Raw genomic sequence first — 72,089 nt, forward strand, 5'->3', positions numbered from 1 at the left:
ACTGTCACACAACTTTTACACATGTACACACATGTATACACAAACACTTTTTAAAAAAATTTTTTTTACCACTTTGTTTTTAGTTTCTTTTACCTAAAAACTGTTTATTTTGACAGCGTGACTATTGGATCAGATATTCTGACCACTAATTACACTGTCATGTGACTTATTTTGTTGTTTCACTGATTTGCACAATTTCTGTGGTTTTATTGCATTTTTATCCCTGTATTAGTATTCCTGATCTGTTTTTAGCATAGCTTTGCCAGGTGTAAATTTGGTGAAGAAAAATAACTTTACCTATTTTGAATTCATCAGAATGTGTACTTTACAAAAATATATGGTTTTCTGGGGGTCCCTGTATAGTTAGGGGGGGTTATGGCACATAATATGCTGACAGGGGGCTCTGTGTGCAAAAGCTGAGTTGGCAGGCGAGAAATCCAAATGCTCATTTTGGGGTCAGTACATACCGCAAACTTTGGTATATCTATACATATTGGGCATCAAACTGTTTAGTAGACCTTAGGTGTTCCTATTTGGGGTGATTTGCCTCTGTATGCAAGAAATTGTGTGAGATAAATGTGGCAAATTGCATCATTTTTAGGCAATTTTCTGAAATATCCTAAAAATCAGCAAACAGGAAAGCTTTATGGCTTGGTACTTTGGAGTAGAAAGACATGGGTACCCATTATAGATTCAGGGGAATGTGTACTTTCCAAAAATATATGGATTTCTGGGGTGAGTGTACTTTTTTGTATCATAATCCCACATAAATGATGTAAATGTGTTGATTTTGCAGGAGCTGAAATGACAGTACATATGGGGGTATGTTCACATTGGGGCCCCTACATGCCACATACTTAGGTAAACCTATACATATTGGGTATCAAACTGTTCAGGGGACCCCTGGTGTTCAAATTTAGGGTGTTTTATCTTGGTACCTAATGCTATGTGGGAGATAAGATGTTGCAAATTTGAAGCTTTGAGGGGATTTTTGGAAATGTCATCAAAATTGCTACATTTAGTAAAGCTTTGCGGCTTGGTACTTTGGAGTAGCAAGACAAAAATAAATGACTTTCTGGGGTGAGTGTACTTTTTTGTAGCTTTATCCCTCATAAAATGATGTAAATGTGTTGAATTTGCAGGAGCTGAAATCACTGAAATGACGGATCATATTGAGGTATGTTCCCATTGGGGCCCCTACATGCCACATACTTAGCTAAACCTATACATATTGGGCATTAAACTATTCAGGGGACCCCTGGCGTTCATATTTAGGGGTTTTATCTGGTTACTTTATGACAGTGCTGTCCAACTTCTGTGGTACCGTGGGCCAGAATTTTTTCAGTCTACATGATGGAGGGCCAATAATGGAAGCCAGTTTGACCACTCCCCTCTTTTAAACCACACCCACTTGAAACCATACCGTGTTATCACATGACCATACCCATATTAATGGTGGTAGTACAGCAAAAACCTGCCATACTCTGCCATCCTTACCCTGCCTGTGTGTGCCATACTCTGCCTGCCTATGCTGACTGTGTGTGCCATACTCTGCCTGCCTATGATGCCTGTGTGTGCCATACTCTGCCTGCCCTATGCTGCCTGTGTGTGCCATACTCTGCCTGCCCTATGCTGCCTGTGTGTGCCATACTCTGTCTGCCCTATGCTGCCTGTGTGTGCCATACTCTGCCTGCCCTACCCTGACTGTGCGTGCCATACTCTGCCTGCCCTATGCTTCCTGTGTGTATGGCACACACAGGCAGAATAGGACAGGCAGATTATGGCACACACAGACAGCATACAGTGACACAATGCTGGCACTGCTCCTACCATCTGCACAATAACTATACATTAGTGTGCAGGGTTTATTTGTAGGTTTCTACTGCTCCTACAGTCTGTTTGAGGTGTGAACAGGGGAACAATGTGGGTGATTACAGCCTGAGACTGAGGTGTGAAGGTGGGGGGCAACACAGAGGGGGGTAATTTGGTAGTGTACTGCTGGGAGTTTTTGATTTATACAAGTGAGAAATCTCCATAAAACTATATATATTTGGTATTGGCACGTTCAGGAGACATGGGACTTTCCAAATAAGTTGTATTTTTGTGCATAAAATAATTTTTGTTTCTGGTATGTGTGGAATTATACCAAAATTCTGCCATATTTTGAAAGCTTAGGTTGTCCTGAAAAATATATATTGTTTTCCTGGGTAAACTAAAAGTCCCCCCGAGGAAAGGCCCCTAAAGTGATACAGTGCAAAATGTTCAAAAACTGTCTGGCAGTAGAAGTTCCGCTTTGTCCAAAATGGCTGGCAGTGAAAGGGTTAAAGGGAATGCCAGTCACACAGCCTAAAAATCTGTGACAGAATACAAGAAAGAAGCGGAGTTGCTTGTAGCATTTGTAGGGAGATAGAATAATATATTTTCTTTCTTTAATCACATGAGGCCCAGAGGGCACCTCCAATTTCAGTAGAAAAGATGAAAAAGATGTTTATTGCCAAATGTAACAAAACATTGATTTATATGAAAACAATTCCCATAACAGCAAATTACTAATTACCTGCCCCTACTGCCAGTGCAGGAGCACTAAGGGGAGCAAATTCATATCCCTTAGGGCTCATTCTCAAGCACTTGCAGTTGGACCATATCTGCCCTCTGTACGACAGCCCACATTAAATACCCAGGGGCAGGGAGAGAGTGGGAGCAACTTAGCCTTGTATTTATTCCCGGCCATAGAGGCGGCCATAAGGAAATAGCTCCATAGCTTGGTACAACCACTGGAGCTCCCTAACCCAGAGGGTGGGTGGGACAGGGGGACAGTATTTGTACCTTGTATGATAAACAAGCTTTTATGTATTACATTTTCCCAACAAATATTGTTTTGAGTTCATCTCTTGTTTGAATAAAATAATGTAACATTTGGGTAGGAATATACAGAAGAGAAGGCCACAGGATGAAGAGATGATGGCAAATATTTCCACTGCCACCATGTATTTGCCTTTGGTGCTCAGATAGGCCGGGATCATTGTGATCCAAACACTGCAGAAGAGCAGCATGCTGAAAGTGATGTACTTGGCCTCATTAAAACTGTCCGGTAAGCTCCGAGCCAAGAAAGCTACAATGAAGCTCACAGATGCCAACAGTCCCATGTAGGAGAGGACAATATAGAAGCCAATGGCTGAGCCCTCATTGCACTGAATGATGATTTTTCCAGGTTCAGAATGTGTGTTGTGCTCCACATAAGGGGGTGCAATGACCAACCAGATAACACTAATCAGAAACTGAATTAATGAGCAAATAAAAACAAGCCCATTTGCCAGTTTTACCCCAACCCATTTTCTCCAGGGACTCCCAGGCTTAGTGGCTTTGAATGCAATGGAAACCATGAGAGTCTTGGCCAGGACACAAGACACAGCTATGGAGAAGGTGATCCCAAAGGAGGTTTGCCGGAGCATGCAGGTTATATCCACAGGGCGACCGAGGAACAGAAACACAGAGAGGAAGCTCAGCTTGATGGAGACAAGGAGAATAAAGCTCAGAGTGTGATTATTGGCTCTCACTACTGGGGTGTCTCGGAATGAAATAAAGATTCCCAGTATAACTGCTGCTATTATAAAAAGGATTACAGATGAAATAATAAAGATTAGAGTTAGGGGATCACCAGCATAGGAAAGAAATTCAGTTTGTTTCTCAATACACAGGGTCTTCTCCTGATTTGGCCACTCAGTGTCTTCACATTTGAAACAATTTTCCATATCTGTAACAAAAGTAAAAGAATATTATTTCCATTATATATATATATATATATATATATATATATATATATATATATATATATATATATATATATATAATTTTGCACCTCCCCCATAAAAAAATTTGGATCCTTCAACCGCTGTTATTTATTATGAGCAGAACAGCGAGAGCAGGAAAGAGATGGAAAGTGACAGTAAGTGGTACAAGCAGAGCACAGGGTGGAGGTGGGAACTGGGTCAAAGATATTTGGGGAGGAAGGGCAGTGGGAGGGGAGGAAGGGCAGTGGGAGGGGAGGAAGGACAGTGGGAGGGGAGGAAGGGCAGTGGGAGGGGAGGAAGGGCAGTGGGAGGGGAGGAAGGGCAGTGGGAGGGGAGGAAGGGCAGTGGGAGGGGAGGAAGCACAATGGGAGGGGAGGAAGGGCAGTGGGAGGGGAGGAAGCACAATGGGAGGGGAGGAAGGGCAGTGGGAGGGGAGGAAGGGCAGTGGGAGGGGAGGAAGGGCAGTGGGAGGGGAGGAAGCACAATGGGAGGGGAGGAAGGGCAGTGGGAGGGGAGGAAGCACAATGGGAGGGGAGGAAGGGCAGTGGGAGGGGAGGAAGGGCAGTGGGAGGGGAGGAAGGGCAGTGGGAGGGGAAGAAGGGCAGTGGGAGGGGAGGAAGGGCAGTGGGAGGGGATGAAGGACAGTGGGAGGGGAGGAAGGGCAGTGGGAGGGGAGGAAGGGCAGTGGGAGGGGAAGAAGGGCAGTGGGAGGGGAGGAAGGGCAGTGGGAGGGGAGGAAGGACAGTGGGAGGGGAGGAAGGGCAGTGGGAGGGGAGGAAGCACAATGGGAGGGGAGGAAGGGCAGTGGGAGGGGAGGAAGCACAATGGGAGGGGAGGAAGGGCAGTGGGAGGGGAGGAAGGACAGTGGGAGGGGAGGAAGGGCAGTGGGAGGGGAGGAAGGGCAGTGGGAGGGGAAGAAGGGCAGTGGGAGGGGAGGAAGGGCAGTGGGAGGGGAGGAAGTGAAGTAGACACTGGGTTATATAATTACTTTGAGGGGAAATCTTTATATGTTTTTTCTATTTGTGTAACTGAGTTGGATAACTAGCTGCCAGATCTCTAGATTTATAGAAATGACACAAAAGAAACCAACTCAGTAAATCCCATGCCCCACAGGCCGGTGCCCCTCACAGAGAGCCACATGTCTGTTTAAAATGTTAAAATCACAAATATGTGTAAAACGTTATTATTCTGGTTAAGAATGGAACAATTAATACATTTGATAATCTTGAACAAAAGAAAAGTGCCCCAAAGCCCCCAACCTTCCCATTGCTTTCCCCAACCAGTTTGCCAGACTCAGTTATTGTTTATGGAACTAAAATACTGCTTCTACTTTACTCTCTTTAGTAACTTTTATTTTTTGTTACCAGTTTGCCTTCATTTTCCAGTCATTTTTGTTTCTTTAAATATGAATTCCCTAAAAGTCTAGAGCCCCTTTATTTGTAATCCCTCTCTCTCTAGTTCTAATTACCCCCCCACACTTTGGAAGAAGCTTCCTCAGATCAGTTCAAGTTTTTTTATTGTCATATACAAATAGCAATGAAGAATCATTACTGTAATGAAATTTTTTTGACCCGTGTTCCTCCCAACTTTACAATAAAAAAATGCAATTAAATATTTGAAATTGTGCAGTGAGGATTTAAAGTGGTTTTGCTATAAAACCTATGAGAGTGTGTAACTGAATATGCAACAGATGGAAAGTGCTAAATCTCCTACTCATTATTATTATTGTTATTATTATTATCATTATTATTATCATTATTATTATTATTATCATTATTATTATTATTATTATTATGACTCAGTACCTGTTCCATTAGAGATCTCCCCATGGGAGCAGGGCACACAGGCATAGCAGCAGGGCACCGCTGATTTCCCTGGTATTTTTCTGGAGCCAGGAGGGCAGTTTGCAGAACACTGGGATTTCACAGTCTGTAAAGAAGAATTGAAAATGCACTAGTGCTATTACTTATAGCAACCAATCAGAGCTTTTATTTCTAATTTGCATGTGGATTTTTGAAAAAAAATCATTCAAATTTCCCTGAATAGTAATATAATAAGAATAATAAGAATAAGTTAAAAAATAAGAATAATAAGAATAAAATAAAAAAATAATAGTAATATCCAGACTAGAATAAGTAACTGGTAAAATGGTAGAAGTCACAAAAGAATTTAAATAAAATCTCGGCATCCGTCATGAAAAGAACTAGGAAAATGCAGCCGTGCAGTTATCATTAGCAACTAACCAATAATATGTTTTAGTCAGAATACCAAGTTACAAACCAAAAGTGATTGGCTGCAATAAGTAACTGCCCCGGTGCAATTTAGCAAATATACCAAATAGGAACGTGGATCAGTTTCTGGGCAACCGAGGCCTCACAACTCATTGCAAAGAGCAGCATTGGCTGATATAATAGAAGTGTGTATGTGTATGTATATAAGGACTGGGTCAGGGCTGTGTAGTTTATGTGAGACCCTGAAGTTGGATGAGGTTGGGGCATTTAGGGGGCAATTACTTCAATATAAGTAGAGAGGTGTTACCCTTAATATACTGTAGGTATGTGCTAATATGTTTAATATTCTGCATTCAAACCTCACTGCCTGTATAATGTCTTTATGTTCAGAATTGTCATTTTATTCCATTAAATAGAAATATTAGAATGGTGAGGGGCGAGTGGGAATAGAAAGAAATGGAAATTCTCATTCCTACCTGATTCTTCTTCCAGATTATTTCTTGGATGTTAATTTGAATTTTGGGTTGGGATTCTGACAACACAATTTTTCCAACAAAGATTCTACAAAAACCCAAATCATGGAAATAAAAGTAGTTCATGATCCAATATTCCCTGAGAATGTCTCTGAACTCCTTATAATGAGTTTCTGTTCCCCAGGGGTCACTGAAGTGCAGATTTCTCATATAGCGGTGTAACTGCATAATGGATAAAATATAAAGGGGATGTAAACCTGTTACACTAGTGTTTGTACACTGTCAGTTAGCAACAAAAACCTTCTCTCTAATATTCTGTGTTATACTATTATGTTCTGCCAGTAGGTGTCAGTATACACACTGTTTTGTGTTTATAAAGCTTTTATGAACCTGTGCATTCTGGGAAGAGTCTCCAGGATGTGATGTTATGTTCCTGTTTCCTTCTTGTTGTAAGGTGAATAAAGTATCAGCCATGCTTGCAGCATCATCCTGATTGGTAAGACTCCTGACTGTCACTGCTACTCCAGATTACCCAGATACTCTGCTAACAGGTTATGGGCCCAGATACAGCTCCCAGATACAGCTGGCAGATAAAGCTCACAGATAAGCTGCCACATACAGGCTGCAGATAGAGCTAGCAGATACTGCTCCAGCTATATACCTGAATAGTGCTGCAGTTATAAGCACAGCTCAGGCACCCAGCAGGGACAGTAAGAGAAAAGTCAGAAAACAGGAGTAATGGCTGCTAACAGCACAAAGGTCCCAGTAGCCAATCTGACTAACCAGAACTACCAGTCTTGGATGTTTAAAATAAAGATGCTGCTAATCAGAGAAGGTACATGGAAGTGCATACAGGAGGCCAGACCAAATCCACCCACAGATGAATGGCCAGAGAAAGATCAAAAAGCACAGAGCACTGTTTCTCTCAGCATTGATGATGATCAGATTGTGCATATTTGCAAATGTGAAACTGCAAAACAAATGTGGGAGGAGCTACAAAAAGTACATGAGAGGGCAAATCTCAGCAACAAACTGTACCTAATTAGAAAGCTGTACCAGACTAAGCTGATGAAAGGCCGGCATATGCAGGACTATATAAGAAGCACCTTAGGAATGGTGGAACGCCTGCGAGGTGTAGGAGAAGAAATAAAAGACTTTCATGTTGCAGCGCTGCTGCTCAGCCGCCTTCCAGAGAGTTATGAAACACTTGTCACAGCGCTAGATGCACGGCCAGACGATGAGCTTACACTAGGGTATGTTACAGGCAAGCTTGTGGATGAGTACATGCGTAAAACAGAAAGTACAAATGACAAATCTGCTACAGAAACAGAGACTGCGCTAAAAATTAAAGATCAAACTAAAAACCCTAATGCACTGCGTGAAACACGTGAATGTTATGTTTTCAAAAAGTCAGGCCATTTAAAGGCAAACGTCTGAGTCTGGAAAAGTAGAATGAATCAGCTGAAGAGGCAAGCTAACCAACACAAGGCCAAAAGTGTTACAGGAGAAATGGAAGACACAAATGCAGAGTGTGCCCTTCACTCCAAAGAGGATGGAGCATCAATTCACAACTGGTGTATTGACTCAGGAGCTACAAGTCATATGACCAATGATAAGAAATTCTTCACTCAGCTTGATCAAAGTAAAGCAGAAAGAATTGCTACAGCTAATGGGCAATATATGGTCTCTGAGGGAGTGGGGGACGGTTTTCTTCACTGCCCTGTCTCCAAAACAGTCACCAGAAAGATACCTGTCAAGAATGTCCTATATGTCCCAGCTCTTGAAAGTAATTTGTTATCTGTAAAAAAACCAACTACGCAAGGGAATACAGTTACATTTAAAGGTAATAACTGCATTATCACAAAGGGGAGTTGCATACTCGCCAAAGGAAAAATCAGAGATGAACTTTATCAGCTGGACTGTAAGGAAATGGTTAAGGCTGCCAAAGAGGAAAGACATGTGAACTGTATTCATACATGGCACTAGTTCTAGACTAGTTCCAGATCAGCATGCCAGTGGCATAAAAATTGATGCAAGTAGTAAGCAAATGAAATGTCCTAGCTGCATTAAGGGGGAAATGACAAAGAAACCTTTTCCAAAAGCCAGCAACAGCCGAGCTCAACAACCCCTGGACCTAATTCACACAGATCAATGTGGTCCAATGAAAACTCAGACTCCAGGAAAGAAGAAATATTTTCTTACATTTATTGATGATTTCTCAAGGTACACAGTAGTCTGCCTGCTGCACAGCAAGGATGAAGTTCCAGAGAAGCTTGAAGAGTATCTTGCTCAAGTAAGCAATACATTTAGCAAAATGCCAAAAATACTGTGTGCAGACAACGCGACTGAGTACACAAGTGGCAAAACACAAGCCATACAACCCAGAGCAAAATGGTGTTGCAGAGAGAATGAACCGCACATTGTGTGAAAGTGGAAGAAGCACGCTCTTTGATGCAGATATGGCAACCATGTATTGGGGAGAAGCAATTGTGACAGCCTGCTATCTTCAAAACTGCTTACCCGGAAAAGGGAGAAGACTCCATTTGAGCTATGGAATGAAAAGAAACCAGACTTGAGGCACATTCAGATCTTTGGAAGCAAAGCCTATGTACATGTTCCCAAAGAAAAGTGTACAAAGTGGGAAGCTTGTGCTGAGGGAGGGACATTTGTTGGATATAGTGAATCTTAAAAGGGGTACAGAATCCTGCACCCAAGCACCAACAAAGTAACAATCAGCAGAAGTGTGATTATTGATGAAAACTCTGTATGTCTAAAGTTTCATGATGTAATAACAACTGCCCAATCTACAGAAGAACCTCAACCAATACTACAGAGCACAGAAACTGAAGTCAGTGTAAGTGATACAGAAACTAAACAGGCAGAAAATGAAACCTCTACAAGTTCAGTCAGAAAGTCCTCAAGAAGTAATAAGGGCATCCCAGCTAAACGCTTGTCCTATATGGTTCGCACAGCACCACAGCCTGAACCAGCATCATGGGAGGAAATGCAATAGTTGCGTATCCCTGAGAAGCAAATGTGGATAAAAGCAGCCAATGAAGAAATGGCATCTTTCAACCAGCTCCAAACTTGGAAACTTACTGAGTTACCTCAAGGTAAATGTGCAATTGGATGTAAATGGGTTTGTAAGGCTAAATGTGATTCCGAAAGTAACATCCATAGATACAAGGCAAGATTGGTTGCAAAGGAACTATATGGAGAAGATTATGATGCTACTTCTGAGAAATATGATTGTGAGACATCATGACATCAAAACAGCCTTTCTTAATGGTGACGTAGTAGAGGAACTGTACATGACACAACCAGAAGGTTATGTGAAAGATGGAGAAGAACATCTTGTTTGTAAATTGAGTAAATCACAATATGGGCTGAAGCAATCAGTGAGGGCATGGAATGCAAAAATGAATAAAGTCTTGTTAGAGGAAGGCTTCACAAGAAGTAAAGCTGATCCATGCCTATACTGCAAACACACGGGTGAGGAGTGGATGTATTTACTACTCTATGTTGATGATTTGATAATTGTTCACAAAGAGTATACGGAAATTGCAAAGCTAAATTCAACTCTCAACCAGCACTTTGAAACCAAAGACCTAGGAGATGTGACCTACTACCTAGGAATACAGATACAAAGAGAGGAAGATGGAAGCTTTCTACTAAATCAAAGTGCCAAAATTGGTGTTAACCCTAATCAGTTTGGCATGGCAGAATGCAAAGGTGTGAGCACCCCAATGGACACAGCCTACTTAAAGTTGGAAGGAGAAGATCTTCTGCCAAATAATGAAAAATACAGACAAGCAGTGCCACCACTACATGTCCAGATATAGGTGCTGCTATGTTATTTCTTTGCAGATGTGTAAGTAAACCTCATCAAAGAGATTGGAAAGCAATTAAGAGAGTCATGCAATACCTCAAACAAACTAAAGACTTGAGTTTAAAGATATCAACAAGTGGTGTCCTAGAACTCACAGGATATGAGGACTCAGACTGGGCAGGTGACCCCAGTACTCGTAAATCTACAAGTGGCTACTTGTTCAAGTTGGATAACAGCCCAATATCCTGGTCTAGCAAAAAGAAAATCTCTGTGGCATTGTCTTCTACAGAAGCAGAATACATTTCAGCAGCTCATGCTAGTCAAGAAGTCATTTGGTTGCGTCAACTATTAGAAGATATTGGTGAGCCGATATCCCAGCCAACAGTTTTATATGAGGACAACCAAAGATGTATAAAGCTTGCAACCAGTGAAAAGATCAATGCCAGAACCAAGTGCATTGATGTTAAACATCACTACCTGCGTGATCTACTGGAACAAAATATCATTGAGCTTGTATACTGTGAGACTGACAATATGATAGCAGATGCTATGACAAAGCTTACACTAGTGTTTGTACACTGTTAGCAACAAAACCCTTCTCTCTAATATACTGTGTTAAACGGTTATGTTCTGCCAGTAGGTGTCAGTATACACACTGTTTTGTGTTTATAAAGCTTTTATGAACCTGTGCATTCTGGGAAGTGTCTTCCGGATGTGATGTTCAACTGACTGAAAACTTAATTAAAGATGCAAGAGAAGTGACCAATGAGAATGCTGATTCCCAGCACTGTGTCAGGCCCCTTGCTGGTACCTTACATATAGAGATAATGATGGCATTTTCCCGTCATTATATGGCACAGGAATCAGACATGGGGATAAAGGGACAGACTTGTTCAGTGCTGGGAAACTGTGCTTATTGCTCCCAACTCCAATTGCAGGAACAGAGAACAGGGAGCCGGATTTACTCACATCAGCTGGGATTCTCATTGGAGGATTCTTTTGCATTTCTGCCAATGCGGGCCCTAGAGAGCTGGGAAAGTTTTATTGGGCAATATTGCTTTAAGAATACAGCCCTGATGTTGCTGGACTACAGCTCCCAGCATGCCTCACCCTTCATTATATGTTACATTATTCTGGGATTTGTAGTCCAGCAACGTTTGGTTGAGCAGTGCAGTAGGGTTTACATCCCTTTTAATGAATGGGATGTGATAATAACATTTGGGGCCCATTTACTAAACAATTTTGAGATACATTTGTATTTTGTCTAAATTATAGAACATGTATGTTCGAAGTGTATACAAAAATTTTGTTAAAATTCCACGAGTTTTTTATGGTTTTCAGTAAATTTCCACCAAAAAAATTGTACATTGTGCAAAGAATATGAACATTTTGGAATTTGTTTGGTTACACTTTCATCAGGAATATCTTTTTGCCAGGTTTGATCCATCGAGGTTCAGTTCCCTTAGTTTCTGGGCAAAAGGGAATGTATCTAAGTGAGTTCATTAACATATGTGTGCTATTGGCTAGCAGGTATGGTGACCACTTCCTGCCTCACTTTGGTATAGTGCTGGTAAAGGATTGGCACCTTCCTGTTTGTTTCCACCTGAGGAACAGGGTGGTGGGTGCTGGGAGCCCAGGGCATGGGCCCAGTGAAGTCGGGGAACAGGGCCCCGTAAATGAGGCATTAGATTGTGGCAGATGTAGCCCCCTTTATAAGGCAGTTAGGGTTGAGCTGGAAAGAGCAGTTCTGAGCTCCTACATAGGACTTTTGGAGGTATCTCTCCCAGGCCACATTGCCTGCAGTGTAGGGATCCCAGTGAATAGGGAATCAGGATAGAGAATTCCCTGAGGGGATCCAATACGGGGTGTGGCAGAGGTGAAGTGAGATTCCTGCCAAGTCTGTACTCAGGGGAGTGTCAGTCTGTATTACACTCTGTATGTGGTGTTGCCTGTACCACTGGCCCCTGAGAGCTGTATTGTGATTAACCCTGTGGGGGTTCAATAAACACTTATTATTTTGTTATTTGCAAGAACCTCTAGTGCCCTCTGTTTTCATTTTTCTGCATAGCAGCAAGAGAGATGTAGTTGTACAACCCCCTCACCTTCCTCTTCCACTTAGTGAAGGCCCATTCTGGGTAAGAGAGTACAGTGTAACCCATGTTCTACTGGTACTAGTCTGGGAAGGCAGCTATTGAGCTGAAATAGAGGTTACACAAGTTTAAGGTGCCCCACAATGATGTTGCTGTGGAGCCTGTTACCTTCAACAGGTTGAGACATTGGGCAGAAGGTGTAAAGACAAACACTATATTTCTGACTGTGCAGCATCAAAGTGCCAGCCATCTAACCTGGAATTCCTATAAACCACCCCCTTTCCCCCCAATACCAGCAGCTCGGCTGGGAGGTGCAGCTCAGCAGTATAGCAACTTAAAGTATAGCAAATTTAAGTATACTTTAATGAGTTAGACAGAGTTAACTAGCATCTATTAATATCTTCCTGCATCTGCCTTTACCATCACCTAACTGCACCTCCAACCATACACCCCTAACCCAGGCTTTCTTTGTCTCACCAGGTATGTTTCCTGCCATCCACTTTTGCTGATTTTTGCACCCCTTTTGCACTGCTGTTCCATTTCAATGTATGTTTCCTATATCTGTTTTTACTGCTTGGCTTTGATCAGTGACATTCATTATCATACCCCCAGTGTAATCGCATTTCCTTGCTCTGTATAAGGGTAAATCATTATCTGATAACAGGCAATAGGTGTGAATTTGGGTGTGTTAGCTGTCTAGCCACTTGGGCCCTCCTCTCAGAACCATGTGACTCTCTTGAACTATTTCATTGGAATCACTCTGGGAGCAGCTTGGCAGTATAGCAACTTAAAGTATAGCAAATGTAAGTATACTTTAATGAGTTAGACAGAGTTAGTATAGCAAGTGTAAGTATACTGTAATGAGTTAGACAGAGTTAGTATAGCAAATGTAAGTATACTGTAATGAGTTAGACAGAGTTAGTATAGCAAGTGTAAGTATACTGTAATGAGTTAGACAGAGTTAGTATAGCAAGTGTAAGTCTACTTTAATGAGTTAGACAGAGTTAGTATAGCAAGTGTAAGTATACTGTAATGAGTTAGACAGAGTTAGTATAGCAAGTGTAAGTATACTGTAATGAGTTAGACAGAGTTAGTATAGCAAGTGTAAGTCTACTTTAATGAGTTAGACAGAGTTAGTATAGCAAATGTAAGTCTACTTTAATGAGTTAGACAGAGTTAGTATAGCAAATGTAAGTATACTGTAATGAGTTAGACAGAGTTAGTATAGCAAGTGTAAGTATACTTTAATGAGTTAGACAGAGTTAGTATAGCAAGTGTAAGTATACTTTAATGAGTTAGACAGAGTTAGTATAGCAAATGTAAGTATACTGTAATGAGTTAGACAGAGTTAGTATAGCAAGTGTAAGTATACTTTAATGAGTTAGACAGAGTTAGTATAGCAAGTGTAAGTATACTGTAATGAGTTAGACAGAGTTAGTATAGCAAGTGTAAGTATACTTTAATGAGTTAGACAGAGTTAGTATAGCAAATGTAAGTATACTGTAATGAGTTAGACAGAGTTAGTATAGCAAGTGTAAGTATACTGTAATGAGTTAGACAGAGTTAGTATAGCAAGTGTAAGTATACTTTAATGAGTTAGACAGAGTTAGTATAGCAAATGTAAGTATACTGTAATGAGTTAGACAGAGTATAGCAAGTGTAAGTATACTGTAATGAGTTAGACAGAGTTAGTATAGCAAGTGTAAGTATACTGTAATGAGTTAGACAGAGTTAGTATAGCAAGTGTAAGTCTACTGTAATGAGTTAGACAGAGTTAGTATAGCAAGTGTAAGTCTACTGTAATGAGTTAGACAGAGTTAGTATAGCAAGTGTAAGTATACTGTAATGAGTTAGACAGAGTTAGTATAGCAAGTGTAAGTATACTGTAATGAGTTAGACAGAGTTAGTATAGCAAGTGTAAGTATACTGTAATGAGTTAGACAGAGTTAGTATAGCAAGTGTAAGTCTACTGTAATGAGTTAGACAGAGTTAGTATAGCAAGTGTAAGTCTACTGTAATGAGTTAGACAGAGTATATCAAATGTAAGTATACTGTAATGAGTTAGACAGAGTTAGTATAGCAAGTGTAAGTATACTGTAATGAGTTAGACAGAGTATAGCAAGTGTAAGTATACTGTAATGAGTTAGACAGAGTTAGTATAGCAAGTGTAAGTCTACTGTAATGAGTTAGACAGAGTTAGTATAGCAAGTGTAAGTATACTGTAATGAGTTAGACAGAGTTAGTATAGCAAGTGTAAGTATACTGTAATGAGTTAGACAGAGTTAGTATAGCAAGTGTAAGTATACTGTAATGAGTTAGACAGAGTTAGTATAGCAAGTGTAAGTCTACTGTAATGAGTTAGACAGAGTTAGTATAGCAAGTGTAAGTCTACTGTAATGAGTTAGACAGAGTATATCAAATGTAAGTATACTGTAATGAGTTAGACAGAGTTAGTATAGCAAGTGTAAGTATACTGTAATGAGTTAGACAGAGTTAGTATAGCAAGTGTAAGTATACTGTAATGAGTTAGACAGAGTTAGTATAGCAAATGTAAGTATACTGTAATGAGTTAGACAGAGTTAGTATAGCAAGTGTAAGTATACTGTAATGAGTTAGACAGAGTTAGTATAGCAAATGTAAGTATACTGTAATGAGTTAGACAGAGTTAGTATAGCAAGTGTAAGTATACTGTAATGAGTTAGACAGAGTTAGTATAGCAAGTGTAAGTATACTGTAATGAGTTAGACAGAGTTAGTATAGCAAGTGTAAGTATACTGTAATGAGTTAGACAGAGTTAGTATAGCAAGTGTAAGTATACTGTAATGAGTTAGACAGAGTTAGTATAGCAAGTGTAAGTATACTGTAATGAGTTAGACAGAGTATAGCAAGTGTAAGTATACTGTAATGAGTTAGACAGAGTTAGTATAGCAAGTGTAAGTATACTGTAATGAGTTAGACAGAGTTAGTATAGCAAGTGTAAGTATACTGTAATGAGTTAGACAGAGTTAGTATAGCAAGTGTAAGTATACTGTAATGAGTTAGACAGAGTTAGTATAGCAAGTGTAAGTATACTGTAATGAGTTAGACAGAGTATAGCAAGTGTAAGTATACTGTAATGAGTTAGACAGAGTTAGTATAGCAAGTGTAAGTATACTGTAATGAGTTAGACAGAGTTAGTATAGCAAGTGTAAGTATACTGTAATGAGTTAGACAGAGTTAGTATAGCAAGTGTAAGTATACTGTAATGAGTTAGACAGAGTTAGTATAGCAAGTGTAAGTATACTGTAATGAGTTAGACAGAGTTAGTATAGCAAGTGTAAGTATACTGTAATGAGTTAGACAGAGTTAGTATAGCAAGTGTAAGTATACTGTAATGAGTTAGACAGAGTTAGACAGAGTTGGAACAGCAGGGAACATATTCCATCTGGGACTTCGCCTGAAAATGACAAAACTCACTTTATTCCTGTTGACTGTATGCATGTTGCTCCCTAAGGTAGTCTCTTCCATTAACCCCCCTGTTGCCTGTCCATACTCCATCCACATATCCCCCTCCCTGCTACATCTACATACTCCGGCTCCTCCTCCCTGCTCCCATCTACATACTCCGGCTCCTCCTCCCTGCTCCCATCTACATACTCCGGCTCCTCCTCCCTGCTCCCATCTACATACTCCGGCTCCTCCTCCCTGCTACATCTACATACTCCGGCTCCTCCTCCCTGCTCCCATCTACATACTCCGGCTCCTCCTCCCTGCTCCCATCTACATACTCCGGCTCCTCCTCCCTGCTCCCATCTACATACTCCGGCTCCTCCTCCCTGCTCCCATCTACATACTCCGGCTCCTCCTCCCTGCTCCCATCTACATACTCCGGCTCCTCCTCCCTGCTCCCATCTACATACTCCAGCTCCTCCTCCCTGCTCTCATCTACATACTCTGGCTCCTCCTCCCTGCTCCCATCTACATACTCCGGCTCCTCCTCCCTGCTCCCATCTACATACTCCAGCTCCTCCTCCCTGCTCTCATCTACATACTCTGGCTCCTCCTCCCTGCTCCCATCTACATACTCCGGCTCCTCCTCCCTGCTCCCATCTACATACTCCAGCTCCTCCTCCCTGCTCTCATCTACATACTCTGGCTCCTCCTCCCTGCTCCCATCTACATACTCCGGCTCCTCCTCCCTGCTCCCATCTACATACTCCAGCTCCTCCTCCCTGCTCTCATCTACATACTCTGGCTCCTCCTCCCTGCTCCCATCTACATACTCCAGCTCCTCCTCCCTGCTCTCATCTACATACTCTGGCTCCTCCTCCCTGCTCCCATCTACATACTCCAGCTCCTCCTCCCTGCTCTCATCTACATACTCTGGCTCCTCCTCCCTGCTCCCATCTACATACTCCGGCTCCTCCTCCCTGCTCCCATCTACATACTCCAGCTCCTCCTCCCTGCTCTCATCTACATACTCTGGCTCCTCCTCCCTGCTCCCATCTACATACTCTGGCTCCTCCTCCCTGCTCCCATCTACATACTCTGGCTCCTCCTCCCTGCTCCCATCTACATACTCCGGCTCCTTTACCCTCTATGACTACTTACACCTCTGTCCCCCTGTTACTGTCCGTATGCGGAGGCGCAATCATTTCAAATCCTCTGCTCACATCTTCTCACTCTTTTTCCTACTATTGCTGGCTGCAGGGGATGTCTCTCCTACTGTTACTGGCTGCAGGGGGTGTCTCTCCTACTGTTACTGGCTGCAGGGGGTGTCTCTCCTACTGTTATTGGCTGCAGGGGATGTCTCTCCTACTGTTACTGGCTGCAGGGGATGTCTCTCCTACTGTTACTGGCTGCAGGGGATGTCTCTCCTACTATTGCTGGCTGCAGGGGATGTCTCTCCTACTGTTACTGGCTGCAGGGGGTGTCTCTCCTACTGTTACTGGCTGCAGGGGGTGTCTCTCCAACTGTTGCTGGCTTCAGGGGATGTCTCTCCAACTGTTGCTGCTGGCTTCAGGGGATGTCTCTCCTACTGTTGTTGCTGGCTGCAGGGGATGTCTCTCCAACTGTTGCTGCTGGCTGCAGGGGATGTCTCTCCAACTGTTGCTGCTGGCTGCAGGGGATGTCTCTCCAACTGTTGCTGCTGGCTGCAGGGGATGTCTCTCCAACTGTTGCTGGCTGCAGGGGATGTCTCTCCTACTGTTGCTGGCTGCAGGGGGTGTCTCTCCTACTGTTGCTGGCTGCAGGGGGTGTCTCTCCTACTGTTGCTGGCTGCAGGGGATGTCTCTCCTACTATTGCTGGCTGCAGGGGGTGTCTCTCCTACTATTGCTGGCTGCAGGGGGTGTCTCTCCTACTGTTGCTGGCTGCAGGGGATGTCTCTCCTACTGTTGCTGGCTGCAGGGGATGTCTCTCCTACTGTTGCTGGCTGCAGGGGGTGTCTCTCCTACTGTTGCTGGCTGCAGGGGATGTCTCTCCTACTGTTGCTGGCTGCAGGGGATGTCTCTCCTACTGTTGCTGGCTGCAGGGGGTGTCTCTCCTACTGTTGCTGGCTGCAGGGGGTGTCTCTCCTACTGTTGCTGGCTGCAGGGGGTGTCTCTCCTACTGTTGCTGGCTGCAGGGGGTGTCTCTCCTACTGTTGCTGGCTGCAGGGGGTGTCTCTCCTACTGTTGCTGGCTGCAGGGGGTGTCTCTCCTACTGTTGCTGGCTGCAGGGGATGTCTCTCCTACTGTTGCTGGCTGCAGGGGATGTCTCTCCTACTATTGCTGGCTGCAGGGGATGTCTCTCCTACTGTTACTGGCTGCAGGGGATGTCTCTCCTACTGTTGCTGGCTGCAGGGGATGTCTCTCCTACTGTTGCTGGCTGCAGGGGGTGTCTCTCCTACTGTTGCTGGCTGCAGGGGATGTCTCTCCTACTGTTACTGGCTGCAGGGGATGTCTCGCCAAACCCTGGGCCCTGCCCCATACCTACTTATATCCGTCCTCGGCCTTCTGCCCCCCTGCCTAAAGCCTGTCGCTCCTCTGCTGTTTCTAACCTTATTCAGGTTCCCACCCTTCCCCCCTCCTGCCCCCCGTTTTCCTGTGCCCTTCTTAATGTCCGTTCCTTAACTAACAAAGCTACACTAATCCACGATCTGTTCTGCTCTAACTCATTCCATCCCCTCGCACTAACTGAAACCCGGCTGTTACAGAATGACACCGGCACTGAAGCTGCACTCTCTCATGGGGGTCTGTCTTTCTCACACACCCCCCGGGCCACTGGACGCTGTGGGGGAGTTGGAATTCTCCTCCCGTTGCCGGTTCGCACCTATTCCTATTCCCCCGGATTTTTTGTTTAATTCATTTGAGGTGCATGCCCTTCAGATCTCCCATCCTGTCTCTGTACGGGTGGCTGTCATTTACAGACCCCCGTCAGCCTCCTCCCCTGCTCCCTTCCTCTCTGATTTTGAAACCTGGCTCTCCTTTTTCCCTCTCTACTGACGGCCCTGCAATCAGCCTTGGGGACTTCAACTCCCACATTGATGATCCCTCACAACCCCGGCCCACATGTTTACTCCGCCTAACCTCCTCCTTTGAGCTCCAGCAGTGGGACAAATGCTCCTACTCATAAGGGGCCACTTTCTGGATTTAGTCTTTACCAAAAACCTGTCCCTTTCTGATTTTACCAGTGTCCCCTTTCCCTTCTCTGACCATCACCTCGTTACATTTTCTGTCTCTCACTCTCCTTCCCAACCTGCTCCTTCCCCCGCTGTACTAATTCAAAATACATGTGATGTAGATCTCCCGGCCTTAGCTCGCTCTTTCAGGTCCAGTCTCTCCTCCTTGAATGACATGTCTGACCCTGATACCCTGGTTAGCGAGTACAACAGCATTCTAGCCTTCACCATTGATTCATTTGCACCCCTTCAGCCTAAGCGCACTCGGGTGCTTTGCTGATTTCTTCCTGAACAAAGTGGAGTCCATCCGCAATCAAATTCCCCCCTCTAATAATTCTCTAATAATACTAACCGGCTCCTCCTTCCTCAGCCCCCTCTGCATGTCTTAGCTCATTTGGTCCCGTAACTGTCTCCGAAGTCTCCCGGCATCTTTTGTCGGCTCCGCTCACCACTTGCTCTCTAGACCCCATGCCTTCTTCTCTTCTCAAACACTGTGCTGCTGAAATTACTCCGGCTCTTACTCACATCTTCAACTCTTCTCTGACTTCTGGAAGTTTCGCCTCTTCTTTCAAAGAGGCCTGTGTCAAGCCCATACTTAAAAAGTCCACTCTGGACCTGTCCTGTCTCTTTAACTACTGCCCTGTCTCACTTTTACCGCTTGCCTCCAAAATCTTAGAGCGCATTGTCTTCTCCCGTATAACTAACTTTCTTAATGCACATAATTTACTGGACCCTCTGCAATCTGGCTTTCGGCCTGCGCCCCCTACTGAGACAGCGCTGTGCAGAGTTACGAATGATCTTCAGGTGCCAAAGCCAGTGGTCACTTTTCCGTACTAATCCTCCTAGATCTATCGGCTGCGTTTGATACAGTCAGCCCCTCCCTCCTGATGCAAATTCTGCATTCGATTGGTCTCCATAGTCAGGCTGCATCCTGGGTCTCTTCTTACCTCTCTAACCGTTCATTCACTGTCTCCTACGCTAACAACACCTCATCTCCAGTTCCTCTTAATTTGGGGGTACCCCAAGGCTCTGTACTTAATGTGGGGGTACCCCAAGGCTCTGTACTTAATGTGGGGGTACCCCAAGGCTCTGTACTTAATGTGGGGGTACCCCAAGGCTCTGTACTTGGGCCATTGTTGTTCTCCCTTTACACGCTGTCTTTGGGAGATCTTATCCATTCATTTGGCTTTAAATCCCATCTGTATGCTGATGATACCCAAATTTACTTTTTGACCCCTTCGTTAACAGTTGAAACTGAGACTCAAATCTCTAACTGCCTCCTGGCTATCTCTAACTGGATGAACCAACGCCACCTCAAACTGAAAACAACAAAAACTGAACTAATGATCTTTCAACCTAAGCCTGGTCCTACCCCCCTTTTCTATCTCTATTGAAGGCACCTTCATCAACCCTGTCAATTCCATGCATTGTTTGGGGGGGATCTTTGACTCCAGTCTCTCCTTCTCTGACCATATTAACACCACTGTCAAAACCTGTCACGTTTTCTTACGCAATATTGCCAAAATCCGTCCCTTTCTCTCTACTGCAACAGCTAGGCTGCTCATGCACCTGCTCATCCTATCCCGACTTGACTACTGTAACCTGCTACTAACCGGCCTCCCTAACTCCCATCTTTTCCCCCTACAGTCTATATTAAACACTGCTGCCAGAATTCTCCTCCTCTCATCCAGGAGAGTTCAGACCCTTCCCCTGCTAAAGGCCTTATCGTGGCTTCCTATTAAACAAAGAATATTTCACTTCACAAACTCCTTCTCTTAACCTTCAAAGCCCTCCATTCCTCTGCCCCTCACTACATCTCTTCCCTTGTGTCTCTGTACATTCCTGACCGACTCCTCTGCTCCTCGCTCCATCCCTTCCCTTGTGTCTCCGTACATTCCTGGCCGACTCCTCTGCTCCTCACTACATCTCCTCCCTTGTGTCTCTGTACGTTCCTGGCCGACTCCTCTGCTCCTCACTACATCTCCTCCCTTGTGTCTCTGTACGTTCCTGGCCGACTCCTCTGCTCCTCACTACATCTCCTCCCTTGTGTCTCTGTACGTTCCTTGCCGACTCCTCTGCTCCTCACTACATCTCCTCCCTTGTGTCTCCGTACGTTCTTGGCCGACTCCTCTGCCCCTCACTACATCTCCTCCCTTGTGTCTCTGTACGTTCCTGGCTGACTCCTCTGCTCCTCACTACATCTCCTCCCTTGTGTCTCTGTACGTTCCTGACCGACTCCTCTGCTCCTCACTACAACCCTTCCCTTGTGTCTCCGTACGTTCCCGGCCGACTCCTCTGCTCCTCACTACATCCCTTCCCTTGTGTCTCTGTACGTTCCTGGCCGACTCCTCTGCTCCTCACTCCATCCCTTCCCTTGTGTCTCCGTACGTTCCTGGCCAACTCCTCTGCTCCTCACTCCATCCCTTCCCTTGTGTCTCCGTACGTTCCTGGCCGACTCCTCTGCTCCTCACTCCATCCCTTCCCTTGTGTCTCCGTACGTTCCTGGCCAACTCCTCTGCTCCTCACTCCATCCCTTCCCTTGTGTCTCCGTACGTTCCTGCCTGACTCCTTCATTCCTCGCAAAGCAATTGCTTGGGTGTGCCCCCCACTACTACTGCTGTTTCCCACCTTAACCCTTTCTGCCTTGCTGCCCCTTACATTTGGACTGCCCCCCCTGATTTCCTCCGGAGAGAATCCTCCCCCAGTCTTTTTAAAACTAAACTAAAAGACTACCTTTTGGAGCAAAGGGAAAGAAGCACACCAGTTGTGTCGGCAATGCCTTTAAATCATTTATTTGCAGAAAATGATTTAAAGGCATTGCCGACACAACTGGTGTGCTTCTTTCCCTTTGCAAAGCTACATGGAGGAAAGGCTTGGGAGCAGCCGTGGAAGTTAAGCACCCTCTGTAAGTGGTGTGCTGAAGATTTTTCTTTATGTTGACTTACCTTTTGAAGCACTCGCCCAGCACCTGATCTGGAAATAGCACTTATATTGTAGTGTCACCCACTGTGACCTACAGCACTTAACATTTGACCATTTGTGTCTGTTAGTTACCCTCCCATATAGATTGTAAGCTCTACGGGGCAGGGACCTCCTTCATCTTGTGTTTCTGACTCTTATTGCAACTGTACCTTGTATTTATTTGTATTTATTGTTGTACTTTGTATTTATCCATTATCTTTAACACCCTGTTTGTATTAATGTATTCTACTGTACAGCGCTGCGTACATAAGTAGCGCTTTATAAATAAAGGTATACATACATACATACATACCATACCAGGTTAGGGTGTAACTAGTGAGGCTTTGGGGGACACAGTGTGATTAGTAAAGTAATAGTGACTTCCCCACATGTCAGTAGGTGGTAAATACACCCTGGGGGGAGGGTTAGAGAGCTGTATGGGCCGCAAATTGGGGCTAGGGACTGGCTGAATTCCATGTCTATACTGACTAATCCATACAAATAACTGTGAGTAAAATAGGTCTATACAGCACATACTCCAGTTCCTCTTAATTTGGGGGTACCCCAAGGCTCTGTACTTAATGTGGGGGTACCCCAAGGCTCTGTACTTAATGTGGGGGTACCCCAAGGCTCTGTACTTAATGTGGGGGTACCCCAAGGCTCTGTACTTGGGCCATTGTTGTTCTCCCTTTACACGCTGTCTTTGGGAGATCTTATCCATTCATTTGGCTTTAAATCCCATCTGTATGCTGATGATACCCAAATTTACTTTTTGACCCCTTCGTTAACAGTTGAAACTGAGACTCAAATCTCTAACTGCCTCCTGGCTATCTCTAACTGGATGAACCAACGCCACCTCAAACTGAAAACAACAAAAACTGAACTAATGATCTTTCAACCTAAGCCTGGTCCTACCCCCCTTTTCTATCTCTATTGAAGGCACCTTCATCAACCCTGTCAATTCCATGCATTGTTTGGGGGGGATCTTTGACTCCAGTCTCTCCTTCTCTGACCATATTAACACCACTGTCAAAACCTGTCACGTTTTCTTACGCAATATTGCCAAAATCCGTCCCTTTCTCTCTACTGCAACAGCTAGGCTGCTCATGCACCTGCTCATCCTATCCCGACTTGACTACTGTAACCTGCTACTAACCGGCCTCCCTAACTCCCATCTTTTCCCCCTACAGTCTATATTAAACACTGCTGCCAGAATTCTCCTCCTCTCATCCAGGAGAGTTCAGACCCTTCCCCTGCTAAAGGCCTTATCGTGGCTTCCTATTAAACAAAGAATATTTCACTTCACAAACTCCTTCTCTTAACCTTCAAAGCCCTCCATTCCTCTGCCCCTTACTACATCTCTTCCCTTGTGTCTCTGTACATTCCTGACCGACTCCTCTGCTCCTCGCTCCATCCCTTCCCTTGTGTCTCCGTACATTCCTGGCCGACTCCTCTGCTCCTCACTACATCTCCTCCCTTGTGTCTCTGTACGTTCCTGGCCGACTCCTCTGCTCCTCACTACATCTCCTCCCTTGTGTCTCTGTACGTTCCTGGCCGACTCCTCTGCTCCTCACTACATCTCCTCCCTTGTGTCTCTGTACGTTCCTTGCCGACTCCTCTGCTCCTCACTACATCTCCTCCCTTGTGTCTCCGTACGTTCTTGGCCGACTCCTCTGCCCCTCACTACATCTCCTCCCTTGTGTCTCTGTACGTTCCTGGCTGACTCCTCTGCTCCTCACTACATCTCCTCCCTTGTGTCTCTGTACGTTCCTGACCGACTCCTCTGCTCCTCACTACAACCCTTCCCTTGTGTCTCCGTACGTTCCCGGCCGACTCCTCTGCTCCTCACTACATCCCTTCCCTTGTGTCTCTGTACGTTCCTGGCCGACTCCTCTGCTCCTCACTCCATCCCTTCCCTTGTGTCTCCGTACGTTCCTGGCCAACTCCTCTGCTCCTCACTCCATCCCTTCCCTTGTGTCTCCGTACGTTCCTGGCCGACTCCTCTGCTCCTCACTCCATCCCTTCCCTTGTGTCTCCGTACGTTCCTGGCCAACTCCTCTGCTCCTCACTCCATCCCTTCCCTTGTGTCTCCGTACGTTCCTGCCTGACTCCTTCATTCCTCGCAAAGCAATTGCTTGGGTGTGCCCCCCACTACTACTGCTGTTTCCCACCTTAACCCTTTCTGCCTTGCTGCCCCTTACATTTGGACTGCCCCCCCTGATTTCCTCCGGAGAGAATCCTCCCCCAGTCTTTTTAAAACTAAACTAAAAGACTACCTTTTGGAGCAAAGGGAAAGAAGCACACCAGTTGTGTCGGCAATGCCTTTAAATCATTTATTTGCAGAAAATGATTTAAAGGCATTGCCGACACAACTGGTGTGCTTCTTTCCCTTTGCAAAGCTACATGGAGGAAAGGCTTGGGAGCAGCCGTGGAAGTTAAGCACCCTCTGTAAGTGGTGTGCTGAAGATTTTTCTTTATGTTGACTTACCTTTTGAAGCACTCGCCCAGCACCTGATCTGGAAATAGCACTTATATTGTAGTGTCACCCACTGTGACCTACAGCACTTAACATTTGACCATTTGTGTCTGTTAGTTACCCTCCCATATAGATTGTAAGCTCTACGGGGCAGGGACCTCCTTCATCTTGTGTTTCTGACTCTTATTGCAACTGTACCTTGTATTTATTTGTATTTATTGTTGTACTTTGTATTTATCCATTATCTTTAACACCCTGTTTGTATTAATGTATTCTACTGTACAGCGCTGCGTACATAAGTAGCGCTTTATAAATAAAGGTATACATACATACATACATACCATACCAGGTTAGGGTGTAACTAGTGAGGCTTTGGGGGACACAGTGTGATTAGTAAAGTAATAGTGACTTCCCCACATGTCAGTAGGTGGTAAATACACCCTGGGGGGAGGGTTAGAGAGCTGTATGGGCCGCAAATTGGGGCTAGGGACTGGCTGAATTCCATGTCTATACTGACTAATCCATACAAATAACTGTGAGTAAAATAGGTCTATACAGCACATACACCCATGAGTCAGGGTACATGGTCAGTAACTGTCAAGAATACTCACCCAATGATCCTGAAATCTTAATGTACAAAGCCCACCAATCAGTGCTTCATTATAGTTACAGTGCAATTAACATATAATGGGGTTTATACTGTATAATAAAAATGTTTAAATATCTTACCTGCTCCCTATGTGTGTTTATTGGGACGTATTTATCCCTGTGTGTTACAGATACAGAGAGCTTAGTGTGCAGGGCATGTACCATTGTATATACTGATCTGTACACTTCCGCATTGTGCCTGAAATAAACTTCCAGTTCTTTTAAAGTTTTACTCTCAGTGCAGTTCATAAAATTAGTTTTATTAATATTCTCTTGAGCCCAGCATGAGGGATAATGTGACAGAAGCTCTTTAAGAAATGTGGGGTCTTCAGTAACTGATAAGACATAATCATGGAACTGCTCATCTAATAATTCATTTAGGTTATTTGGATAGATATACATTAAACTGCCATTATATAACAATAAACAAGTATATTTATTTAAACCCCATGACAATGTAATGACCAAAGTCTTTTCAGGAATCACTGACTCCAGATCGCATAGTGATTGTTGTACTGAATCAGATGGTGTCCCACACAGGACAATAACCTCAGCAGTTGATATTCGTATTCTTTCAAAATTTCTCTTATTTGTATCAGCATCTTCTGTAATAAAGATAATGATGTCAACACAGGCGCCATGTTTGCTGATCTCATTTTGAAGGTTCCGACTCTGCTTCTCTCCGCTGTCATTATCGGGGGCCACAATGATCACCCAGGTCCAACCCAACTGTTCCACCAGCTCTGCCACAGCAATGTGCTGAATATCATCACTCAGCCCTGTACTAAAATAGTATGGGAACATCTCTCTGTCACTCAGTGTAGGGTCTGTGGCGCCATAGCTGATCTGAAAGCAAAGCAATAACATATTTATATCAAGAAAAACCTTTATAAAATCTGCACAACATTAACCTTCAGCCTCTCATAAACCCGACTGCACAAGGGGATTTAGAGAACCCAGTGAGGGGCAACACTTTATTCTCTTTCCTCTTTAGTTTTATCCCAGAGACACTGACACCAGTCTCATAATAATGTATCTAAACACAACCCTTTAACTATCAGGGAATATTTCTCTAGCCAATGAGAAATGGGAAATTCCAGTGCTGCTTATAAACAGAGGGTTGTTAGATTATTGCTTATATCTGACTGAATTTCAGAATTATTTACTGAGACTTTTGTTCACTTTGTGTATCACAGTCCCCCCCACATATTCCTGATCCTGACCAACTGCAACATGACTGGAACCACAGGCAGAGTTTTTAAAATAAAAGTCAACGTTTCTGACTTACTGCTGAAAATTGTAATAAAAATGACTATCTTCCCCAGCCGAAGCATTATGGTTCCTTTCAGTTGTATCAGTAGATCTCACACAGCCCCTCACAGCCTAAAAAAGAAAAATGTAGAACTTTGGTTGTGAAGGTTCAGAGTGACATTAGCACATTAATAAACGTACCTGTGAGTATCCATATACACCCAGCAGCTGGGCTATAGGCAGGGATGTGAGTGAGGACTGATCTCCAATAAATCCAGCAATTTCCCCTTTGCCCCTACAGGAGTAATTAGGCACCACATTCCCAGGGCCAGATAATATCTGCAGGGCACTCCCTATAGCGAGACGGGGATCCCCACAGGAATCATATACACGGTATCCCAGGGTGATGTTGGGTAACAGATCCGGGTTCCTGTTAATCTCATCAATAGCAAAAAGGAAGGTACGGATTTGCTTATACAGGTCTATAGAAGGCCTGTGGGAAGATATTGTCTGTTATCCATCTAGAAATGTTTCATTTTCAGATGACAATTGTACCATATTGGAGAACAGTTTGCAGAAAAACTGTCACTATTTACATTAAATGAAAATCCCAATAGATCCAACATTTATTTCACTTAGATTTGCTCTTAGTACATAATGGTCAGGGCACCAAATAGCTTTTGTTTCATATTTATAATGTATTTCTGAGTTACCCCTGTTGCTTCTTCCCTCTGTCTTCCCTTGCTCTAATGTATTTTACTACATTCCCTCCCACCACTATATTGTATATCACAAAAAGACAGAGTACAATATAAAATAAAATTAGTGTATGTTCTAGACAAGAAAAACAAAAACATACTGTATCTTGTGTGGCAGAAACATGAAAACATTACAGTGTTATATTTTGCCTGCTATGTAGGATCCTTTATTGGAGGCCCCCAAAAATCTTTTCCTCAACCCCTTCATTTGATTCTGGGATAAAGGCAAAATCACTCACTCTGTGCAGAGGGGTAAGTATCTCACAGGCCCATTATAAACATATTTCATTTTATTTTTCACAGTGAACACTCCTCCAATGATGATATCTCCATCCTGAATGTATTTGTATTCATACTTGGGCTTGGTGATGTGACCGCGGCACGGTGAGTCTGACCCACTCAGCTCAGTACTGCAGGGAGTTACCCATACAGCTGCCAAGCAGAGTATCACCTTCAGCTGATCAGATAAGAGCTCTCTGGTAGGAATCCATGCAGAATGTATCATTTCCCTCTCCATTGTTTATGTAGCTGTATCCTCATATAATGTGTTCTCAAGCTAATGCTCTCTGACAGGGTGGCTGTATTTATATGTGCCCTTATACTCACTGCCCATTGGTAGAACTTTTGCAAATAAACACATTCTTATAAGACCCAGTGTCCCCTTGTGAGTGCTCCCTACAGGTAATGTCCATTATTGTCTCTGTGCAATGTTCTAAATCTAATATAAGTCTAAATCAATATAGAGTTGAATTAAGTTGCTTCTTTTAACTTCAATGCTCCAAAAAAATAAAAATGTAACTGGATTTTAATTAAACTGGTTGTAAGGTGTCTGCTGGTATCTTACCACCAACTGATGGCTTAAGCTGGCCATACATGTGGTGATCTGACGATGTTTCGTGCGACCATCGGTCAGATCCGCCACACACAATTCAGGGCTGAATCGGCAGGTAAGGAGAAACAATAGGATTTCTACCTCCTTCTGCCGATTCAGCGCTGAAGGGAGATTTTGGTCAGGCGCCTTCTATGGCGCCCGATCAAAATTTTCAAACTGGTCCGATCGGCGAGTTGGCCGATATCAGCAGCTTCATGCGATATCAGTCGACTCGCCGACATACCATACACGCACCGAATATCGTACGAAACGACGTTTCGTACGATATTATCGGTGCGTGTATGGCCACCTTTAGGGTCAATTCAATTCATTTGTCAGCCTGATCAGGTGACCTGTCCATGAGTGTAGCCGGCTTATGCCATTGGTTTGAGGAACTATAGATACTGTAGAATGAATATAGAATTTGTTGGAATCAGCTCCATAAACCAGAAAACATGATTAGACCCTCTGATCCGCCTCATTATAGGGCTTATTTAACAAATGTGCAATGAGCATTATATGGATGCAAATAGCTGTTTTCCTTATCAACAACCCATTGTTACACCACAATTCCAATGTCATTGTAGGTTCCCCACTAAGAGGAATCTGACACAACTCACAAGCAATGTGTAAATAGCAGTCTTTTTACTCAACTGTGCTCAAGTTGGTCCATGTTGATGCCAATAGTTTCCCATTTGATCAAAGCAACTTTGTTGGGTCCATGGATACGAGCTGGGATGTGTGCCCTGAAATTATTGCTAGAACATGGCTGAAGGCCATTCTGGAATTATAATTGTGTCAGGCTAACAGGCTACATGGGTGATATCAAGCTTGGCCCTGGTCACTAAGGAACATGATTGGGCACAAGTATCTTGAGAAGAGAATAGTACACAATTGTACACAATATACATTTGATAGAAATGCCCCTTGTTTGTGTTAGACAGGTGCCACCTATGGCAAAGGCCAAATCTCAGTGTTCCTTTCTTGTTAGAGTAAAACACCCCTCACTAACAGTAAAATAGCAACATCTGACTTACAGGAATCCAGTGTTAACATGTGTTTTGCCAACCAATCAGTGATAACAGGTCTCGGGCACCTTGTGCATTAACATTCAGGGCTAAGCTGGTGGCTGCATTGATTCACCCCTAGAACTGCACTACTGATGCCAATGAATGGGGCAGTATAGCCCATTGTTCAACATAAGTGCAATATACGGGGCTTGGGCTGAGCTTACTTTTTGCCTGTAGTTTTATTCATGGAAAGATCAGCTTTTTTAGCTAAACATGGCAATCGGGGAAATTGAAGCAACTCCATGTTTCTTTATTGGAAGATGTGTAGTTAGATTATATATGCACAGATAATCCCCTGCACAATAATAATAATAACAAAAAACATAAATTATGTTACAGCTGGCAAATTGTATGTTCAGCACAAGCCCTGTTCATTGGCCTCAGTGATGTTGCCAAATAGAGAGATGGTGTTTCTCCTTCCAATATGTAGCAATGAGCAATTTTTTTGCCAGATTTTGCCACAAATAAAACCCCATAGACTCCAAAAAAAAAAAAAGTTGCACGCTTCAGAAATTTTAAAGATTTTGCTAATTGTTTGCCAAAGAAAAATGGAACAGATTCTCTCATTGCTACCAATATGTACTGTGGGAAGTAATTAGCTTCTTCCTAGAACTTGACTAGGAAATTAATTGGAAAAAAGAAACCAGAGGGCTCACCTGCCCAATAAAATGCAAAATGGCCAGAATGTATACCAAAAACAAAGCTGATGTATCATCTGCACCAAGTATGCTGGGATGCCAACAAGGCAGTGATCAGGCTTATACATATAGCCTCCTTAGCAAAAAAAGGAGTGTGACCAAACCACCATAAACAGGTCCCTAAGCCAGAACTTGGGGCCCATATTAACCTGCTTAGAGCAGACATAATGCAGCTTTTAGCAGCCAAAGCTGTGAATGTGCTGACAAGAATGAAGCAAAAATACTTTTACAATACTTTACATACTTTTACTTCACAAACAAACCCCACACCATGTTGGCATGAAAATTAAGAGTCTACGTCACATCTCCCTTTATATCAGATAAATGACTTCTAGTACCATCTATTGTGTCATGTCTCCAGCATAAGCTCCCATCATCTTGTTGTTTATTGTTGCTCATTAGCAGTGAACTCCCTCTGCTGGCTGTTTGCTGTAAATGCAGTGAAAAATTTTCTGTGGAGCCTCTGACCCTATGGAACCACCTTTCTCCTGACATGTGACCTATTACAGTGCATTGTGGGAGTTCAGACTCCATTTTGTAGCCCATGCTGTGGAAGAAGCACCCCATATCCACCTTCTCCCCCATGGTACCATCGCTGGTAAGTATATGGGCAGAAACCTGTACTAAATCACCTCTAGAGCTGCCAGCACCTCAGAGACCCTGTATATAATTACTGCCAGCATTTGTACCCATGTTGCAGTAGTTTCTGTGTTTTATTGCAACTCACTCATTGAATTTTGTTCTATTTGTTACAATTTCACCTCTATTTCCACAATCACCCAGTAAAGTTCTACAGATTTCACCCTTTTGGTCTGATTCACTAAAGTGCGATAAAAATTATCGCACTTTTTTTGCGGCAAAAAAGACGCGATAATTTGCGCGCGATTCACAATAGCATTATCGTGTGCGATAATTCACCATTTTCGCATGCGGTATGTCTCGCGCTAGTTTTACCGCATGCGTTAATTTCCACGCTGAAAAGAATACGATCGCATGATTCACTATAACTTTGGCGCGCTAAATATCGCATTCGGCTATGCGAAAATTAACACCTACTACAGGCAGGCGAAAAATTATAGAAAAGTACAGTAAATGAGTTTTTGGCAATAAAATATGGACTTACAGTGTTATTTATTCAGTCTGTATCTTTTTACTCAATTTTACTAAAGTCTTGGCATGTATGGAATTTCGCTACTAATATACAGTACTATAGCGGTGAGTATTTAGTCGGATAATATACAGTACTATAGCGGTGAATATGTTGTCGGCAAAATATACAGTACTATAGCGGTGAGTATTTTTTTCACGCAAAATACATTACTATGTATATTTTGGTGTTTTTTTTCCCGTAATCTCGCAAATTGCGGACATTTTGTGGTGATTTTGTAATCTCGTGACATGTGCGACTTGGGGCCATTTTGTGTCATTAAGGCTGGAGCCACCAAACTGAGAGGACATGCCTGGGGTTTCCGACTTGCTACCAGGGGAGAGGCGCTATATTATCAGCGTGCTCCTGCGTGCAGGATATGACCACCCACCGCCGGGGGACTTAGGGGTCCACGAGAGGAAGAGGGCAAAACTGGGTGAGCTAAGAGAAGGTTTGCTCGCCAGGTTTGCCCTTGATGTGGGCCCCCACCAGCTCCGGCGTCTGTGGTCCGACCCCAAAAAATGTTGTTGTGAGGGGCCCCGTTATTTATGATGGTGTATGAATGTATATATATATATATATATATATATATAATATATTACACAAAATAACATCTTGCAATACTATTTCACAGAACTTCAGCTGGCGCCTCCTCCCCAGGCCCAACCCCAGGCCCTCCAGGCTCTACCGGCCCCAGCGGCCCAACTTCCTGCGGCCCATCCACCGGCCCCCGTGGCCCCAGCAGCCCATCCACTGGCCCCCGCAGACCAGCTACCGGCCCCAGAATTGGCCCCAGAGGCACAAGAACTGGCCCCAGAGGCCCCAGGACCATTGGCTGAAGAGCGAGAAGAGGCCTCCGAGGCCAAATATGCCCCCGAGGCCCCAGGGTCCCCTGAGGCCCCAGACCGCCAGTTTCCCCTCAGTTTCCCCCAGGCCCCGGACTCCCCCCAGGCCAAGCGCTGGGTGCCAGGTTCTCCTGCGCTCGAGGGACCATCAGTGCAGGAGGACCTGGCCAACATGAAAGGTGAGCTGGCCCAGCTCCGGGGGGAGGTGGATCAACTCCAGAGGGACATGAGAGAACTCAAGGGCAGCAAGCCCTAAGTTTTTTTCCCCCCCTTTTTTATTTTATTATTTTAAGTAAAAGTTTTTAGTTTTATACTTTTGAACTGAGTAATGTCTAATTATTTATCCTTCCTTGATATGGTATTCTATACTTTCATGTAGTTTCCCCTACACCCTTACATTTATCAGTAACACATCAATATGCTATATGGGTTACATGTTTGCAAATATTCTGCCAACAATTTTGCCTTTAGCCCATTTTGCTGAATAGTAAAACTTGCGCTAATTAGTACGTAGCGTATTTTCTGGCGAGTGGGATAACTGCCAATCCAATGTTTTGTTGCCAGAATAATTGCAATATTATATTTGTCCCCGTTTAATAAAGTGCCCATAACATATTTGCCATTTATTCTGTGTCTAAAATCTCCCACTTAATTTAAGCCACTTTAGCAAACGGACCCCTAAGTATTTGGCTAAATATTCTTAAATGCCCCCCCATTTTATTATCTCTGGCACTTCTTTTTTTCTTACTTAGATTTTTATAATTTTGGGGGGGTTTTTTGCAAATAAACTTTTATACAGCACCTCTCTAGCACTCTGTGCTCTCCCAGGGCAAAATGTCGCCATTTTTATGCTGCCGATTGTTACAATTAGCGCATGCGATAAATAGCCTGCATGCGGAAAATACCGCGCACGCTATTTATCGCATTGAAATTAAAAGCGCAAGTATGCTTATAAATTTTATAGTGCACGCTAAAAATAGCGCACATTTTATCGCACTTTAGTGAATCAGGCCCTTTGTCTCTTTATGGGAGTGTGGGAAGGTTTAGCTGTATGTCCGGCTACTCACTGCCCCAGGGGAACTCGTGGTGAGGGCAGAACATATTGTGTTTGATCACAGTTGGCTTCCTTAAAATGTCTGAATACAGACATATCAGTGGGGGATTTCTTCATTTTTTAATTTTTAAAATATACTGCTTATATAAAAAAACCCTCCTCAGATTCAGACGTATAACCATTCTCATGATCAGTCCCATTCCTTACCATTACACACATCCGGTTCTTGCCAAGGAGCTTGCAATCAGCCTAATGAAGGATCGCTGGTGGCTGATCTGAGCCTGCTCGCTGGGCATCTGTATCCGTGTGGCCCAAACCAAATTTTGTTTTGCCTTTACTGTCCATTTAAAAATAAAATTTTTATACTCTAAGTTCTCTGGGTGAATGAAAAACTAAAAATTGAAGGGGAGTGGAAGGCAAATCACTCACTTTATGTAAACTCAATAGGGGCACTTACTGGTGTTATAAACAAAGTACATAAAAACAAAGTCCAAATGGTCCAAGTAATTTGATGCCTCCAATTAATATTGGGGTGCTGCCTCCTTATCTGCTGGTCCCAAACAGGCAGAAATGTACAAATAAGCATAAAAGAAGGGGCGCGCTCCCATTGGCTAAAACTACATCAGCACATTTATTTAAACAAAAGTATCGCAAATGCAGTTTTAGCAGGAAATAAAATCATTCATCAGAATCATTTTGTAGTATTTTCCGCCATCGCTTATCGTTGGGTATCCCAACATTCTCGGGGATTGTACAGAGCTGAACCAATCACTTACATTGGCAGACATTTGTAGCTCCTCCTCTAATCATCATGTCTCCATCTTAAATGTATTTACTTGTTCTTAGACTCATCCCATAGGTTCCCCATACAGCTAGAAACATAATATTAGCGGCTTGGGGTGAAAGCCATGTAGACTGTATCATATACCTCCCCTATGTTTATGTAGCTGCCTCCTTGTATAACGGGCTCTCTGATAAGCTGGGACGTTTCAGTTTCAGGCTTTGGAACCCCTTTCTAAGACCATTATTTTGATACTTTAAATCACAACAAAAATGAGATTTAGGCGCTTGAATTCATATCCTGAATTATCAATACCTATAATTTTAAACAAACAAAGACAAGAGCCCCTCTGCATTCCCCCATTACCAATATATATAGGGCATTAACCCATTGTGTGCATTAAGCTACCAAGCAATACCCTCCCCCCCCCTTAAACAAAACAGGGATAGTTTGCCCATATATTGCAATACATTCAAGCTGCCCAACTACATAAAGTCTTCCCCTCTGTTCAATCCTACACTCACTTTTATCTGTTAAGAATTCTACTGTTTCATTATAAATTTTTCATAAGGATTAATTCTAACAAACACCCAAATGGTTACCCTTTCTATTGGTGGAGATAATTTTCTAACCCAAAATGCCGGAAGCCGAGGCTACAACATGTGGTACGGGAGGCTCAAAATAATACAATAGATTCCATTAAAGGTAAGAACATCTGCTACACAAATATCTCCCATTAAAAGCATCCAAATGATTAGTTAATTCTCCTTATCTAACTTAGGGTTTCCTGTGAAAATAGGAGCTGGCTGTGATATTTACTGTCACCTAATGTGAGGGGGCAGTTTGTATCTCTTCCACCTACAGTATGTGTATTACTTACCCTTTACTGCAATTTAAGTCATTCCTCTTGCCTCGCCCTGCCTTATTATTTGTCACCATTGGCCACCACTGGGATCACCTGACTGTAGATAGGGAAGATAGGAGCTACAACATGGAGTGGCCACTGTTGTTGTATAAACTATAGCAACAAAGGGAAGGTTTTATGGGAGAGTACAGAGAGAACATGGAATATTTACTGCCAATTTACAGATCCTTTTACAAGGATTCAATCAACGTACAATAATTTTGCAAGGATACCCTTAGCCATGCCCCAAGTTTGTCCTACTAGCTTTAAAGTACCCTCAAATGTTGAGCTGCTGAGTTTACTCACTACTAACACATTTAAACAAACAGAATTGAGTTGCCCTAACTCAGTGCTGTCCAACTTATTACGACAGCCCACATTAAATACCCAGGGGCAGCGAGAGAGTGGGAGCAACTTAGCCTTGTATTTACCCCCGGCCATAGAGCCGGCCATAAGGAAATCGCTCCATAGCTTGGTACAACCACTGGCGCTCCCTAACCCAGAGGATGGGTGGGTGGGACAGGGGGAGGGGATTCATGGGGAAGAAGCAGATCTCTGTGCTATAAAATGTGCTGTAGCAATGCAGAAATCTGGTACAGGAAACAAATTCACTTTGTACCCTGCTTGTTAAATAAGCTTTTATGTATTACATTTTCCCAACAAATATTGTTTTGAGTTCATCTCTGGTTTGAATAAAATAATGTAACATTTGGGTAGGAATATACAGAAGAGAAGGCCACAGGATCAAGAGATGATGGCAAATATTTCCACTGCCACCATGTATTTGCCTTTGGTGCTCAGATAGGCCGGGATCATTGTGATCCAAACACTGCAGAAGAGCAGCATGCTGAAAGTGATGTACTTGGCCTCATTAAAACTGTCCGGTAAGCTCCGAGCCAAGAAAGCTACAATGAAGCTCACAGATGCCAACAGTCCCATGTAGGAGAGGACAATATAGAAGGCAACTACTGAGCTCTCATTGCACTGAATGATGATTTTTCCAGGTTCAGAATGTGTGTTGTGCTCCACATAAGGGGGTGCAATGACCAACCAGATAACACTAATCAGAAACTGAATTAATGAGCAAATAAAAACAAGGCCATTTGCCAGTTTTACCCCAACCCATTTTCTCCAGGGACTCCCAGGCTTGGTGGCTTTGAATGCAATGGAAACCATGAGAGTCTTGGCCAGGACACAAGACACAGCTATGGAGAAGGTGATCCCAAAGGAGGTTTGCCGGAGCATGCAGGTTATATCCACAGGGCGACCGAGGAACAGAAACACAGAGAGGAAGCTCAGCTTGATGGAGACAAGGAGAATAAAGCTCAGAGTGTGATTATTGGCTCTCACTACTGGGGTGTCTCGGAATGAAATAAAGATTCCCAGTATAACTGCTGCTATTATAAAAAGGATTACAGATGAAATAATAGAGATTAGAGTTAGGGGATCACCAGCATAGGAAAGAAATTCAATTTGTTTCTCAATACACAGGGTCTTCTCCTGATTTGGCCACTCAGTGTCTTCACATTTGTAACAATTTTCCATATCTGTAACAAAAGTGAAAGAATATTATTTCTATCACATATATATGTTAATATGAGAGTGGAACGGTGAGAGCAGGAAAGAGATGGAAAGTGACAGTAAGTGGTCTAAGTGGTCTAATTGCATAACTGTGTTGGACAACTAGCTGCCAGTTCTCTAGATTTATTGAAATAAGTCACAGAAAGCCAAAAAAAAAGTAAAAAGTGAACTTTTTTTTATCTCTAAAATACTGTAAATACATTTAATCACCTTGCACAAAAGAAAAGTGCCCCAAAGCCCCCAACCTTCCCATTGCTTTCCCCAACCAGTTTGCCAGACTCAGTTATTGTTTATGGAATTAAAATATCATTTCTAGTTTACTCTCTTTAGTAACTACATTTAACTTTTTATTGCCAATTTGCCTTCATATTGCAGTCATTTTAATTTCTTAAAACATGAAATTGAATGAGAGATCTCAGCTGCCTCGAATGCCCCAAATGTCTCCAGAGCCCCTTTATTTGTAATTCCTCTCTCTCTAGTTCTAATTACCCCCCCCATGCAGATCAGTCTGTAACTACAAACCTATGAGAGTGACTGAGTGTGTAACTGAATATGCAACAGAAGGAAAGAGCTAAACCTCCTACCCATTATTATTATTATTATTATTATTATTATTATTCTGACTCAGTACCTGTTCTATTAGAGATCTCCCCATGGGAGCAGGGCACACAGGCATAGCAGCAGGGCACCGCTGATTTCCCCGCCATTTTTCTGGAGCCAGGAGGGCAGTTTGCAGAACACTGGGATTTCACAGTCTGTAAAGAAGAATTGAAAATGCACTAGTGCTATTACTTATAGCAACCAATCAGATCTTTTGTTTCACTTTGTAATGTGCATGATTATTGCAGGGTCGCTGCGCTAGTGCAACTTAGTACCTGTGTTAGTAAATCTGCCTCGTTAGGTTTAGGGAAGATTTTCACTTATTTTGATATAAAATAGAAATCCCAAAGTCCCAAAACTCATGTGGATTTTTGAAAAAAAATCATTCAAATTTCCCTGGATATTAATATAATATAGTATGACTAAATTAAAAAAAATAACAGTAATATCCAGACTAGAATAAGTAACTGGTAAAATGGTAGAAGTCACAAAAGAATTTAAATAAAATCTCGGCATCCGTCATGAGAAGAACTAGGAAAATGCAGCCGTGCAGTTATCATTAGCAACTAACCAATAATATGTTTTAGTCAGAATACCAAGTTACAAACCAAAAGTGATTGGCTGCAATAAGTAACTGCCCCGGTGCAATTTAGCAAATGTACCAAATAGGAACGTGGATCAGTTTCTGGGCAACCGAGGCCTCACAACTCATTGCAAAGAGCAGCATTGGCTGATATAATAGAAGCGTGTATGTGTATGTATATAAGGACTGGGTCAGGGCTGTGTAGTTTATGTGAGACCCTGAAGTTGGATGAGGTTGGGGCATTTAGGGGGCAATTACTCCAATATAAGTAGAGAGGTGTTACCCTTAATATACTGTAGGTATGTGCTAATATGTTTAATTAATATTCTGCATTCAAACCTCACTGCCTGTATAATGTCTTTATGTTCAGAATTGTCATTTTATTCCATTAAATAGAAATATTAGAATGGTGAGGGGCGAGTGGGAATAGAAAGAAATGGAAATTCTCATTCCTACCTGATTCTTCTTCCAGATTATTTCTTGGATGTTAATTTGAATTTTGGGTTGGGATTCTGACAACACAATCTTTCCAACAAAGTTTTGACAAATACCCGAATCATGGAAATAACACCAGTTTATGATCCAATATTCCCTGAGAATGTCTCTGAACTCCTTATAATGAGTTTCTGTTCCCCAGGGATCCCTGAAGTGCAGATTTCTCATATAGCGGTGTAACTGCATAATGAATACAATATAAAGGGGATGTAAACCAACCATAACACTGTCCCACTGCGCCCCCTAGTTTTGTTATAGAAGTTGCCAAAAAACATTATTATAGAAGCAAGAAAATTCATCAATGAGAATTCTTCATTATAAATGTAAAAGAACTGACCAATGAGAATGCTGATTCCCAACACTGTGTCAGGCCCCTTGCTGGTACCTTACATATAGAGATAATGATGGCATTTTCCCGTCATTATATGGCACAGGAATCAGACATGGGGATAAAGGGACAGACTTGTTCAGTGCTGGGAAACTGTGCTTATTGCTCCCAACTCCAATTGCAGGAACAGAGAACAGGGAGCCGGATTTACTCACATCAGCTGGGATTCTCATTGGGGGATTCTTTTGCATATTTATGCAGCCACTGGCTTTGTGCTGTTGTTTTGATAATTTACTACGTTCCCTAAGCTCCGCCTCCCAACAGCAGCCCAGAGCAAACTGAGCATGTGCAGGAGCCAGATCTTATAGAAGATGGTTTAACAAAGTAACAAAATGGCAGCCCCCTATGGACAACTTTGAAAGAATAAATCATTACTTTAATTAGGCTTCTCAATCTCTGGGCTTGTGCAGTAAGTTCAGAATGTTTATGTTTATGTTCAGTATATAAAATACAGCATTTCTAATGATTTTCTATTTTAGACTTTAGTTGTCCTTTAAGATCCTGCAGCCAATGAAGCCACATGGAGCACTGGTTTTATATCAGAGATAAGTATCTGGATAGGAACCACCTTCAGCTTGCTACCTTGTCTTCCAAAATCAATCTCAACTAGTGAACTACTAGTTCTTTCCCTACTTTTGACTTTTTTGTAGACTAGTTGTGTTGCAGAGTTGCATAGTAATTTTTAAACTTTGTAACTAAATAAATAACATTTCTACTGCAACAATTCCCAATTCAAACGTCTTTCAGTCGCCGACTTACTGACACAGCTACGGCCTTTACTCACTGTTGCGCCACAATTAATGGTGCCCCATATGGATCCATAATATTTACAGTAGTTGAGGGGATATAAAATAACAATTGAACTGAAATGACATTTATTGTATACTGTATAGCTTTCTAAATGTATTTGTAGGTAATGTTTATAACACACCCAAATATATATTAAACAATGTTATACAGGAAATGTGCAATGCAAATAATGTTTCTTTGGGCACAGGCAGGATAAGCTTTGCCAGCACCGGCTGCACATTGTGCCCTTTACACTCAGGCACAGAGAATGGGATAAACTCTGTATGGAAAAGTCGTTTGGTCCAAATAAACTTAAATAAACCAGATATTAAAAATGTTCAATACCCTATTAATTTTGACAATGCAGTAAACTGTGTAGGGAACATTATTACATTGCCAAATGCACATTTTTATTCCCTTTATGTATTTTATTACTGTATATATCACTATCAATGTTCTGTGGGAAAAGTATATAATAATAAGAGTAGGGAGAATTCCCTCACCCCTTTAAGACTTGTAGTTGAGAGGAGGAGTTTATATAAATAACAAAGTGCTGGGTGATGGGCACACAATGCACCAATAGGGAAGGCACGCTGACTCTAGAGGGCCGATTTAGCAACGTTTGAATTTGAATTTTTACCACAGTTTTTTTTTATCTAAAACTTATGAATTTGAACTCGAACTGCCAAAACTCACATTTTTGATTATTATTTAATTGCAAAAAACCTGAATGTAACTCTAAAAGCATCTAAAAGCTTGAAAGTTTTTTTGAGAGTTTGTAAGCCCATTGAAAATGATGAGTAGAATGCAAATTTAATACATTTGCGTTTTTCCCCAGTTTGATTTGACCGATATTTATAGATTTGAATATTTTTAATAAATAAGCAAAGATTTGAGTTTGGTACAATTTACAGTTTATTTGAACTGAAAATAAAACCACTAAAATTCACAAAGCCTCCCCATGGACTATTATGAATAAAGTATACACTGCTCTGGGTTAAACTGCTAAGATATACCTATATAATATATATATAATATTATCAACTAGGAGCATAATGGCAAAAAGTGTTGCATGGTTGTAATTTATCACAAGATTCACGTAACCCTTTCTTCACCACTTCTGGCACTGACAGTGTTACACTCCCTGAGTGGCGCTTACCTGAGGGCACTGACAGTGTTACACTCCCCGAGTGGCGCTTACCTGAGGGCACTGACAGTGTTACACTCCCCGAGTGGCGCTTACCTGAGGGCACTGACAGTGTTACACTCCCCAAGTGGCGCTTACCTGAGGGCACTGACAGTGTTACACTCCCCGAGTGGCGCTTACCTGATGGCACTGACAGGGTTACACTCCCCGAGTGGCGCTTACCTGAGGGCACTGACAGTGTTACACTCCCCGAGTGGCGCTTACCTGATGGCACTGACAGTGTTACACTCCCCGAGTGGCGCTTACCTGATGGCACTGACAGTGTTACACTCCCCGAGTGGCGCTTACCTGAGGGCACTGACAGTGTTACACTCCCCGAGTGGCGCTTACCTGAGGGCACTGACAGTGTTACACTCCCCGAGTGGCGCCTACCTGATGGCAATGACAGTGTTACACTCCCCGAGTGGCGCCTACCTGATGGCACTGACAGTGTTACACTCCCCGAGTGGCGCTTACCTGAGGGCACTGACAGTGTTACACTCCCCGAGTGGCGCCTACCTGATGGCAATGACAGTGTTACACTCCCCGAGTGGCGCCTACCTGATGGCAATGACAGTGTTACACTCCCTGAGTGGCGCCTACCTGATGGCACTAACAGTGTTACACTCCCCGAGTGGCGCTTACCTGAGGGCACTGACAGTGTCACACTCCCCGAGTGGCGCTTACCTGAGGGCACTGACAGGGTTACACTCCCCGAGTGGCGCTTACCTGAGGGCACTGACAGTGTTACACTCCCCGAGTGGCGCTTACCTGAGGGCACTGACAGTGTTACACTCCCCGAGTGGCGCTTACCTGAGGGCACTGACAGTGTTACACTCCCCGAGTGGCGCCTACCTGATGGCACTGACAGTGTTACACTCCACGTGTGGCACTTACCTGAGGGCACTGACAGGGTTACACTCCCCGAGTGGCACTTACCTGATGGCACTGACAGTGTTACACTCCCCGAGTGGCGCTTACCTGATGGCACTGACAGTGTTATACTCCCCGAGTGGCACTTACCTGATGGCACTGACAGTGTTACACTCCCCGTGTGGCGCTTACCTGATGGCACTGACAGTGTTATACTCCCCGAGTGGCGCCTACCTGATGGCACTGACAGTGTTACACTCCCCGAGTGGCACTTACCTGATGGCACTGACAGTGTTACACTCCCCGAGTGGCACTTACCTGAGGGCACTGACAGTGTTACACTCCCGAGTGGTGCTTACCTGATGGCACGGGACAAACCTGAATCACTCGGCAGTGGTATTGGGAGAGACTGGGTACCTAGTACTTATTAGCGCAGGCCCCCTAGTGGGATCTGGGAGTGCACCTACGGGGGCCCCACTAGGAACAATAATAATGCACACACAGGACTTGATAATAAAATAACATTTATCTGAAATAAAGGGGAAACTAATACACATAACACTCCTATCAAAGTGGCAATAAGGGCCTTACAAACTACCCCTGCCAGTGCATGGACTAAGGTCCTTTAGCTCAGTCCAAAGGGAACAGTCTATATACTGTAAATCTTCAAGCGCTCCTTTAGTACTGTCACTTTAATTATACTCACTCCAGGGATCTCTGTGGGTGCTTCACACAGAAACTTCAGGTGAGTCCGGCACTTACAGACACGCAGTGCAACTACCAGCCCCTTTAGCTACTCAGATGGGCTCCCCCTGCAGGCGAGTCCGGCACCTACAGACCTGCAGTGCAACTACCAGCCCCTTTAAACTACAAACTAAGAAATGGTAGTAACCAAAACTTAGAAATGGCTCAATTAATTTAACCTAAATGTCTCAAATGTCAGGAAATCAAGTAAATAAAATGTACCAAATACAAAAGAGAGATCCGGGTGTATAAACCCCGGATCTGTCTCACAGTTGATCCAGGTCAAATTCCCAACACCATCATATCAGCTCTCACAATGTGAAATCCTAAATGCAAAGAACTCACCGTTGTTCAGAAGTGGTTCAGGTGCTCAGAGCCCCGAACCTGTAGCTGGGGAAGGCGAAATCACGCATATGCAAAAGGGCTCCAAATGCACCGGACACAGTGGCTTGCTTAAAACTCGATTTTTATTACTCCATTTAAAAACAATACGCCTGACGCGTTTCGTGTAAATATACACTTAATCATAGGCCTATGATTAAGTGTATATTTACACGAAACGCGTCAGGCGTATTGTTTTTAAATGGAGTAATAAAAATCGAGTTTTAAGCAAGCCGCTGTGTCCGGTGCATTTGGAGCCCTTTTGCATATACCAGCCCCTTTAGTTACTCAGATGGGCTCCCCCTGCAGGTGAGTCCGGCACCTACAGACCTGCAGTGCAACTACCAGCCCCTTTAGTTACTCAGATGGGCTCCCCCTGCAGTCGAGTCTGGCACCTACAAACATGCAGTGCAACTACCAGCCCCTTTAGCTACTCAGATGGGCTCCCCCTGCAGGTGAGTCCGGCACCTACAGACATGCAGTGCAACTACCAGCCCCTTTAGCTACTCAGATGGGCTCCCCCTGCAGGCGACTCCAGCACCTACAGACATGCAGTGAGACTACTAGCCCCTTTAGCTACTCAGATGGGCTCCCCCTGCAGGTGTTTGTTCCCCCAGTCAGGAATCCTCACAGGATAGAGAGTGCTGAAATAAATAATAAAAGCTCGGAGGGACTGTGGAGCCAGCTGTGGCCCAGTTCCCTCTGCTTGTAAGGGGTTAACTTACCCAGCCAGTGCAGTCAGGAAAGGGCAGCCCTCCCTTGCTGGCTCCTCCTCCCTCCTCTGTGCCTGCATTCCCGCGCTGCTGCTGCCACTCTGCTTCCAGATTCCACCGAGCAGCATCCCCCTCCCACCCTCCCTGTTTTAAGTTTATAGAAAAAAAAAGTTATCATATCAATATAAATTTGTGTTTTGTCACAGCAAATGGCGGGGGGTAGTCCTTGGCCATTTAAGTTCTGATGTTGTCTTATGGCTTCTACATGCCCACTGCATTCGTTAAAAAATGGTTTAAGATGTTTGGAAAAGTTGAATTTACACGGCAAGGACTAATTTTGGAGGTTGTATTATACAATAAAGCTGTGGCCGAACTCCACCCATACACAATGGTGTCATTGCGTCTTTTGTCAGCTAGGTGCAATGGGGCAAGAGTGATAATGGGAGGGAACAAGTCTCCACAGGATCTCTGTCTCTCCAGGTAGAGGATCTGCCTTCCCTGTACCAGCCTGTGCCAAAGGCCAGCTTCTCCTTGTGCTGCTCCTCTCTCTGAGCCCACATGCAACTTCTGGAGCTCTGGAACTTTCTTTCTCCTCCCACTGACTTCCTCTGCCAGGCTTTCCAGCTTCCTTTTCCTGTTGGTGGCTCCCAGGCTGCTTTGCAACTTCCTGCAGCCCTGAGCTTGCTGTTCAGCTTGTTGCTAGGCATCAGCTCACAAGAGACAGACACAGTCTCAGTGCCAGCTCCCCTATAGGGAACAGCAGCAGGAGGGGGGTAAGTGCAGGGACCCAGCATTACCTCCCTATAAAAGCTTCAAATAAAATATCCCCTCTTTCAGGCAGACTTGGCAGGGACTTGGTTGCACTGAGATTTCCGTGTATGAGCTGTGTATATACAGAACAAGTGGACCCTACTATAGATGGGGGGGCAGAATATATAGGGGATCCAATGGGACATTAAAACAAAAAGTTTAATTTAAAAACTAATTTCTAAGTTTAAGGTGCCCCACAATGATGTTGCTGAGGAGCCTGTTACCTTCTAATTACCCCTCTAATGCTCATTATACATGGGGAGAAATTGGGGCAGAAGGTGTAAAGGCAAACGCTATATTTCTGACTGTGCAGCACCAAAGTGCCAGCCATCTAACCTGGAATTCCTATAAACCACCCCCTTTCCCCCCAATACCATACCAGGTTAGGGTGTAACGGATATATATACATGTAATAACAACTGAACTAAATACAATAAAGTTAAGATGATGAACAGGGAATACTTGCCAAGCCATGCTGGTCGCTTTCCTTAGCACAATTCAGTGGGCAAGTCGGGGCAGGGAACCATGATAATACCCCCCCTGGGCCCCTTATCCAATGAACAGACTGCAGCATATTGGCGGCTCTATCATTCTAATCACACTGTTTGGGATTTCTGCAGCGGTCACTTTGTTGAATAGAGATCCAACTCACTAGTGAGGCTTTGGGGGACACAGTGTGATTAGTAAAGTAATAGTTACTTCCCCACGTGTCAGTAGGTGGTAAATACACCCTGGGGGGAGGGTTAGAGAGCTGTATGGGCCACAAATTGGGGCTAGGGACTGGCTGAATTCCATGTCTATACTGACTAATCCATACAAATAACTGTGAGTAAAATAGGTCTATACAGCACATACACCCACGAGTCAGGGTACATGGTCAGTAACTGTCAAGAATACTCACCCAATGATCCTGAAATCCTAATGTACAAAGTCCACCAATCAGTGCTTCATTATAGTTACAGTGCAATTAACATATAATGGGGTTTATACTGTATAATAAAAATGTACACATGTAGCAACCAATAAGAAGGCAGTAGCTAATTGTCACTTGTTCAAAAACAAACATTGTTTTTGTTTCTCTATAGAGCAGAATGGCGGCACACAAACAAATAGTAACAGTATATTTCATAAATGTTCAGTTTGTCTATAAATAAGATAATACATACTATTACCATTATGTTTTATTCTCTATACAGATTAAACATCTTACCTGCTCCCCATGTGTGTTTATTGGGAGGTATTTATCCCTGTGTGTTACAGATACAGAGAGCTTAGTGTGCAGGGCATGTACCATTGTATATACTGATCTGTACACTTCCGCATTGTGCCTGAAATAAACTTCCAGTTCTTTTATAGTTTTCTTCTCAGTGCAGTTCCTAAAATAATATTTATTAATATTCTCTTGAGCCCAGCATGAGGGATAAAGTGCCAGAAGCTCTTTAAGAAATGTGGTGTCTTCAGTAACTGATAAGACATAATCATGGAACTGCTCATCTAATAATTCATTTAGGTTATTTGGATAGATATACATTAAACTGCCATTTAATAACAAGTCAGAACCATATTTATTTTTACCCCATGACAATGTAACCACCAAAGTCTTTTCATGAGTCACTGACTCCAGAGCGCATAGTGATTGTTGTACTGAATCAGACGGTGTCCCACACAGGACAATAACCTCAGCAGTTGATATTCGTATTCTTTCAAAATATCTCTTATTTGTGTCAGCATCTTCTGTAATAAAGATAATGATGTCAACACAGGCGCCATGTTTGCTGATCTCATTTTGAAGGTTCCGACTCTGCTTCTCTCCGCTGTCATTATCGGGGGCCACAATGATCACCCAGGTCCAACCCAACTGTTCCACCAGCTCTGCCACAGCAATGTGCTGAATATCATCACTCAGCCCTGTACTAAAATAGTATGGGAACATCTCTCTGTCACTCAGTGTAGGGTCTGTGGCGCCATAGCTGATCTGAAAGCAAAGCAATAACATATTTATATCAAGAAAAACCTTTATAAGGCACAACATTAACCTTCAGCCTCTCATAAACCCGACTGCACAAGGGGATTTAGAGAACACAGTGAGGGGCAACACTTTATTCTCTTTCCTCTTTAGTTTTATCCCAGAGACACTGACACCAGTCTCATAATAATGTATCTAAACACAACCCTTTATCAGGGAATATTTCTCTAGCCAATGAGAAATGGGAAATTCCAGCGCTGCTTATAAACAGAGGGTTGTTAGATTATTGCTTATATCTGACTGAATTTCAGAATTATTTACTGAGATTTTTGTTCACTTTGTGTATCACTGTCCCCCCCACATATTCTTCCCCAGCCAAAGCATTATGGTTCCTTTCAGTTGTATCAGTAGATCTCACACAGCCCCTCACAGCATAAAAAAGAAAAATGTAGAACTTTGGTTGTGAAGGTTCAGAGTGACATTAGCACATTAATAAACGTACCTGTGAGTATCCATATACACCCAGCAGCTGGGCTATAGGCAGGGATGTGAGTGAGGACTGATCTCCAATAAATCCAGCAATTTCCCCTTTGCCCCTACAGGAGTAATTAGGCACCACATTCCCAGGGCCAGATAATATCTGCAGGGCACTCCCTATAGCGAGACGGGGATCCCCACAGGAATCATATACACGGTATCCCAGGGTGATGTTGGGTAACAGATCCGGGTTCCTGTTAATCTCATCAATAGCAAAGAGGAAGGTGCGGATTTGCTGATACAGATCTATAAAAGGCCTGTGGGAAGATATTGTCTATTATTGATCTGCACGTTTAATTTTCATGTGACAATTTTTACCTTATTAGTGAAAAATGTGCAGGAAACTGCAAGTCTTTACATTAAATGGAACTCTATAGCTCTGTCCCTTTATGTGACCTCAATTTGCTCTTCTTACATAATATACAGAGCAACAAATAGCTTTAGTGTCATCTTTACAATGTATTTCCGTGTCCCTACTGTTACTTCTCTCATTTAGCTTGAATGTATTCAGTACATTATCCCTCTATATTACATATAACAAACAGATAGAATACAAAAAAATGAATAATAGTGTATGTTCAAGAAAAGAGACAGGGTAGAAAAAAACATCTCTTGTAGGGCAGAAACATGAACACATTAAAGTGCTATATTTTGTATATTTTGCCTGCTGCCTCTAATAAAGAATCCCATATAACTTTAAAAGTTAAAAAATAAAATAAAAATCTTTCTCTTTGACCCTTCATGTTTTTCTTGAAGGCAAAATCACTCACACTGTGCAGAGGGGTAAGTGTCTAACAGGCCCATTAGAAATATATTTCATTTTATTTTTCACAGAGAACACTCCTCCAATGATGATATCTCCATCCTGAATGTATTTGTATTCATACTCAGGCTTGGTGATGTGACTGCGGCACGGTGAGTCTGACCCACTCAGCTCAGTACTGCAGGGAGTTACCCATACAGCTGCCAAGCAGAGTATCACCTTCAGCTGATCAGATAAGAGCTCTCTGGTAGGAATCCATGCACAATGTATCATTTCCCTCTGTTTACGTAGCTGTATCCTCATATAATGTGTTCTCAAGCTAATGCTCTCTGACAGGGTGGCTGTATTTATATGTGCCCTTATACTCACTGCCCATTGATAGTTCTTTTGTGCTGTTTGTAAACCCTGCAATTAAACACATTTTTATAAAACCCAGTGTCCCCTTGTGAGTGCTCCCTACAGCCAACATCCATAATTGTCTCTGTGCGCCATGTTCTAAATCTGTATAGAGTTGGATATTTCTTTTCACTTTAACGTTTCAAAGAAATAAAAATGTAACTAGTGTGGTAGAATGGCCCAACAAATGAGAGAAAAGGTGAGTTTTCCCTTCAAGTTCTCCATAGTGGGAGATGTAATCTTTAAGGAAGAGGATGATAAACAGAGAAGGTTTGCTCTGTTTAAAAGGTTGTGCTGTCTGGCCCTGAAAGCTATAGGGTTCTGGAAGGAACAAACGGATCAGGCGATCCATTCCAGTAGTCCAGCTCACCTATTGGAGCTTACTTTCCACAGGAAGGCTGTCCTGTGGAAAAGGTATTTAATTGTATAAGCAGGTGTGAGACAGTCTCTCAGAGCAGGGAGGACACCTCTCTGTGTTAGGGCTCCCAGAGGGGTTGGGGGGCTGCCTGCCACTGCCAGAAGCAGAGGGAGCCCAGACTTGAGAAAGCTGCCAAGAGACTGAGGATCTAAGGAGCTGAAAGGAAAGCCAGGAGGCTGAGCTAATCCCCCAGAAGTCTTGTGAGTACAGGGGTGACCCCAACATTTGTGTTTTCCCACTGGTAGTCCACAAGGGGCCCAGGTTAGTGAGGGAACTAATCTAATGTGTGAAGTGAGCGCCCAGAGGGTAGGATTTATTTTTATGATTTGTTTTGTATGCTGAAATGGGCCCCCCTGTATAAATAAACTGCCTTAAAGCCAAGAAAGTGTCTGTCCTGGATCCCGCTAGTTTACATATGGTGCTCGGATGCGGGCAAACACAAAAGTTTGCTTAAAAAGAAAAGTTTGCTAGGAAAAGCAAAGGTTTGAAGAGTTAAAGTGACAGACACCATCTTAAAGGCAAGGTTTAAAGCTGACCAACAACAGTGAAGTTGGGAACAAGTGTACCGTGAGTTTAAAGTACCCATAATGTGTGTTGCAGTTGCTGTGGGACTGTGTGAAGTAAATTTGGGCTAAAACAAATTTTGAAAATCCTATAAGAGGTGTGTGGAATCATTGCTTGTGATTCAAGCTGAGAGTCTGCTAACAGGTGCAGGGCAATTAAAGTGGCTAATTGAGTCAGCCTGTTAATCCAATGCTCAGAGTGGAAAATGGGCAAACAAAGCAGACAAGGTTCTGTGAAAGCAAAGTGTTTGCTGAAAATGTGTCTTGAACAAGAGAAATGTTTGGGAGACCAAAATTATGCTGTTGAAGAGTGTTTACTGCAAAAAGATGTGAATTTTGTGATTAAACATGAAACTGCTGTTGGTGTTAAACAGAAATGGGGCATAGACTGTGCAATGCTTGGGGATGTTAATAAATGTCAAGAATGTAAAATATCTCCGTGTCAAGCTGAAGATTGTGCAGTTAAAGTGTGTGTTTTACGGCCCAAGGGAGTTAACACAAAAGCAAACTTCCAGGTGCAGCAATGGTTAAATAAAGTGAAAACTGACAATGAGAGTCAGAAGCTGCAGTGCCTTGCTGAATTGATTCAGTGGTTAAAAGAAAAGACTGTAAAGTGTGTTGAAGGTTTTCCAGTACAGAGTGTTGTAGTTGCACTGGTTAAACTGCTGGAAATGAACCATAACGTTGATATTATGAACTTTACCTGCCAAGCCTTAAAAAGTATTTTGGAAGTATTTCCTCTCTCTTCTGAAGTAGTAGTTGATGCAGTCCCCATACTACTGGAAGAGGTACAGCGTGTAAGAAACCTTGATGTGGTGGAACAAGCTTTTGCTATACTTGAGATTTTGTCTCATACACATGGCAGGGCCATATTACTGACTGGTGAACTGGGTGATTGTTTCTATGACCTAGAATGCTTCAGTATCCAAGCAAAGAGAAATGCTTTAGCCATGGCTGCCAGATGTTGCCAGGAAATTCAGCCCAGTGAGTTTCATTTGATTGCTAAAGCTTTACCAGAATTATCACAAAGGTTAACCCATCAGGACAAGGAGTCAGTGGAAAGTATACTCCTGTGTTTCCTCCATCTCATTAATAACTTCCAGTTTAACCATGTGATGTTGGGAAAAGTGCTGTGTCCTGAACTGGTGTCCCACATCCAGCAATCTGTTAGCAAGGGGAGCAAGACTGTGGCATCCCTACTCTCACTGCTAAAGGTATTGGCAAATATTGAGAGTGTATCCTTGCTGGGAAGTGTGCCCGGTATACAGAGTGAATGTGCTGTAAAGTCCCAAGAGGTTGGTGCCTCAAATGAGCCCAAGGCAAAAGAGGTTAAGTTGGCAGCTGGAGTGCAAGTGCCCACTAAAGCTGTGGTAAAAGAGGCTGAAAGGAGTGATCAGTCTGAACAGGTAAAATACATTGAGAAGTTGAAAGTGATGTATGCTCAACTGGCCAAGGCTTTTAAAGAGAAAGAAAGCCAGCTTGAACAATCCCAAAGAGAAGGAGTGTCACTTAAAGCGGTGCACTCTGTAGAGATTCTTGATATGGAAAGTGAGATCAAGTTTCTAAAGGAGAGTCTGGCGTCAGAGGTTAAGAGAAATGCACTGGAGTCAGAACAGAAAAATAAAGTCATGATGGAGCTACAGAAGGAGGTCGCTGACCTGACAAAGAGGCTTGCTGAGGCCTCAAACCTTCACAAAGATACTGCTGAGAGAGAGCAAAAATGTGAGGAAAAGTATACAGAGTTAGCCCAAGCAAATGCAGCACTGCACACACACGTAGTAAATTTGCAAAGGCAATGTACAGAGCTAACTGATGCCAAAGTCATGTTGACTGAGAGAGAAAAGAGTCTGCAGGAACAGTTGAGGAAAGACACTGCAGAAAGAGCAACATTGGAGTTACAGTTAAATAACCTTTTCAAGTCACACAGATTGCTGGAGATTCGGCTGTGTGATTGCAAAGCCCAGAAAAAGGATCTGGAGCAGTGCATACAGGTACAGGCCAAAGCTATGGAGCAGCTTCAGGCCCAACTAACAGTCCGTCAGACTGAGGAAAAGTTTCTGAGGGATCGGAACTTTGATTTAAAAGTTGAGAGAGGTTCCCTGCAGCAAAGACTTTGGATGTTACAGGATCAAGTGTTACAGGAGGAGCAACACAGAACCACAGTTCTGCAAGAGATGGAATCTTTAAAACAGTGTGTTGGTAAGAAGGATGCTGAGATCCAGCTGCTAAAGAAGCAGTTGCTACAGCGACCGGAAAAGCTGGAAGATAACCTTCCAAAGAAGAATCTAGTTGCATCATCTCCTAGGCCTGAGGAGGCAGGAGGGTTAAATTGTAAAGTCTTACATTTGGATGAAGTAAGTGTTGTGTTTCTGCCAGGAACGGAACCCCAAGCTTTAAACGTGCCAACAAAGTTATCTCGGGGTGGGTTCTGTACAGACCAGGAAAAGAACCTTGATGGTAAGATTCCAGTGGTGGTAAGTATACCTCAAGGTAAAGAACTGAGTGACTTTGAGCTAGAAAGTCCAGTTGGTAATGTGCAGCCATTTAGTAGTCCTTCTGTGGATTCTGATGACCATAGTCCTGATGCTGTAAAGACTTCAGCTAAAGGATTAATACTGTGTGACTTGCAACCAAAGGTAAAGCGTGCTAATGACATTGAACTTTCTGATGTGAAAGATCAAGAAGGACTGGGAACAAGACAGAACTGTGGCAGGACTGTTGCACAAATATATGACAAATGTTCATGCTCTAGAACTGTGATGCCAAGTAGTGATAAGAAAGTGCCTTACGCAAAGGAACAGTTTAGAGACTCTAAAAGTGATGTTTTATTGTCTAACCATTTTTCTCCACAGGTTCCAGACCCGGTTGTGTTACAACAGAGAAGTATTGTAAATGTGATGCCAATGATGCTTTTGAAAGGAGACTTTAAATTACTGTGGTGGTCACTAGGTAAGAAAAATGTACCCCTAGGACAGGTGTCCCAAGCTGTAGGAATTCCAAAAATGCATTTGGGTCCACAAAGATGTGGTGAAAGGGATGTTGAGTTCACGGTGAGTAAAAATGGTCTCACTCCAAGTTCCACTTTGTTAAAGGAGCAAGAGTGTGTGGAACTGAGCTTGAAAAGTCAGAGACAAGCTAAAACTGGTGAAGGTCCTGAAGGAAAAGCCCCTAAATCCCTAGAGCAAGAAAGCAGTGGGATGGCTTATTGTGCTCACCCCTACGGGCTGAAGCAGAGGGGAGGGATATGTGGTAGAATGGCCCAACAAATGAGAGAAAAGGTGAGTTTTCCCTTCAAGTTCTCCATAGTGGGAGATGTAATCTTTAAGGAAGAGGATGATAAACAGAGAAGGTTTGCTCTGTTTAAAAGGTTGTGCTGTCTGGCCCTGAAAGCTATAGGGTTCTGGAAGGAACAAACGGATCAGGCGATCCATTCCAGTAGTCCAGCTCACCTATTGGAGCTTACTTTCCACAGGAAGGCTGTCCTGTGGAAAAGGTATTTAATTGTATAAGCAGGTGTGAGACGGTCTCTCAGAGCAGGGAGGACACCTCTCTGTGTTAGGGCTCCCAGAGGGGCTGGGGGGCTGCCTGCCACTGCCAGAAGCAGAGGGAGCCCAGACTTGAGAAAGCTGCCAAGAGACTGAGGATCTAAGGAGCTGAAAGGAAAGCCAGGAGGCTGAGCTAATCCCCCAGAAGTCTTGTGAGTACAGGGGGGACCCCAACATTTGTGTTTTCCCACTGGTAGTCCACAAGGGGCCCAGGTTAGTGAGGGAACTAATCTAATGTGTGAAGTGAGCGCCCAGAGGGTAGGATTTATTTTTATGATTTGTTTTGTATGCTGAAATGGGCCCCTGTGTAAATAAACTGCCTTAAAGCCAAGAAAGTGTCTGTCCTGGATCCCGCTAGTTTACACTAGATTGTAATTAAATTGACTGAAAGATAACCCAGTCATGGACAAGTCAGATCTGCCAATGAGTGTAGCCAACTTGTGCCATTGGTTTAAATAACTATAGGAATTGTAAAACTGATATATGATTTGTTGGAAACAGCTCTATAAACCAGAAAACATGATTAGATCCTCTGTTCCATCTGATTATTTACCAGAGTATGTGCAATGAGCATTATTTGGAAGCAAATAGCTGTTTTTGTTACCACCAACCCATAGTTACACCACATTGTTACATTGCAGGTTCCCCGCTAAGAGGAGTCTGATGCAACTCACAAGGGATGCGCAAATAGGATACAAATTAGCAGCCATTTTGGCCAACTGGGCTCAAGTTGGTGCAGGTTTTTCATAGTAGGGACGCCATTAGTTTCCTATTTACTCAAAGCAACTTTGTTGGGTCCGTGGGTACAAGCTGCTGGGGGGGCCCTGAAATTACTGCCAGATCATGGCTGAAGGTGTTAGAGCTAAACATCACTCACAAACAGTAAAATAGCAACATCTGACTTACGGGAGTCCAATTTTACAGTATGTTTTACTGATATAACAGGTCTCGGGCACCTTGTGCATTAACATTCAGGGCTAAGCTGGTGGCTGCATTGATTCACCCCTAGAACTGCACTACTGATGCCAATGAATGGGGCAGTATAGCCCATTGTTCAACATAAGTGCAATACACGGGGCTTGAACTGAACATACTTTTTACCTGTAGTTTTACTCATGGAAAGATCATTTTTTTTTTTTTAGTTAAACAGGACAATCAGGGACCTAGAAATGTTTGGTTCTTGGAAGATATTTAGATGATCCATGCAAAGATAATCCCCTGCACAAAGGCTTCTGCTTGTCTGTACTCTGATAACAAAAACCATAGATTATGTTTATCTAGTATAAGTAAATCTATAGCAACTAGACTAACTGAGTAATCATTGTGAGTTCCAGGTGTCAGCTCTCTGAAGAGTTATATAGAGTTTATATGGCAAGGGCTTCCCATACCAGTCAGTTGAACTGAAGAAGCTGCTCGGATGAGTAGTGAAACACCTTCAATGATCACTTAACAAGTCCAGTTGCTCTAGATTTATATATACTACATATACCATGACCTGGATGAATGAAACTCTTCATAGTCATAGATTTTGTTAAACAACAGGCAAATAGTAGGTTCAGCACAAGACCTGTTCATTAGCCTCATTGATGTTGCCAAATATTTGGGGGTGTTTCTCCTTCCAATATGTAGTGCTGAGTGAAACTTTTCACCGGGTTTTGCAACAAATAAAACACTCATAGACTTCAATGGCTGCAAAAAAAAAATTGCGTAATGAAAAAAAGGTTGCATGGGACAGAAAATGGCCTTTGACTACAATGTGTTTTGTAAATTTTTGCCCCTCCGAAAACACACCTGGGCTTCTCCTGTAGGCATACTCATTGACCTGGAAGCAGAACCAGTGCCAGTGAGCCCCTCAGTGGTTGCCCCTCCGAAAACACACTTGGGCTTCTCCTGTAGGCATACTCATTGACCCGGAAGCAGAACCAGTGCCAGTGAGCCCCTCAGTGGTTGCCCCTCCGAAAACACACTTGGGCTTCTCCTGTAGGCATACTCATTGACCCGGAAGCAGAACCAGTGCCAGTGAGCCCCTCAGTGGTTGCCCCTCCGAAAACATACTTGGGCTTCTCCTGTGGGCATACTCATTGACCTGGAAGCAGAACCAGTGCCAGTGAGCCCCTCAGTAGTTGCCCCTCCGAAAACACACTTGGGCTTCTCCTGTAGGCATACTCATTGACCCGGAAGCAGAACCAGTGCCAGTGAGCCCCTCAGTGGATGCCCCTCCCATAGCCAGAAAGCAGAATCTGTGCCAGGTGGATTCCCAGCGGTTGCCCCCACACAGTTCCAGGGCCTGCCAACCACATTGCTGCCTCTCCTTTGCAGATCGGTTTTTGATGCTTGTAATGACTTGGTGATCCTATACTTGGGGAGGAGGATGGGAGAAAAATCACAGGTTAGTTATGATGTGCTATCATTAAACAAGAAACTGATAATTGTATAACACTTTTACTAATTATTATTATTATTAACATTTATTTATAAAGCGCCAACATATTCCGCAGCGCTGTACAATAAGTGGGTTTCATACATTGGACATACAGAGTAACATATACAGCAATCAATAACCGATACAGGAGGGGAAGAGAGCCCTGCCCAAAAGAGCTTACAATCTACAAGGAGTAACATATAAAGCAATCAATAACCAATACAAGAGGGGAAGAGAGCCCTGCCCAAAAGAGCTTACAATCTACAAGGAGTAACATATAAAGCAATCAGTAACCGATACAGGAGGGGAAGGGAGCCCTGCCCAAAAGAGCTTACACTCTACAAGGAGTAACATATAAAGCAATCAGTAACCGATACAGGAGGGGAAGAGAGCCCTGCCCAAAAGAGCTTACACTCTACAAGGAGTAACATATAAAGCAATCAGTTACCGATACAAGAGGTGAAGAGGGCCCTGCCCAAAAGAGCTTACACTCTACAAGGAGTAACATATAAAGCAATCAATAACCGATACAGGAGGGGAAGAGAGCCCTGCCCCAAAGAGCTTACACTCTACAAGGAGTAACATATAAAGCAATCAATAATTGATACAAGAGGGGAAGAGGGCCCTGCCCCAAAGAGCTTACAATCTACAAGGAGTAACATATAAAGCAATCAATAATTGATACAAGAGGGGAAGAGGGCCCTGCCCCAAAGAGCTTACAATCTACAAGGAGTAACATATAAAGCAATCAATAATCGATACAAGAGGTGAAGAGGGCCCTGTCCAAAAGAGCTTACAATCTACAAGGAGTAACATATAAAGCAATCAATAATCGATACAAGAGGTGAAGAGGGCCCTGCCCAAAAGAGCTTACACTCTACAAGGAGAAAGGGTTGAGACACAAGGTATGGGAATGGGCAGAGCTGGGAGAGGTGTGGCACAGGGTCTTGCTAAACTAGATTAGGGTAAGGTTCTCTAAATAAATGTGTTTTTAGAGATCTCTTGAAGGCAGAGAGATTGGGAGAAAGTCTGACAGTTTGTGGGAGCGAATCCCAGAGTAGGGGGGCAGCCCTTGCAAAGTCTTGAATGTGAGCGTGTGAGGAGGGAATGAGAGAGGAGTTGAGGGCAGGTCCTAATACAACTAACAGAGTATATCCAACTGACTCTCAGATATCCACTATTGCACCAATGTTAGTTGTATTTAATAAAAAGTTATTGGTGGGTTCTGACCATCTGATTGCTGCAACTGGCCCCTCCTTTGCATTTTAATTGCCTGTATATAACCATCTGTATTTAAGAATTATGACAGCAGCAACAATACATAGGAATGAATTACACCAAAAGTGTAACTGTAGAAAAGAAAACAATGGAGGATAGGGTAAAGTGGAAGAAAGCTGTGCTGGGCTCTATAATCTCTGTAAAAGGTTGTAAATGAATTAAATAATAATTTATTAATACATCTCTTTTTATATCAGAGTTAGGAATCTAGTATTAAGTTGGTATTATTTATTTGAGGAAAACCATCAGCACTGCTGTGATTTTTTTGTAGGTTTTTAATGTAGGTTTTATTTTGTAGGTGTTTAACCCTTTCACCACCAGCCGATTTGTCCCAAAAGTCAACATCTACTGCCAAGCAGTGATGGGCTAAATGTTTCACTGGGCGTGGATTAGACGCAAATTTCCGCATTTCGCCCATCGGCAGATTGTTTCACGAAACGGATGGAAAAATTCGCTGTGCAAAAATTGTTGCGGATGACAAAAGAATACCCGTATGACAAAAGAATAGCCATGGGCAACAAAAGAATAGCTGCAGGCAACAAAACAATAGTTACAAGAGTTTAAATACCGGGGAATTCCCTACCAGTCATTTGAACTGAAGTGAAACTGAGAAGTTTTCAAGGAAAACCTCAGAAAAGTCCAGTTGTTTTAGACTTAATTCTTCTAGTTACAATAGTTATAGCTGTGCGACAAAAGAATAGCCGCAGGCGACAAAAGAATAGCCGCAGGCGACAAAAGAATAGCCGGGCGACAAAACAACAGCCGCGGGTATATATGTATGTATGTATGTATAACTTTATTTATAAAGCGCCACAAAGGTACGCAGCGCTGTACAGTCTTACAGAATACAAAATTACACACAGGGAGGACAAGTGATATAATAAATAAATACAATAAATACATATATGTATATATATATATATATATATATATATAAGTGCCATGTGGTATGAGACACAGTAGGAAGGAGGTCCCTGCCCTGTAGAGCTTACAATCTAAGTGGTTGGGTAACATACAGGCACAAACTGGAAGGTAAGACAAAAGAATTGCTGGGCGACAAAAGAATAGCCGTGGGTGACAAAAGAATAGACGCGTGACAAAACAATAGCCACAGGCGACAAAAGAATAGCCGCACGACAAAACAACAGCCGCGGGCGACAAAAGAATAGTTGGGCGACAAAAGAATAGTCGCAGGCAACAATTTTTTTGACGTGCAACATTTTCACCGTTTCGTGAACTTTTCACTGGAATGATTTGCTCATCACTACTGCCAAGCCATTTGTGGACATTTTGCACTCATTACATTTGCTTCAGTTTTTTGACAAGAAAACCTTCATGAAATAAAGCCTGTTATATTTAGTTTTTTCCCAAACAAATTGGGCTTGAACATTGTAACAAAATTTTGTACTTTTTCTGAAGATTTAACACATTTTTTAGTGAAATATGTAAAAAAAAAAAGTGAAATTAAGAAAAAAATATTTTTAGTTTGCATTCACTTACAAAAATGTTACTGTTTGTAAAAGCCCCAATTTTGCTGAATCCAACAATACCAAATATGTATGGGTAACCCACTTTTCTTGTCCAGAAGACCAATAATAAAACAGCATTTTGTGCAATTTTACGTCGAAACAAAAGTATTTTAACAAGACATATCTTATGACAGAAATGGAATATCTAGAAACTGCCCACCTCTAGATCTTTAGTTGTGGTATAGTTTTTGCTCTAAATATAGCTCCTGTCATACAGATACCGTAAAAACAGATACCAAATTTTTCTTTGTTTTTTCTGAAAGACTATCACAGTCACAAAGCCCAAAGTAAATTTGAGAATAAAATACCAAAGAAAATTTTCAAATGAAGGCTGCGTATGAAAGAACAAGTTATCCCGAGTAAAACGATACCCCACATGCATGGGTGCACCTAAAGACACAGTCTCCAAACAGCCCAAAACAGGGGCAAAACATAAGGGCAATTTCAGCTGGAAAGTTTGGAGCTGCGCTCTAAGTGCACTCCATGCAGTTTTTCAGTCTAAACACCCCCTTACCTTTGAGATACCCCCCTGAAAGTGCACACCTGTAGCTATTCAGCAGCACCGTTCTTGCTCTCCTACATGCAGAATTGTGGACACAATTCTTTGTAGAAGTTTTGCAATTTGGCCTGAAATAATAAAAAATAGATCCAAAGTTAGATTTCTCCCCAAAATTGCCATAACAATGAAAAAAAAACTCTAAAATATCAATCCGCAACTTGTCCTGAACAAAACGATACCCCACAGGAATAAGTTCACCGAAAGACATGGGGCCTGATTCACTAAAGGGCGATAAAAATTATCGCACGCTTTTTCGCGTTAAAAAACGCAAAATAATTTGCACGCGATTCACCATAGTATTATCGCGTGCGAAAAATCGCCATTTTCGCATGGGTTATTTCTCGCACTAGTTTTACCGTTTTGCGTTAATTTCCGCGCTGAAAAGAATACGATCGCATGATTCACTATAACTTTTGCGCGCTAAATATCGCATTCGGCTATGCGAAAATTAACACCTACTACAGGCAGGCGAAAAATTATACAAAAGTACAGTAAATGATTTTTTGCCAAAAAAATATGGACTTACAGTGTTATTTATTCAAGTATGTGTTTCCCCCAGAGTGACGCAGCCGCCAGTTTGCAGCGAAATGTTCATTTTTAATACAGTAATTTTCTGCAAGTATTGGCGTGTATGGCTAACATGGCGTGCGTTCATTTGCGCGACTATTTCTATTTGGCTACAAATGATGAAATGTTTCACCAGGCATGTATTCGCAGCGAATTTTTTTCGCGGCGGATTTTTTCATGCGTTTCTCAAAACAATCCGCCAATGGCAAAACGCATGAAAAAATTTGCCACGCAAAAATTCACCGCACATCCAAAAATTGATACAAGTGTCAAAAAATAATAGTCACAGCAACAATTTTTTTGCCCGCACAACATTTTTGCGTTTCGTGGATCTTTCGAAAGATTTGCTAATTTTTCACTAAAGAAACCAGAACACATTTGCTCATCACTAGTGGCTACTATTTATAAGCATCTACTATTTATATGATACCATTCATATGCGGCGATTATTCGCGTATTTAGCGCATGTACCGGCAAATACCGGATTGAAATAGCCTTTCGCGAGTTAAATAACGCATGCAATATCGCGCGTAAAAAAGCGCGAGTATGCTTATAGTGAATCGTATGAAAAATCGCCAAAATTAAGCCGCGGTAAAAATTTTAGCGCACAATAAAAATAGCGCACGTTTTATCACTCTTTAGTGAATCAGGCCCATGGCCTCCAAACAGCCCAAAACAGGGGCAATATATAAGAGCAATTTCAGCTTGAGTGCACACCTGTAGCTATTCAGCAGCGCCATTCTTGTTTTCCTAAATGTAGAATTGTGGATGCAGGTCTCCGTAGAAGTTTGCGGTTTGGCCTAAAATAATGAAAAAGATCTAAAGTTAGATTTCTCCCCAAGATTGCCAAAACAACTAAACAAAACAACTAAATATCAATCTGCAAATTCTCCTGAACAAAACGATACCCCACATGCATGGGTGCACCTAAAGACACGGCCTCCAAACACCCTACAACTGGGGCAAAAGCTACATCTGGGGCTGCACTCTAAGTGCACACCACCATTTTTTCTGAAAGTGCACACCTGTAGCTATTCAGCAGTGCCATTCTTGCTTTCCTACATGCAGAATTTTTGATGCAGTTTTCCATAGAAGTTTGCGGTTTGGCCTGAAATAAAGAAAAAAAGATCCAAAGTTACATTTCTCCCCAAAATTGCAATAACAACTAAAAAAACCTGCCCAATTTAGCCCCAAAATATATTCCATTTACCTTTCTCTGTTTAGCTGAGCAGCTTTTGACTGTATAGTTTTGTCTATTTGAGTGATGCTGCTTTTTCTTGTTATTTTTTGTTTCTTTTTATTATATAACACCAAACAGAAATCTGCAGAATTATTTGTCACCAACCCACTGAAAGCAGAGTGTATGAGTTGCCAACAATAAATCTTGTGGCATTAGCCAGGGGCAGGCCAAGCCAACTGGGCACCTTAGGCGACCCAGTCAGGCACCTCACCCCTGCACCTCACCCCCATTCCCCACCCCCTCGCATGTGCGCACATGCACAGTTCCGTCGAACGGGGGGGTGGAAGGGAGTCATTGCCCCAACCAAGTAATGACAACTGGCAGGGGCAAGAGAAGGGACCGTGGGCTAGGGTTAGGCAGGAGAGGTTCCTGTCTGGTGCCCCCCAATAGAGATATAGCGCACTGTTCACCCACAAACTAATTCGCATGAACATCGGGTGTTCGCAAGTTCGGAAATTTGCTGACTTTTCGCGATGTTCGCAATTTGGGTTCGCCGCGGTTTTTTTTCCTGCTGCGTTTTTTCTCGGCCTAAAAACGCCGCACAAGCCACACATGGCATTTTTCAGCCTAGTACTGGTGTAAGCAAATCCCGTTTCCATGGTGCTAATAGTGCGAAATAGCAAAAAACGCTGCGTATTTCCGCTAGGTCTGCCAGCTGCCTTTGCGGTTTTACGCAGAGGAGAAGGGACCCATCTATACAAATGTTTTGGGAGGGGGATACACTTTCCCACAGCACTCAGACAGGCTGTCTATAAGGGGCCTCAGTTTATGCAGCCTGTCATGGCCGGGCACATCAGGGGGTACAGCCGTTGCATTGTTGTTGAAATGCAGAAACCGCAGCAGTAACTGATACCGGTTTCTAGACACGGTGGCAGAAAAAACAGGGCTAGACAACACTGTAGTGGGATCCCAGTAGGTTTTATAAATATAACATCAAGCACTCCGGACTGTAGAGATCTGCTGTAAAAACGGACTTTATTTCTTCATATTAAAAACAATATGCCTGACGCGTTTCGTGCGTAAATGCGCATGTACGCACGAAACGCGTCAGGCATATTGTTTTTAATATGAAGAAATAAAGTCCGTTTTTACAGCAGATCTCTACAGTCCGGAGTGCTTGATGTTATATTTATAAAACCTTGGTGTATTCTCCCTTCAGCTGCGGGTTCGGGGCCTGAGCACCCGGACCATCATTGGACCTTGGTGAGCATATGGTTTTCTTTTGAATGAGACGCCGCTTATGTTATTCATTCTGTGTATTGGGAGTGATAGACTCGGGGTTTCCACACCCGGGTCTCAACTTTTCACGGGGTATATAACTAATTTAATCTAAATAACTAACTAATTGAGTTATTTTCGCTGTGGTTGTGCATGAGCGGCTGCCTATTGATTCTATTACTTATTTTGTAATTATTGATTAAGCTACCGGCACCTGTTTTATGCCGTTCTTTTTCTTGAATTGGCTTTTATGAGACCCATAGCTAAAGTGAGTCCCAAGAACTAATTCATTTCGGCAGTGTCAGTGGGATGCCATGCCTGCGCCCGAGCATACCTAGGTAGGGGATTGTGGGCAAGGTATTGCTCGGTGTACAAATTTGTATAGAGGACCATATCCTGTAGGATGGCCTCAGTGATATATCATTGAAAAAAAAATCAATAGGTTCAAAATTCCTGGTGTCCACCTTAACACCAGTGACTGCAGTAAATAGGGGATCTCAAGGGAAAAATTACAAGGAGGCCCCCACGCAGGCTCCTCCAGCTGCAGCATCAGCCCTATCACCCTCTCCCTCATTTTACTCTCCTCTATCTCCACCTCCATGGGCTCCTCAGGGGCACTAACCGTGCTGCTACTACACCCCGACTCCTCAGTAGAGGAGTCACTCTCTGACCCAGGGGCACATACTGGGAATCAGAGTCACTGAACCCCTCCGAGCTACAGGCCACACACAGTGCAGCAGCCTCTTCAACTGAGAACAACTTTCTGGCCATGTTGCCAACAAAATATTTTCAAACTAATATACACCCTAGTGCAAAATGCTCCCAATCAGTCACACAAAAAATCAAGTAAATCAGAATATGATCAGAAGCCAGAAAAATCTAACAGCTACACAGAGATAAACTACTGCTACACAGGCAAGGCAGAGACTAGAGAGAGAAACAGATAAGATAAACAAATCTGGAAAAGAAAAAAGCAGCTTTGATTTCAACCCCCCACCAAACTCTCTTGAACTCTAGAACTCTCTAAAAAAACAACTGTAACCCTTTCTTGGCACATTCACTTATATATGGGCTGTATTTTCAGGAGATGTGTGTTCTCAAAGAATATTGATACTGGGAACTGGGAACAGCGCAGTGCCTCCACCTAGTGGACACTGAGGAACACACCTCTAGGGGATTTCCACTAGGAAATAATCACACACAGGTTTGGCAGAAATGTTAAACTTTATATAACTGTTGGAGTTGGAAGTTAACACTTTATGTATAACTGATTTTCCTGCTCTGAGGAACCCATGTAGTTTATCCACAGCTGGCACCGACAGTCTCTATAGATGCCCAATCCCCACTTGGATCCGGATAAACCACAACCCTTAGGTTAGTTCAGTCCCTTCCCCAAGAGCTCTTTAGTCCCCCCAGGTAGCGCTACCTGCCCCAGAGTACCTTCCCTTTATAAAGGTGGCTGCTCCCACGTAGCAGGCAAACGAGCAATACCTGTTCACAGCAGGGGACACACACTAGAGACACCACAGAGGACTGATTCCTTCCTGGCAGCCCAGCAGACTTTTATTCTTTCAAGTCTAACACACAATATGGCTGCTCACACTGTATCTCTTTCAACTCTGGCAAACAACAGCAGGGGCTCCCTTTATAAACTGCTGGGCCCGCCCCTAGATTTTTGGCTCCAAAGCTTAGGCACACTTCTCCCAGACGTGCACTGGGGCAGCCAGCCAACCGGATCCCTCCCCAGGCTGTAGCTAGGCTGGATGAGATCACAGACTGAGAAACAGGGGACAGGGTTCTCTGATCCCCTACACAACCAAGAACAATGAAGATCAAGAACAATCGGGAACAATCCAGAAAAAGAAAAAAAAAGACTTGAGTTCAGGCACCTGATCACTTCTCACACTGCAAACTCAACGTAACACAAGTAATAAAACAGAAATAAAACACAATGCAGAACTGAAAAAGCAATGAAACAAATAAAATCAATAATATAAAATGAAAGCGATCGAACAGTGATTAGTGTGTAAAGGCTAAAAATGGAAAATAAAATAAAGGCAAAGTAAAAAATATGTATGTGTAGCCCACTTTTGTGGATTCAGTGATGCTACAGCTTTCCTTTGGTGCTACAGGAACCCTGAGCCCCGCTTACTATGGGGGACAGGTGTTTACCAGCAATGGCGTACCTCCACCCAGGGATGATTCTGTGGGACTACAACTCCCACCCTGGGAACTTAGTGCTGTAGTTCAACCCCTCAGGGAATCCACTCTAAGCCCGGCAGTGTTGTCCCACCCTTGGATAGTTTCTTACCGGCTTGGTTAGTGGTCCTGAGTATGAATCAGATGAACACCGAAGTATATGATGAAACAGATGTATCTTTATTTGGGCAGACCACTCCAGGAGTGTGTTACATGCAGATCAAGGCAAATCCACCATTTATTCCCACAGCACAGAGAACCTCTCTCAAAAGGGGTACCCACGGTACTCTCGCCAAGATGATCTTATCTAGGAGGTCCCCCCGGTACTCTCGCCAAGAGACCCTCTCATAGGACTCTCCCCGGTACTCACGCTAGGCAGATCCTCCACAAAGACTCACCCCCGGTACTCATGCCCAGACACTCTTTATCAGGGATCTCCCATCTAATGGGTACTTTCTCCCCCTTGCCTAAACACTGTATGCCCTGATCTTCCAGCTGATGTAATGCTGGTGGGGTCTTAACCCCTTTACACTCCTGGAGGGGCAATGACGGCCCATTCTTACTATCACTCCCTACATGACACTCCTAGAGTGTCCTATTACTCAAAACTACTATCTTAATCCTAATCGAGTGGAGCACCTCTGGTTAGAGGAAATCCCCACACTCAATCTCTATCAGCTCATGGCTGCAACCCTTTATATAGGCCTATGCACCACCCTGTGGCCATAACCTGAACTGCGGGGATACTCCCCATTAACTATTGATATACCAGACTATAACCATTGTACCTTAACCATTACCCTCCCGGGGCCTATCCTGGGGGTATCCATCCTGTGGGGCCTATTTTATTAAACCCCTACATACTTGCAAAAGGAGTGTATGTATTTGTGTGAGTGTGTGTATACTGTATGTGTGTGTGTAAGTGTATGCCTGTGCAAAAAAAGTGGAAACTGCAAAGAAAAGTAAAATCAGCAAAAAAATGCTCAATTAGTGTGCTGTGTGTAAATAGTGCAAAATTGGTACCTGGGGGCAGGCAAGGCAGATCTCAGTGCTGGAGGACCATAGGGGGATGCAGGCAGGCTCCACGAGTGAGGGGGCAGCGTCTGGGGCAGGATTTAAATACCCCATGCAGCAGGCACATCCTGATGATGTCACTGCACCTTGGGGTCATTTCTGGGGTGATTGGAGGGGCAGAGGACTCATCCAAACTGGTATGCTCATTGTCTAGGGGGTTGTGCGGTGGGGAGCGCGTCTCTGCACTCAGATTGAGCAGTGAGTGCAGAGAACGTGCTCTCTTAATGGGAAATGTAGCTCCTACATGCTTGGCACACAGTGACTTTTTGTCAGCACATAGGAGCTATGTTGTTGGCAGGGAAAGGGTAATTATGGGCCCAAAGTTCTGGCTTAGGGACCTGGTTATGATGAATAGCTTGGTCACGTTCCTTTTTTGCTAAGGAGGCTATATGTATGAGTAAGCTTCAGATCACTGCCTTGTTGGCATCCCAGCGTATGGCTAGGCATGTGTTTGTGGGTTCATTATCTTGGATGTGAACTTTTAAGGATTTCTGAATTATTTCTCAAGTGGACTGGTCGGTGAAAAGGAACGCATTCATCCTCTATTGGCCTCTCCCCCTTACTAAGTCCCATCCCTCAAATATCGCCTCCACCATCTCATAGTCTGACCATGTGATATCATTTAGTCTGGAGTGCAAATTTCTGTACCACGTAACTTTTTTTAATCACGCAACTTTTTTTTTTTTTGCAGCCATTGGAGTCTATGGGGGTTTATTTGTGGCAAAACCTGGCAAGAAATGTGCTCATCACTACATATTGGAAGGAGAAACACCACCTCTATATTTGGCAACATCAATGAGGCCAATGAACAGGGCAATGAACATACTATTTTCCCATAGAAAAGCAGATTCCTTTGTGCAGGGGAATATCGGTGCATATATAATCCCACTAACTATCTTTCAATAAAGAAACAAGGAGTTGCTTCAATTTCCCCAATTGCCATATTTAACTAAAAAAGCTGATCTTTCCATGAGTAAAACTACAGGAGAAAAGTAAGCGCAGCCCAAGCCCCATGTATTGCACTTATGCTGAACAATGGGCTATACTGCCCCATTCATTGGCATCAGTAGTGCAGTTCTAGGGGTGAATCAATGCAGCCACCAGCTTAGCCCTGAATGTTAATGCACAAGGGTTTCACTGTGTCAAAAGGATAAGAATTAGAGCATGAACTGACACTATTCTCTTCTCAAGATACTTGTGCCCAATCATGTTCCTTAGTGACCAGGGCCAAGCTTGATAGCAGTCATGTAGCCTGTTAGCCTGACACAGTTATGATTGCACAGGAAATCCAGAATGGCCTTCAGCCATGATCTGGCAGTAATTTCAGGGCCCCCCCAGCAGCTTGTACCCACGGACACAACAAAGTTGCTTTGAGTAAATAAGAAACTAATGGCGTCCCTACTATGAAAAACCTGCACCAACTTGAGCCCAGTTGGCCAAAATGACTGCTTATTTGTATCCTATTTGCGCATCCCTTGTGAGTTGCATCAGACTCCTCTTAGCGGGGAACCTGCAATGTAACAATGTGGTGTAACTATGTGTTGGTGGTAACGAAAACAGCTATTTGCTTCCAAATAATGCTCATTGCACATACTTTGATAAATAAGCCATATAATGAGGTGGATCAGAGGATCTAATCATGTTTTCTGGTTTATGGAGCTGTTTCCAACAAATGCTATATTCATTCTACAGTATCTATAGTTCCTCAAACCAATGGCATAAGCCGGCTACACTCATGGGCAGGTCACCTGATCAGGCTGACAAATGAATTGAATTGACCCTAAGTCATCAGTTGGGGGTAAGATACAAGCAGTTTAATTAAAATCCAGTTAAATTTTTATTTCTTTGAAGCATTGAAGTAAAAAGAAACAAGTTTATTCAACTATATATTGATTTAGACTTATTAGATAATAGATTGAGAAAATTGCACACAGAGACAATTATGGATGTTACCTGTAGGGAGCACTCACAAGGGGGTTTTATAAAAATATTTTTAATTGCAGGGATTACAAACAGCACAAAAGAACTATCAATGGGCAGTGAGTATAAGGGCACATATAAATACAGCCACCCTGTCAGAGAGCATTAGCTTGAGAACACATTATATGGGGATACAGCTACGTAAACAATGAAGAGGGAAATGATACATTGTGCATGGATTCCTACCAGAGAGCTCTTATCTGATCAGCTGAAGGTGATACTCTGCTTGGCAGCTGTATGGGTAACTCCCTGCAGTACTGAGCTGAGTGGGTCAGACTCACCGTGCCGCAGTCACATCACCAAGCCTGAGTATGAATACAAATACATTCAGGATGGAGATATCATCATTGGAGGAGTGTTCACTGTGAAAAATAAAATGAACTATGTTTCTAATGGGCCTGTGAGATACTTACCCCTCTGCGCAGTGTGAGTGATTTTGCCTCTCTATGATATACAATATATTGGGGGGAATGTAGTAAAATACATTAGAGCTAAAGGGAAGAAGCAACAGGGGTAACTCAGAAATACATTATAAATATGATACAAAAGCTATTTGGTGCCCTGACCATTATGTCCTAAGAGCAAATCTAAGTGAAATAAATGTTGGATCTATTGGGGTTTTCATTTAATGTAAAAAGTGACAGTTTTTCTGCACACTGTTCACCAATGCGGTACAAATTGTCATCTGACAACTAAACATTTCTAGATGGATAACAGACAATATCTTCCCACAGGCCTTCTATAGACCTGTATAAGCAAATCCGCACCTTCCTCTTTGCTATTGATGAGATTAACAGGAACCCGGATCTGTTACCCAACATCACCCTGGGATACCGTGTATATGATTCCTGTGGGGATCCCCGTCTCGCTATAGGGAGTGCCCTGCAGATATTATCTGGCCCTGGGAATGTGGTGCCTAATTACTCCTGTAGGGGCAAAGGGGAAATTGCTGGATTTATTGGAGATCAGTCCTCACTCACATCCCTGCCTATAGCCCAGCTGCTGGGTGTATATGGATACTCACAGGTACGTTTATTAATGTGCTAATGTCACTCTGAACCTTCACAACCAAAGTTCTACATTTTTCTTTTTTAGGCTGTGAGGGGCTGTGTGAGATCTACTGATACAACTGAAAGGAACCATAATGCTTTGGCTGGGGAAGATAGTAATTTTTATTACAATTTTCAGCAGTAAGTCAGAAACGTTGATTCTTATTTTAAAAACTCTGCCTGGGGTTCCAGGGAACTTGCAGTTGGTCAGGATCAGGAATATGTGGGGGGGACTGTGATACACAAAGTGAACAAAAATCTTAGTAAATCATTCTGAAATTCAGTCAGATATAAGCAATAACCTAACAACCCTCTGTTTATAAGCAGCGCTGGAATTTCCCATTTCTCATTGGCTAGAGAAATATTCCCTGATAGTTAAAGGGTTGTGTTTAGATACATTATTATGAGACTGGTGTCAGTGTCTCTGGGATAAAACTAAAGAGGAAAGAGAATAAAGTGTTGCCCCTCACTGGGTTCTCTAAATCCCCTTGTGCAGTCGGGTTTATGAGAGGCTGAAGGTTAATGTTGTGCAGATTTTATAAAGGTTTTTCTTGATATAAATATGTTATTACTTTGCTTTCAGATCAGCTATGGCGCCACAGACCCTACACTGAGTGACAGAGAGATGTTCCCATACTATTTTAGTACAGGGCTGAGTGATGATATTCAGCACATTGCTGTGGCAGAGCTGGTGGAACAGTTGGGTTGGACCTGGGTGATCATTGTGGCCCCCGATAATGACAGCGGAGAGAAGCAGAGTCGGAACCTTCAAAATGAGATCAGCAAACATGGCGCCTGTGTTGACATCATTATCTTTATTACAGAAGATGCTGACACAAATAAGAGAAATTTTGAAAGAATACAAATATCAACTGCTGAGGTTATTGTCCTGTGTGGGACACCGTCTGATCCCATTTTATTATCACTATGCACTCAGGGCTCAGTGATTCATGAAAAGACTTTGGTGGTTACATTGTCATGGGGAGAAACTCACTATACATGTGACTTGTTATATAATGGCAGTTTAATTTATATCTATCCAAATAACCTAAATGAATTATTAGATGAGCAGTTCCATGATTATGTCTTATCAGTTACTGAAGACACCGCATTTCTTAAAGAGCTTCTGTCACTTTATCCCTCATGCTGGGCTCAAGAGAATATTAATAAAACTTATTTTATGAACTGCACTGAGATTATGACTTTAAAAGAAGTGGGAGTTTATTTCAGGCACAATGCGGAAGTGTACAGATCAGTATATACAATGGTACATGCCCTGCACACTAAGCTCTCTGTATCTGTAACACACAGGGATAAATACATCCCAATAAACACACATGGGGAGCAGGTAAGATGTTTAATCTGTATAGAGAATAAAACATAATGGTAATAGTATGTATTATCTTATTTATAGACAAACTAAACATTTATGAAATATACTGTTACTATTTGTTTGTGTGCCGCCATTCTGCTCTATAGAGAAACAAAAACAATGCTTGTTTTTAAACAGGTGACCATTAGCTACTACAGTACATTCTTATTGGTTGCTTATATGTTGATTGCACTGTAACTATAATGAAGCACTGATTGGTGGGCTTTGTACATTAGGATTTCAGGATCATTGGGTGAGTATTCTTAACAGTTACTGACCATGTACCCTGACTCGTGGGTGTATGTGCTGTATAGGCCTATTTTACTCACAGTTATTTATATGGATTAGTCAGTATAGACATGGAATTCAGCCAGTCCCTAGCCCCAATTTGTGGCCCATACAGCTCTCTAACCCTCCCCCCAGGGTGTATTTACCACCTACTGACACGTGGTGAAGTAACTATCCTGGCTGATAATATTATATAAATATATATATAGGTAAATCTTAGTGGTTTAATCCAAAGCAGTGTAAACTTTATTCATAATATTCATAATAGTTGTGAATTTTAGTGGTTTTATTTTCAGTTCAAATATACTTGAAATTGTACCAAACTCAAATCTTTGCTTATTTATTAAAAATATTCAAATCTAAAAATATCGATCAAATTAAACTGGGGAAAAACTAATATGCATTAAATTTGCATTCTACTAGTGATGAGCGAATCTGCCCCATTTTGCTCTGCCATAAAATTCGTGAAACGGCAAGAAAATTTGCGAAACGCATTTGTCACGCAATTTTTTTGTCGCCCGCGCCCAATATGACGTGACGCGCGACAAAAAAATTCTACATGACAAATTTTTCCACAGCGAATTTTCACAGAAGTTTCGTGAAACAATTCACCAATGGCGAAATACAGAAATTCGCTGTGAATCCATGCCTGTCGAATTTCGCTCATCACTACATTCTATTCATCATTTTCAATGGGCTTACAAACTCTCAATTTTTTTTTAAAGCTTTTAGATGCTTTTAGAGTTACATTCAAGTTTTTTGCAATTAAATAATTATCAAAAATGTGAGTTTTGGCAGCTCGAGTTCAAATTCATAAGTTTTAGAGCAGAAAAACTGTAGTAAAAATTCAAACATTACTAAATGTCAGTGTGTCAGTGTGTTTTTGCTTCCCTACTGGCACATTTTGTGCCCATCATTCAGCGCTTTGTCATTTATATAAACTCCTCCTCTCATTTTTTTAGAAATGTCATAAAAAGCATTCTGTTTAGCATAGCTTTGTAGTTTGGTAGTTTGCAGTAGAAAGATTATTTACCCATTTTTGTTTTGTCAGGATGTGTACTTTTGAAAAAATATATGTTTTTCTAGGGTCTCCATACTGTTAGGGGGTCTTATGGCACATAATACACATACCGGGTGCTTATATTGCAGTGTATACACTTTGTAACTAATTTCCTTTTGGGGTCTCTAAATGCCAGATACAGTGGTGTGAAAACATATTTGCCCCCTTCCTGATTTCTTATTCTTTTGCATGTTTGTCACACTTAAATGTTTCTGCTCATCAAAAACCGTTAACTATTAGTCAAAGATAACATAATTGAACACAAAATGCAGTTTTTAAATGAAGGTTTACGTTATTAAGGGAGAAAAAAAACTCCAAATCTACATGGCCCTGTGTGAAAAAGTGATTGCCCCCCTTGTTAAAAAATAACTTAACTGTGGTTTATCACACCTGAGTTCAATTTCTGTAGTCACCCCCAGGCCTGATTACTGCCACACCTGTTTCAATCAAGAAATCACTTAAATAGGAGCTACCTGACACAGAGAAGTAGCCCAAAAGCACCTCAAAAGCTACACATCATGCCAAGATCCAAAGAAATTCAGGAACAAATGAGAACAAAAGTAATTGAGATCTATCAGTCTGGTAAAGGTTATAAAGCCATTTCTAAAGCTTTGGGACTCCAGCGAACCACAGTGAGAGCCATTATCCACAAATGGCAAAAACATGGAACAGTGGTGAACCTTCCCAGGAGTGGCCGGCCGACCAAAATTACCCCAAGAGCACAGAGACAACTCATCCGAGAGGCCACAAAAGACCCCAGGACAACATCTAAAGAACTGCAGGCCTCACTTGCCTCAATTAAGGTCAGTGTTCACGACTCCACCATAAGAAAGAGACTGGGCAAAAACGGCCTGCATGGCAGATTTCCAAGGCACAAACCACTTTTAAGCAAAAAGAACATTAAGGCTCATCTCAATTTTGCTAAAAAACATCTCAATGATTGCCAAGACTTTTGAGAAAATACCTTGTGGACCGACGAGACAAAAGTTGAACTTTTTGGAAGGTGCGTGTCCCGTTACATCTGGCGTAAAAGTAACACAGCATTTCAGAAAAAGAACATCATACCAACAGTAAAATATGGTGGTGGTAGTGTGATGGTCTGGGGTTGTTTTGCTGCTTCAGGACCTGGAAGTCTTGCTGTGATAGATGGAACCATGAATTCTACTGTCTACCAAAAAATCCTGAAGGAGAATGTCCGGCCGTCTGTTCGTCAACTCAAGCTGAAGCGATCTTGGGTGCTGCAGCAGGACAATGACCCAAAACACACCAGCAAATCCACCTCTGAATGGCTGAAGAAAAACAAAATGAAGACTTTGGAGTGGCCTAGTCAAAGTCCTGACCTGAATCCTATTGAGATGTTGTGGCATGACCTTAAAAAGGCGGTTCATGCTAGAAAACCCTCAAATAAAGCTGAATTACAACAATTCTGCAAAGATGAGTGGGCCAAAATTCCTCCAGAGCGCTGTAAAAGACTTGTTGCAAGTTATCACAAACTCTTGATTGCAGTTATTGCTGCTAAGGGTGGCCCAACCAGTTATTAGGTTCAGGGGACAATTACTTTTTCACACAGGGCCATGTAGGTTTGGATTTTTTTTCTCCCTAAATAATAAAACCCCTCATTTAAAAACTGCATTTTGTGTTTACTTGTGTTATCTTTGACTAATAGTTACATGTGTTTGATGATCAGAAACATTTTGTGTGACAAACATGCAAAAGAATAAGAAATCAGGAAGGGGGCAAATAGTTTTTCACACCACTGTACATCGGTGATCCTATGCACAATGGGCATCAAACTGATCAGTGGACCCTTGGCTTTCATATTTAGGGTGTGTTTTCTTGGTACCTAATGTTATGTGGGAGATAAGGCGCTTGAAAGTGGAAGGTTTGATGCAATTTTCAGGTATTTCATCTAAACGGGCAATTTTGGGAAAGCATTGTGACTCTGTCGTTTGGAGTAGAAAGACATGGATACCCATTTTGAATTTACCTGAATGTGTACTTTCCGAAAATATATGGTTTTTGGGGGTCAATGTGTTCCAGGATTTTTGGCTTTGGAATCTAAAGTATGCCGTATTCTGCTGTAATGCTTTGAAAATTTGGTAATTTACTACTGGGAGTTTTTCATCTACAGAAGTGAGAAATCTCCATAAAACTATACATATCAGGTATTGGCACGTTCGGGAGACATGAGGCTTTCCAAATCAGTTGAATTTTTGTCCACAAAATAAAATAAGTTTCTGGTAGAAATCCCTATATCATGAAAAATATACATTTTTCTTTTTTTTTTTTTGTATTTTGAGCTCTAAATCATGTTCCAGAAGTGGAAATACACAAAAACTCTGGCAGATTTGGAAAGCTCAGGTTCTCCTGAAAAAAACAATATATAGTTTGCCTACTTAAACTTAAT

At 42.7% G+C, this 72,089-nt stretch overlaps 3 protein-coding genes across 3 annotated transcripts; all 3 read right to left on the reverse strand.

The window, feature by feature from the left end:
* Positions 1-3,047: 3,047 nt before the first annotated feature.
* Positions 3,048-3,752, reverse strand: LOC116408398 (vomeronasal type-2 receptor 26-like; the record flags this gene model as incomplete). The annotated part of the gene is made up of 1 exon (XM_031895178.1): positions 3,048-3,752. A coding segment is annotated over exon 1 (705 nt), but the record flags the coding sequence as incomplete, so codon positions are not given.
* Positions 3,753-24,909: 21,157 nt separating this feature from the next.
* Positions 24,910-30,370, reverse strand: LOC116408399 (vomeronasal type-2 receptor 1-like). Its single transcript, XM_031895179.1, has 4 exons — positions 30,348-30,370; positions 26,590-26,881; positions 25,654-25,983; positions 24,910-24,930 (listed from the first exon to the last, which is right to left on the reverse strand). Exons 1-4 carry the CDS (start codon positions 30,368-30,370, stop codon positions 24,910-24,912), a joined length of 666 nt encoding a protein of 221 aa, XP_031751039.1.
* Positions 30,371-35,356: 4,986 nt separating this feature from the next.
* Positions 35,357-46,612, reverse strand: LOC105946411 (metabotropic glutamate receptor 1; the record flags this gene model as incomplete). Its single annotated transcript, XM_018089586.2, has 5 exons — positions 46,578-46,612; positions 46,128-46,419; positions 44,951-45,634; positions 36,729-36,852; positions 35,357-36,063 (listed from the first exon to the last, which is right to left on the reverse strand). Coding segments are annotated over exons 1-5 (1,842 nt in total), but the record flags the coding sequence as incomplete, so codon positions are not given.
* Between the last annotated feature and the right edge of the window lie 25,477 nt (positions 46,613-72,089).

The sequence above is a fragment of the Xenopus tropicalis genome, chromosome 1, assembly GCF_000004195.4.
Source record: "Xenopus tropicalis strain Nigerian chromosome 1, UCB_Xtro_10.0, whole genome shotgun sequence".
Lineage (NCBI taxonomy): Eukaryota > Metazoa > Chordata > Amphibia > Anura > Pipidae > Xenopus > Xenopus tropicalis.

Bases quoted from the DNA above. Each gene is read 5' to 3' on its own strand.
- LOC116408399 (XM_031895179.1), bottom strand. From the start codon at position 30,370: ATGGGGGAGAAGGTGGATATGGG. The intron at 26,882-30,347 runs GTGCTTCTTCCA...ATCTTCCCACAG, and splicing joins GGGGAGAAGGTGGATATGGG to GCCTTCTATAGACCTGTATA. The intron at 24,931-25,653 runs GTACAACAATCA...CCCTCCCCCCAG, and splicing joins GTGGGACACCATCTGATTCA to GGTGTATTTACCACCTACTG.